This window comes from Talpa europaea (genome assembly GCF_964194135.1).
Source record: "Talpa europaea genome assembly, chromosome: 7".
Lineage (NCBI taxonomy): Eukaryota > Metazoa > Chordata > Mammalia > Eulipotyphla > Talpidae > Talpa > Talpa europaea.
The window spans coordinates 116,623,279-116,695,155 of record NC_140074.1 but is presented as its reverse complement, the minus strand read 5'-3'; the positions used below and the strand labels follow the sequence as shown (position 1 = coordinate 116,695,155).

General features: G+C 44.5%; 2 protein-coding genes across 3 annotated transcripts; one reads left to right on the top strand and one right to left on the bottom strand.

Annotated features, from left to right (window-relative positions):
* Positions 1–9,543: 9,543 nt before the first annotated feature.
* TTLL6 (tubulin tyrosine ligase like 6) lies at positions 9,544–28,135 on the bottom strand (the record flags this gene model as incomplete). Its single annotated transcript, XM_084237973.1, is given in 14 exon segments — positions 9,544–9,603; positions 9,690–9,818; positions 10,763–10,937; positions 11,792–11,980; positions 13,543–13,718; positions 15,433–15,658; positions 20,194–20,279; positions 20,854–20,997; positions 21,884–22,040; positions 23,809–23,939; positions 24,070–24,188; positions 26,076–26,313; positions 26,315–26,345; positions 28,131–28,135. Coding segments are annotated over 14 exon segments (1,866 nt in total).
* A 24,425-nt stretch (positions 28,136–52,560) lies between these two features.
* Positions 52,561–70,822, top strand: CALCOCO2 (calcium binding and coiled-coil domain 2; the record flags this gene model as incomplete). 2 transcript variants are annotated; one of them, XM_084239415.1, is made up of 12 exons in its annotated part: positions 52,561–52,740; positions 57,589–57,691; positions 57,840–57,973; positions 58,814–58,939; positions 61,597–61,685; positions 62,053–62,122; positions 62,731–62,853; positions 63,564–63,650; positions 66,387–66,482; positions 68,547–68,682; positions 69,712–69,740; positions 70,570–70,822. In XM_084239415.1, 12 exons carry the CDS (start codon positions 52,561–52,563, stop codon positions 70,750–70,752), a joined length of 1,356 nt encoding a protein of 451 aa, XP_084095541.1. In that variant the 3' UTR covers positions 70,753–70,822. The 2 variants fall into 2 exon arrangements, with proteins under 2 accessions (XP_084095541.1, XP_084095542.1); XM_084239416.1 differs by lacking the exon at positions 58,814–58,939.
* Positions 70,823–71,877: the final 1,055 nt, after the last annotated feature.

The window sequence follows — 71,877 nt, the reverse complement described above, 5'->3', positions numbered from 1 at the left end:
CCTTGAAGCATTGAACTGAGCATTATATGAGATAGATATGGCACATAAACTTGATGTGTGTAAGGTGTTAGTATTATATTTTTCAAGCAAATGATCCGTCATTTGTACCTCTACTCCACTCTTTCTTTCTCTCATTCAACCATTATTTATTATACAGATGCCCCATTATCACACCCTACCCTGCTCCATTTATAAATCAGTGTGTTGATAGAGGGACATTCTGCTATATATAATTAGACTTTTGCAAGTTTGCCGTCTATGTGTCAGTCCTTTGTGGTCTGATTAGTTTGGAGAGACATTTTTATTTATTTTTTATTTTTTTTAAATGATACTTCTTCCAACTTCTATTTTTTTTATTTCTTTTAAATAAATTTTTAAAAAAGATTTATTTATTTATTTACACAAGCACTGGGTACAGTCAGAAGTGCAGGAGGGTGAGAGAATTCACTAGAGCCAGAGCAGGGAACAGAACAGGCAGAAGGACTGAAGTACACTGCTGAGGGGAGCAGTGGGCACGGCAGGAGAGGTCTGCGTGCCATGTGGGACCCTTGCCGGTGGCCGGGGATTGAACCTGTGCTGCAAAGGCTGCAGGCAGCTTCGCAGCCCAGTGCTCAACCGTTGTGCCACCAGGGGAGGCCCTGGAGAGACATTTTTAGAAGCCGTTATATGACTTAAAAGCAGAGGGCAACTCTGAGGTCTGATGATACCACACGGTATCTAGGAGGCTGCTTGGTCTTGGCCGTCTCTGCTCCATGCAGAAATGCCTTACTGAAGAACCATTTTTTAAAAAGATTTATTTATTTATACATACCAGAGCTGGGGTACAGGCCAGAGGTGCAGGGGGTGAGAGGATTCACCAGAGACAGAGTGGGGAACGGAACAGGCAGACTGACCAAAGAACACTGCTGAGGGGAGCAGCAGGCGAGTCAGGAGAGGTCTGCTGCGCCATGTGGTAGCTCCCTAGCTGGCTGGAATCAAACTCCTACTGCAGTCGCTGTGGATAGCTTCATAGGTTGCATCTTAACCCCTTGCTCCACCAGGGAGGCCCCCACTGAAGAACCATTAATTACGCCCTTGGTTCTAACTTGCGGCTTTAGGCGGGCTTAGGAATCAGAAGCATTTGACTCATATCTTTGCTGTGTCACTTAAAAGCTGTGGGATCTTCTGCATGTTTTGCATTAAGTTCTTTGAGTGTTAGGGTTTTTTTTTTTATTATCCAAAGTGCACAGTTATGATTAGAATTAAATTAGATAAAGATTAAATAATAAGTAATATTAAAATTCATATTAAATAATATTAAAAGTATTACATTGAAACATCTGCAAGATATAGTAAGCTACCACAAAAGGTTAACTATTACCATCATTAATATTCATAAACAATGTATCAGTGCCTGTAGCCATCACCCACTAGGGTACTACATGTCTATAGAAGAAGATTCCACAAGCAAACTGTGCTTAGGAATTACAGGCAAGGAAATTAGTCTCTCCTAAAGAATTATCTAACTTGATGAGTAACTTATCTTTCTCATCTTGGAGGAAGTATTGAAAATTTCTCTGCCTACAATCCCAGCGCTTCTCAGGGAGTCTGAACCCAAGCTGGACTTTACTAAAAAATAACCCCTGGTGGCGCAGGGGTTAAAGACAGCATTATCAAGCTATCACCTGCCACTGCAGCATGGGTTTGATCCCCAGCCAGGGAGCAACCTACATGGCGCAGAGACCTCTCCTGTTTCGCAGGCTGCTCCCCCTCAGCAGTGTATTTCAGTCAGTCTGCCTGTTCTGTTCCCTACTCTGTCTGTGGGGAATCCTCTCACCTCCAGCCCCCCCCCACACACACACCTCTGGCCTGTACCCCAATTCTTATATGCATAACTAAATAAATCTTTTTAAAAAATCACCTAGAGGAGATTCTGAGCATACCAATTCCCAGCCCACCCACAAGGACCTACTAAATTGAAGCTTCTGGAAGCAGACCCTGGAATGTGCATTTTTACAAGCACCCAAAATGATGCCCCTGGGTTGATGCCCTCCTGCAGTGTGCGAGCTTCTGGTCATGAGCAGTCAGGGCAGATTGATGTAGGTGGCAGGTAAGGGAGACTGACGAGTTCTCCTTCTTCTCTAGGCAAACAGTGCACATCCAAATACTACATGCAAGACCAGGTCTGCCAGGCCTCCTGAGTTTCTTCATACCACCTTCCCTCACAAGCTCTACGCTTCCGACAGTTTTGCCATTGGCCTGGTCCTTCCACACCAGGGAATCGAGGCTTCTCAAAGGTCTTTGTACCCAGACCTTCCCAGGTCTCTCCCATATTCTGTCCCCTCAGTAACGTGCCATCACAGGGCCAGCTTTGGGTGCCAGGGACCTGGACCTAGGCCATGCTAGCGCAGCATGAAAACACAAAGTGTGGAAATCAATCCCTCGTGACTGATCTTGCTTCTAGGACTGGCATCTATGACTGTGTCAGTTCTAGAAATAAGCAGAAGACGAGGTCAAGTGCACTTGACAGTGGGAACAGAGCCGTCACAGCAGAAACATACACTGTCAGGGGGCTGCATTTTGACTGAATTTAGTCTGAATTGTCTACTTACTGTATATTTTTATCAATCCATTTATCCACCTACCTAACCAAATATCTCTATCTATATCTAGCGTCTGCCAGTGTGCCAGGCTCATTTCGGGAATACAGGCGGACCTACCTAGTTCCTATCACATCTCTTTTGGTCAGAGAACAGGCAGTGACCGTATACTTTGTGATCCTGTGTGCACGGGTCCCTCACAGAACCTGGATGGCTTCTTCCAGGCCTTGGACCCAGTCGAGCTGGAGTGGCCACCACCAGCAGGTCCCGCAGGGAAACATCCTGGCTCCGAGAACTCTGCAAGAGGAGGAGAGAGGACACAGGCGGCCGCCTCTTCTTGCCAGAGATTTGATTTCGGAAGTAGCTCTCATGAGGCAGGGAGGGGTTATCTGGAAAGGCAGAGTCAGTAGCATTAACAATCTGTGGTGCTAGGTTCACCACAAATCCCCACTGCAGGCCACTTCCAATAGGGCCCTTGGCCTGAAACTGACTGAAGCATCGGAATCAGAATCAGCCATTGCCCTTCCCGCCAAATAGTTCCCCCTTCTTGTTCTTTCATATTTTACCCTCCAACTGGTATAGACACAGATAACTGGGATTCATCTGAACATACAGGAAATTGCTCAAGAAAGTACTTTTGAGGTAACATTCTATTTTTATCTTCCTTGTCTTTCCACTAAGACTAGAGGCTGCCTAAGAACAAGGACTATATGTCACCATTAGACCAGAGTGTCCCTGAGAGCAGGGGCTTCATTTCCTCCCCCACAGGCTGGACAGTCCCCAAAGACTAGCACTGCTTGTGCTGGCTCCTCCATCCCCTGAGCTCTTGGCACTCACGTGGCTGGTTACACAGCATCTGCTTGGGGTTGCAGTGAACTGGGAACAAGGACAGCTTCTCCCTCATTTGAATCTTGGTGAAAAACTCTGACATCAAATGATGCTGCTTCCTGTCATTCTTTAGCAAAGTCCAGTTTGGGTTCAGGCTTCCTGAGAAGCGCTGAAATTTTATAGGTGAAGAAAGTCTTGGTATTTTGCCCTGGATGTGGTGCTGGGAGATCTGCTTCTGCCTGTCCCTGAGGGAGACCGTCCTGTACATCTGTGGGCTGCTGCATTCAGAGCTGGTGGTTGTGGTCAGGCTCCGCAGAGACTCAGGGGAATCTGGGACATGGGTGGTGGATTCTGGGAAGGTTTCTACTGAGGTTAAGGGCTGGAAGAGAAAAGTGAGAAGAGTGAAAGTGAGATGTGGAAAGCAATACCTTCGTTTCTGTGACATTCTTAATTAAAACAAACAGGTTAAGAGCTGAGTTTATCAGCAACAAGAAAGATTTAGGTGAAAATGGTTTGCCAATCATAAATTGGTTAAGTATTCATGCAGGAGGTGGTAAGGAGTGTCCATAGAGCTTTCTCTAGAGGTCTTTAAACATGAGATTTTTAAACACTAGAGATTAGAAATCGGAGAAATAGGAATTATTTTATAACTATTAGACTGGCAAAAATTAGAAAACTGGGTGTGAGTGCTGGTGGGATGCAGGGCATAGGGACCCCCATGCACTGTTGATGATGAGAATATAGGTTGGTATTGTCATTCTGGTGAACCATCTAGAAATACTTGAGATTTCTGCTCTTGGGTATACATACTAAATAAGTGATTAGATAGCTCCTTTGTTCAAAAACATCAGTATTCCCAGCAATATTATTCACTAAAAGGTGGATACAACCTAAATGTATATCAACAGATGAATGGATAGAAAAAAACTGTGACATACACATGCAAAAGAATATTAGTCACCCTTAAAAAAGGAAATTCCAATACATGCTACAACATGAATGAACTTTGAAAACATTGTGTTAAGTGAAGTAAGCCAGATACAAATATTGCATAAGTCTACTTATATGAGGTACCTGGAATAGTCATAGGGGCAGAAAGAAAAACAGAGAGGAATGAAATAAGGCAGAAAAAATATTTGAAGAAACAATGGCCATAAATGTCTCAAATTTGGTGACAGATATCAATTTAGAAAACCAGTAAGCTCAAGAATCCTAAATAGGATAAATACAAATAAAACTATACTCAAAATCTTGGGCCTCCCCGGTGGCGCAGCGGTTGAGTGCTGGGTTATGAAGCTGCCCGCAGCCTCCCCAGCGCCAGTTCGATCCCCGGCTGCTCCCCGGCCACCAGAGGAGGGTCCCGCATGGCGCGCAGACCTCTCCTGCCGCCCGCTGCTCCCCTCAGCAGTGTACTTCGGTCCTTCTGCCTGCTCTGCTCCCCGCTCTGGCTCTGGTGAATTCTCTCACCCTCCCGCGCTTCTGACTGTACCCAGTGCTTGTATAAATAAGTAAATAAATCTTTAAAAAAAAAAAAAAACTATACTCAGACACATTATAGCCAAAATGTGTCTACAGGGACAAAAGGGGGACAAACTTATAAACACAGTTGACTTTTCCTTAAAAAAGAAAATGAAGAACAGAACACAATGGGACAATATTTTTTTTTAAATAAAAATCTGAAAGAAAAAAATCAATGCAGAATTCTAGTTTCAACAAAAATACTTTTCAAAATGAAAGCTAAATAAAAACATTTTCATACAAACAAAACCAGAAAATTCATCACCAGCAGAAAGATGCACACTTTAATAAATACTAAGAAAATTTTACAGGCTAAAGGGAAATAACATCAGAAGGTAATTATATGTGTGTGTATAAACACACGTTAAAAACATTCTTCCCAATTATTTTAAGTACTATAACTTTTAAAGTGAAATTTATAACATTATATTGTGGGACTTACAGTGTTCATTAGTACAATAAAGGAAATCAATTTCCCATATTAAAATTAAGTCTGCATTACCTCTAAGATTCTGACAGACTGAACACACCTATTGCAACCCCCAGAAAAACTACTACTTTTACAAAAATTTACAACTAAAAAGTTAGAGAGGAATTAAAATTAATATTCAATTTTTCAATTAACCCAAAAAAAAGAGAGAAAGTGAAGAACACAAGGGGAAAAAACACAGAAAAAGTAAATAGAAAATGACAAAATGTCAGCCCCAAATTCAAGCATGCTAATAATAAGTGAAAATGGAATAAACATTCACATTAAAAGTCAGAGAAAGGGGGACTCCCTAGTGGCTAGGGGGTTAAAGTCTCAGAGCTGCCAGGCAATTTGGCAGCCACTGTAGCCTGAGTTCGATCCCCCATAGCACAGCAGACCTCTCCTGTCTGGCCCGCTGCTCCCCTCAGCAGTGCATTTCAGTAGATCCACCTGCTCTGCTCCCCACTCTGTCCCTGGTGAACCCTCTTTCACACACACACACACACACACGCGCGCACGCGTGCGCACACACACACACAGCACCTCTGACCTGTATCCCAGTTCTTGTATGAATAAATAAATAAAAATAAATCTTTAAATATATATATATATAATATGCTTGAGAAATATATATATAAAAGGTCAAAGAAAGGACAAGAGACACTGCAAGAAAGCAAGGACACTAAACAAAAAAGATCTACTGATGTCTGCCAATAAGAGAGGTCTTTAAGTGTAATGGGAAAATGTCTTTATTTGAAGAGGGCATAATTGTTTATGATGAAAATTTTTAAAAAAACAAAAATCTCACTAGAATTCATGAGAAATTTAAGTGTCAGCACTCAATATAATATACAAAGAAACTACTATTTCTAAATATAACATCAAACAACTGTAAACTGAAATTTAAATAAATAATACTATTTGCAATATTGTCAAAGAAAAAATACTCAGGAATAAATTTAACAAAAGATGTGCAAAATCTCTACATTGAAAATTACAAAACTTAATTGAGAGAAATTAAAGACCTAAATTAATGGACATACAAACCATGTTCATGGATTGGAAGTTTCATTATTATTAAACCCATTCATTCACCTCAAAATTTGCCACAGATTCACTGCAATAACTATCATAATCCCACTATGCCTTTTTTGTAAGTTGAAAATTAGTTCTAAAATTCATATGGAAATTTGAAGAACCTAGAAAAGACAAAATAGTCTTGAAAAAGAAGAACAAAACTGGAGGGCTTATACTATCTGATTTCAGAACTTTCTACGTTAACTACAGTAATCAAGACAGTGTGGTACTGGCGTTAAGGATAGGCAAAAAAAAAAAAAATCACAGGAAAAGAATAAAATGCAGAAAAGATCCGCTTTTGTATGGTGAATCAATTTTCAACCAATGCACCAAAGCAATCTAATGAGAAAGGAAAGTGTTTTCAATAAACAGTGTTGGAATTAGATATGAGAAAAACAAACATCACCTAGCATTCTCAAAAATTAATTTGAAATGAATCATGAACCTATAATTAAACTTTTTAGGGAAAAAAAACCCTGGGGAAGATCTTTGTGACCTGGGTGTACATGAAAATTTACTAGTTAGGACACAGGAAAATTTACTAGTTAGGATAAGCATGAAAAAATATGTATAAACTTCATCAAAATTAAAAATTTTCACCAAAGACACAATTAATAAAAAGAATAGGCAAGTTTCTAGAATATTTAGAACTCTTGTAACTCAATAGTATAAAGACAATCCTAGTTAAAAAAAGGAGAGAGGTAAAAACTTGCATAGACTCTCCACAGACAAAGATATATGAGAAACCAATAAGCACTTTACAAAATTCTAAACATTATTAACCATTAGGGAATTAAATGTAAATTAAAAGTACAATGTGATATCACAAAATATCCATTAGAGTGACTAAAATTTAAAAGACAGATAATACCAAATGTTGACAAAAATGAAGCACCTGGAACTCTTATACATTGTTGGCTGAAATGTACAGAGATATTTTCATTTTGAATATAGATTCTGGAGTTTCTTATAAAGTTATATGTAGACCAACCCTTTGACATAGTAATCCTTCCCTCAGATAGTTATCCAAGAGAAATGAAAACAGATGTCCACAAAAAGACTTGTACAAGAATATTCATAGCAGCTTTCATGACAACAGCAAAAATAAAAAACTGGGAACAACCCAAACAACCAGGAGGATGGTAAAATGTAGTATATTTATATGATGGGATACAATTCAGCAATAAGGAAGAACAAACTGTGGACATATACAACAACATGGATGAATCTCACAGATACAATACAGAGCTAAAGAAGCCAGACACAAAAGGATACTACCACATTATTCCACTTATTTTTAAATTCTAGAATAAACAAAGCTAATCTAAGATAAAAAGGTCAAGAGTCTGCATAGTGGATGCCTCAAGGAGGGATGAGGTAAGCAACTGGAGAGAACTCTGTGGAAGTAACAGAAAGTTCTATATTCTGATAGGTATATGGTCACAGGTATGTATTTATTTCTCAGAAGTGCACAGTTAAGATTTGAGCATTTTGAAGCATGTAAATTTATTTTTTAAAAAGATTTATTTATTTATTTATACAAGCACTGGGTACAGTCAGAAGCGCAGGAAGGTGAGAGAATTCACCAGAGTCAGAGTGGAGAGCAGAGCAGGCAGACTGATGATGTACACTGCTGAGGGGAGCAGTGGGGCAGCAGGAGAGGTCTGCACGCCACATGGGACCCTCACCCGGCAGCCGGGGATGGAACCAGCGCTGCAGAGGCTGCAGGCAGCTTTGCAACCAAGTGCCCAACCACAAAGCATGTAAATTTAGTCTCAAAAAGGGCAAAGAAAGGAAAAATAGGGTTCAAGAGGAAAACAAGCAGGACGTAGAATGCGATATATAAACCAATCACACTTACTTAAATTTTACTTACATTTAAATGTATGCTTTTTTTTTTAAATCCCTGCTTTGCAAGGCAACATGATCTCAAATGATGGATAGGAGAAAGGGAGGAAAGTACAGAGAAAAAAGGGAAAAGTAAATAAATAAAATAAGCAAAGGTCTTGAATGAACCAAGTATTTTTGGTTAACTCAACCCTCTGCAGTGGAAATCCAAAAAAAGAGAAATAATAATAAAATGTCACTGCCTTATTTTGTAGCCTCTTTATTTTGTTTTTAAAAGATTTTATTTTTATTTATTTGTGCATACGAGAGCTGGGGTGTAGGCCAGAGGGGCAGGGTGGTGAGAAGATTCACCAGAGACATAATGGGGAGAACAGGTGGATTGACTGAAATACACTGCTGAGGGGAGCAGCGGGTGAGACAGGAGAGGTCTGCTGTACCATGTGGGTCAGCTCCCTGGGGGTGGGGGGATCTAAGTAGTGCTGAAGTGGCTGTGGATAGCTTCATAATGCTGAGACTTAACCCCTTGTGCCACCAGGGAGGCCCCCTTTGTGACCTCTTTAAAGGACCAGCATCGTTTTAATTATCTTAGATTAATGAGAAACAAAGACAATCTTGCAAACTGGTGGTAATATTAAAATACTAGCTAATGCTTCCCGAGTCCTGTGTGCCATGTACCTCCTAGATACCAGACCCCACACATTTTGGGATATCCTTTCATTTAATCCTCACAGTAACCCACTGGAAGGGACTACTATTAAAACTCCATTTTATAAGATGGGGAAACTCAAGGAGACTAGAAGGACTAAATGGAAGCCTGTATATAATAAAAGGAGACTCCAGAATCCCAACAGAGGTAGCCAGATCCCTAAAGGATACTCCTCTCTCTTTTTAAAATTGTGATAACACCCAACATAAAATTTACCATCTTAACCATTTTGAAGTGTACAGTCCTAACACCTTAACTACATGCATGTGTTGTGAAACATATCTGAAACGTTTTCATCTTGCAAGACAAAGTTCTGCACCATTCAACAATCCCCCTTTGCTACCTGCCTAGCAAGTGTGTGTGCCATTCCACAACGTGGGCTTCACAGATGAGGAAGAGGAGGCCCAGGGAGGTTAAGTGGCTTCCTCAAAGGGCAGTGGTACATCAGGCGTGGAGAAGGGACCAGAAACAAGAAACCCACCATTCCCTCCCATTTCCGCCCTCTCGGGAGGTGGAGCTCACTCACCATAGTGCGGGTGAAGAGGTTCACTGCAGAAGTAGAACTGGCCCCCCTGATTCTGGAGTTGGGATTACTGGGCTCCAGCTCAGAGCCACTGAGAAGGCTTGAGTTCCTCAGGTCAGGTACAGATTTGTACTGCCTCACGGATGAGAGTTTGTGGGGATCAGAGGCAGTCTTCCTCCTCAGGGCCTCCTGGTTGAAGCTGCTGTCGTCTTTCTTTATGTCTTTGACTTTCAAGCACAATTCAGGTGTGTAGGTCACTAATGTCATTGGCTGGAGAAAACCAAACACACATTCTGTGGGAACCCAGCTCTGTCCACTTCCAGATTCATCTGCACCCAAAGATAGGTGCAAAGGAGAAGAGAAGGAAAGTGATAGGTATCAGTCTCTAACTTGGGGTCTTAACCTGGGATTCAGTACTCCTAGAAGGCTTGTGGATGGCTTCATGGGGTCTTTGAGTCACTTTAAATTGCAGTTTTACAATTGTATCTTTATGTACTTTATGGCAAGAGATTCCATAGCTTTTTCAGATTCTCAAGGGGTCTAATGCCCTACACACACATATATATAAACAATTTGCTCTAAATACTGTCCTTTTAGGTGAGTTTTTGAGAATAAAGAGATGATCTGAGAAGTCAACTGAATCTTTCCACTGAGCTGGAAGACAGAGGTAGGCAGAGAAGAGGGACTCCAAAGATTCAGATGAGAGGCCTCTGGGCAGCCGGCCCACAGCCAGAGCAGGCCCACGCTGTGAGCAGAGAGCGGTATGGAAGGACCCACTGCGATCAGACTTCCCACGTAATGTCTGTCTCCCCTGCCCCCACCCCCAGCTCTTCCCTGTACCTCCTGTGTTAGCTGTGCCCCTGGCCTCTGAGGGGTCATGGTCCAACCCGAGCTGGAGTTGGGGACCATGAGTACATGTGCTGAAGCCTGCTCCCTAAATGGGGATTCTGCTCAGCCTCCCAGCTGCTTCTGCTCCTACTGCAGGTGGCAAGGCCAGACCAGAGAGTCTTCTCTGCCTGGATGGGGGGATCCTCAGAAGGACGCAGGGCTTCTCATGACTTCCGGGCTCCCCTCCTGTGGCCAGCCCTCCATGCAGCCCCATTCCTTCAGTGTGTCTGGGCTCTGAGTAGTGGTCTCCTCAGCACCCCCCCACGGATTGGCCCCAGCCGGGGAAGGGTGCCGGGCATGCGAGCTCCCCTCCCATCCGAGTTTACTTGTTTGGAGCTGTGGGTGATGGTCTTGTATTTCTGCCGTTGCTTCTGTCTCCAGCTCCTCGTGCTCTTCCCTCTCGACTGTTCGCCCACCGACTCCCCCTGCATCTCTACCTTCTTCTCTTTCATTTGGAAGGATTTTTTCTCCTGTTTGAGTCTCAGCTCCTGGATCAGTTGCCTGCCCAGTGAAGAACAGTAAGTGTCACACAGGGATGGGCTGTGTGTGTGGACATTCTCCTAAAGGGGTGCACAGGACTGGGCAGAGGACCAGTGCTCCAATTCCCCCCAAAAGAGCGGTCTGCACAGATGATTGCGCGTCACAGAACAGGATGTGGAAGAGAGGGTGGTCCCCCCACTCCTATCATTCCCAATCTTGGGACCAGCATCCAAGGAGAGACATGCAGTAAAGGGGCAACACCCTAGTCCACATCCCCTCACTCACCCCCCACTTCCCAGTGGGCCAGATTCCTTGTATGCCCATACAAGGCAGGTCTGGGTAGGAGGGGAAACTTAGCAGCTCCCATCTCAGAGCACTTCATATGCTGGGCCTCTCTAGTTGACGATATAATGGAAATAATATAGCCCCAGGTGTCAGGAGATAGGGGTTCTAGTCCCTCTTCCGTCATCATCATCTGTAGAAGCCTTTCTCTCTCTGACCACCCCTTCCTTAAAATGAGGTGGTGGGTGGGGACTGGACTCGATGGAATGAGTCTCTTCCAGCTCTCAGATTTTATACCTGCTTGAAGCCACAAGGCAGCTCGGAGGGGCTGGGCATTCTACAGTGGGGGTGGCTGTCTCAAGGTGAGCATCTAGAAACAGCCACTCAGCTACCCAACAACACCTCACCCGGGGGAATTTATGATTTCAGGTCCTTGGGAGGCCCTGGCAACTTCAAGTTTGGGGCCTGAAGCTCATAGCCCTCCCTGCCACCCCAGGCCTGCTGCCCATCAAGTTACGCTTAATCCCCTCAACACCAGCCCACCTTGCCCCTTCCACCCCCGAGGTGCTCCCCCACCCCCGGAGCCTTCCTACCTGGCATACAGTTCCCGAGCCCTGGAAGCAACAGTATTCTGGAAAAGGGAGTTGTTGTCTTGGAAGAACTTCTGATACTTGTCAGAGATCAGACTGGGATAAATCAGGCGGAACCCCCCACAGTGTTCCTTCTCATACTTCTCTGTCTTCTCTACCCGCACGGCCTGGAAGCCCTTGACTTCCTCAATCCTGTGGAACAGAACACAGGGCTGCTGCTGGGCTTTCTTGGGACAAGCTTGGAGGGGCTGTGGACAAGCCCAATGTCATCTGGGGCTAGACAGAGGCCTGACACACCAGGGTGGCCCGCCAGCATTGACTAAATAAACGTGTGAACATTTTCTTGAAAGGAGAGTCTGGACCTCCGGGGAAGGCCAGTGTCAAGCTGCACTAAGAGCTGCTTAGAACAGTCTTCTGACGGCTCACCAAATTCTCCCCTGACACAAGTAAAACCCCTCAGCTCAGTTCTGAGAAGGCACACTGTCGCCACTTTCCCATTCACAGCCATTATTACCCTTCTCTGGAGAACCGGCAAGCCTGTGTTTTGCTAAACTTGAGAGTTTCTAGGCTGAGCTTGATGAGCTTTTATGAGCTGTGATGATCTCATTCTTCCTCACAGCCCCCTGGGGAGGTGGAGGTCAGGGAGGAAGGAATGGAAAGCCCCCTTACAGCAGGGAAACCAGGAGCTGCTGAGATACCCCAGGCCAAGTCAAGACAGGAGGCCCGGTCAGAGGAAGCCCCTGCTGCCCCTGGGCTGCACAGAGCAGCGGCAGGCCCCGGGCTCCCCAACACGCACCAACTGGGCTCTGGGGCCAGACATGCCACCTAATAGCAGGGTGACCTGGGGCAAGTCAGTTCCCTTTGCAGTGTCTTGCTCAGGCTTGGCTCTAACAATAGGGTCCTATAACCCTCATGCTTCCTGTCTATTGTCCTCCTCACAGGGAGAACAGTGCGCATCCCAACATGGATGCCATCACCCCAGTTCTAGAAGCTCGTTCCCAAAGGATCAGGCTGGCTCAGCCCATGGTGGAGAGCTGGGGCAGGGTGGGGGGACCTAGTGGGTTCGAAAGACAACAAAGGCTTCTCTGTGACCATCCTCAGGCTTCAGACAGCAGAATACCCAGCAGAACAAGCCCTGTTGAAGGGTAAATGCCGCCCCTCCGGGAAGCAGTCTCTCCTGCCAGCACACTGACCTGACGGGGTAGGACAGACAAATCTTTGGTTTCTTGTAAAAATAAAGTGATGGTTTTACTTTTTATATTGGCAACTCCTTAATCTCCATGTGATATTTAAAAACTCATATCCATTATACACAGTTGCCTATAACAATCTCCTATTTGGGGGAAAATAGGAATATTCACAGTCAAACTGTCTCAAACTGTCACAATGTACAAAAATAAATGAATTTTCCACATAGGATTATCATTCATTAGAACTAACTCCCCCTTCCCCACCAACTCCATGCAAGATATTTAAATAGCCATGAACACAAATTATGGCATCAGGTACAATGATAAGCCTTCTAAATGCATGATCTCACTTGATTCCCCCAATACCCTGATAAAGCATTACCTCCATTCCATGGGCAGAACACTGAGGCTTAGAGATTTGACATAAAAGTCATATACCTGATGGATGGTGGAGTCCTAATTTGGATCCAGACAAGTCAGTCTTATTGGGAGCAGGGCAGTCATAGAGAAGAGGCTTCCAGGAATGGGTAAGGTGCTTGGGGGCAGGGGGCAGCACCCCTGTACCTGTTCTCTCGAGAACGACATTGCTGCAGACACCGTCCCCGTTGTCTCTCCTCCTCTAGGACTTTCTTTTTGTCACAGCTTCCCAGGTTGATCAGGACCAAGGTGTCGTACAGCAGACTGTCCTTCACCTCTTTATCCAGCCATGTGTCGGTGGAAAAGCTAGGAGAGTGGTTGACCTGTGAGGACAGGACAGGAGCTGGAGGCTGGAAGATGCCAGGGAGGTGCCAAAGCCCACCCTGGGGCCCTGGTTTCCAAAATGAGCTGATGGGAAACAGGGGAATGTGTAAACGGGATACACAATGAGAAACAGAGGAAATGGACCCTCCAGTTCAGCTTAACTAGCTTTTATTTCAGGCCTTTTTTCTTAAGGAGCATGGGAGTGGAGGTGGGGGCCTAGGGGCCTTATTTAGTTCCCCTCTACCTGATGTGTGAGTTCTCTCTTGTGCACTAGCATCTCATAGAGCCAGTGCCGGGGAGGGGGTGTGGGGTGTGGGGTGTGGGGTGGGGAGGGCCAGAGGGCCAGGAGGTAAGGATCAGAAAGGAGGGGTACATTTAGGATCCTGACTTGGGTTGGGGGGAGGAGGAAATAGAGGACTCATTTCTGCTCACAGAAAAGTCCATACTGTTCAGAGGTACTATGGTGACATTAGAGGATTTCTAGCAATTTCTGAAGGCTTGCTGTAGGTGGCTTATTCTGATCTTTGGGTAAGAACTCTAAACAGGGGCTTCCCTGGTGATGCAAGGGGTTAACCCACTGCAGCACAAGTTCGACTCCCAGCCAGGGAGGTGACCCATATGGGCAGCAGATCTATCCAGTCTCGCCCGCTGCTCCCCTCAGCAGTATATTTCAGTAGATCCACCTGTTTTATTTCCCACTCTGTCTCTGGTGAATCCTCTCACCCCACACACCTCTGGCTTACACCCCCAGCTCTTGTATGCATAAATAAATAAAATAAATCTTTTTTTTTTCAAAAGAACTCTAAATAGCCATATTCTTTTTTTAAAAAAAGATTATTTATGCATATAAGAACTAGGGTACAGGCCTCCCTGGCCTGCGGGGATTGAATTCATACTGCAGTGGCTGCGGATATAGCTCCATAGCCCCTTGCTCCACCAGGGAGGCCCTAAACAGCCATATTCTTCCGATCACCACCCCCACCACACACACACAAATACACACATACACACACACACACACGGAAATAGAGGAAACCATAGAAATTTAATGTGTAATTCTGGGTTCTCTGCTGAACGCTGACTGTCCTTGGCAGCTGGCACTAGCACCTCTGACTTGCATGTCCCTTCTCAGCCCCATTGCCTGTGATGAATGGTCACTTGAGAGTGCTGCCCAGCACAAATCCAGTCAGGATGAGAAGCAGTCTCAGAAAAATTCCACTTCCTCCTCACCCACATCCCTCATGTCTGGGGCAGGCAGGAAATTCACTGGGTGAATTTCCCCAGAGCCATGGATCCCAGGCCTCTCTCCTGGCGCATGGAACTGAACCATCAGGTCAGACAGTTTCCTTCTGATACTGAACATCGTCAACTCACCTTTGACAAAGAACACACCCTTTGGGGGGGGGGGCTACTCTTACAAAAGGTAGAGTAGTCTTTAGAATCGCTCTGTACTTGTGATCAATCAGCATTTCCAAGCCTGGATGGGCCTCCAGAAGGCACAGGGATCTCTCTAATTCCCGGCCGTCTACCCCCCTCTGGTGGCCATTTCTCAGCTAAGGGAGAGGCCCCGGGCAGTGAGCAACGAGGGCGGGACTGGCCTGGCAAAGGTAATTGAAACCATCTTAAGTGAGCCAGGAGGGCAGAGGGATGAGCCTAAAGCTGACAGGCCCCAATAACAGGGGCAGCCTTCACCCCTTGCCGGGACAGCCCTACCTCCAGCAGCCACGGCTTGAGTTTGTGGTCCAGTAAAATGTCAAAGCCCAGGATTTCAAAGCAGGCACTGTTGAGCGTGTGGTTGGGGAAGCAGGTGTGGTAGTTGTGCTTGATGATGGGGTGGGCCGAGATGATAGTCTTGATGATCACGTCCTCAATGTCTCTCCATATCTGCTCGACGTTGTAACCATGGTTCTGCATGAACATGTTAAATGTGGAGAGCTTCCTGGAAGAGATATAGGCTGTGAGACAGGGTGGTTCCTCAGGTCATCTAAGATGGTGGGGCTTGGAAGCAGAAACTTCCAGAGAAGATAGGCTCCAGAGCCAATGAGATGGACACCCAGGAGGCAGGGGACATTCAGGCTGTATGAACACAGGAGGGGCCTGCAGGAACCACAAGGCCACATTCATCAAGCTTTCACAGCCTTGGAGAGGATGAAGATATAACAACCTGGCTTGCCTGGAAAACTTAATGAACAAATAAAAACCCAACACCCTACGTCATGGTTTTGCTTTGGTGCCCATGGTTTTCCAGCCACCTGGTGTTCATTAGAAGGTTGTGGGGAGCCTTTAGGAACACTGATATCAGGGTACCGTCTAAGCCATCTGAGGGGATTCTGGGAACAATAAAGACACAGAAACAAGTTCTAGGGCTGTCCTTGGGGAAAAGGCAGCCCTAGGACATTTGCACAAATAAGGTAATCAACCATCAGGCTAGCTGGTGCAGCCCTGATTTTAGAACTGAAAGTTCCCACATCCCAGGAAATCCCTCATTTGCAGACAAACCAAGATGGCTGGCCACCCTATCACAGAAGAGAGGTCTGTGAGGAAATATGTGAGGTCAGCTCGTAGCTGGGCAGTGATGGGAAAGGGCAAGTCTGATAGGTCCAAGAGGCAATGGCGAGGCCAGTTACCCGTCCTCCAACACCCTCCACCCCCACCACACACACACACACACACACACACACACACGCATGTGCAGAGTCAAAGTGGAAAGTGGAAATATGGGTGGAGGAAATGAGGGGAATGAAGAGAAAGAGGAGAATGAGAAGACAAGCGACTCACCCACGCAGTTCAAAGAGCGCACAGGGCCCCAGTAAATAGAGTCAAAGGAGGAAGGGGTCGGTGAGCACATGGCACAAGGCATACTTGCTAAGGATCTGCTGTGTGTGCAAAGTCGGAGCAACGAGGGGATCTCAAGAAATCGCCACGTCTGTCTGGGAAGCCCGAAGGCCATTTGGGAAGTCAACACACATGAATAGCCAAGACTGCGTTTATACAAGATGGACACACAAAAGCCACCCCACACAGAGACCCACCTCATCGTCATGAAATGGAGTGTTGCACATGAATGAATTTTCCAGATCGCTTGAAGCCAACCTTTTCAAGTGCAAAGGAATGTATTTAATTTGCCTAATTGGAAAATAAATTTTCCCCAAATAGATTATACATATCCCAGGATTCACAACAGACATTATGTAACAATGTAACCTTTTCTTGAGGACTCAGGCACATCACAATGTAATTTCATAAGCCCAGTGATTAGTCAGATCCATTTAGCACGCCAGCCATGTGCCAGCACCCTGAAAGACTGAGCTGCCTGCCCTCTGCCCCAGAGGCCTGACAGGCCTCCAGCTTTCTGTCTTCTCCTTCACCGCTCTTACCAGGCCTGCAGCCCCATCTGTCAGGGTGGGATCTTACTGAGGGTGCTGATAGGCACAAACTGAGGAGAGCAAAGTGGGGGCCAGGCGGGGCAGTCAGTATGCAAAGCAGATTGTCTCAAAAGAGGAAGAAGAAATGGAAAACAGAAACAAAAAAGGAAGGAGAGCAGGAAAGAAGGACTCTGCCCAGCAACACGGGAAGCATCAGAGGGCCAGGGCACCATCTGACCCTCGAGGAGGGGAAGTACAATCGGGGACACGCAACAAACAGGCGCCCAGAGCAAAGAGCGTGTATGGACCACAGTTGACATTGACCATGGGGCCGGTGGAGTGCAGCGGTGGACAAGTTACTGTGGGGGGTTAGACTCAGCTGCCACAGGCTTGTCCTTAGAGATGGAACCCGATCCCCTTGTCTGTTAGGTGAGGCCCACCGAGAAGACAGTCATGTGGTCCCTCAGTGTCACGAGGCTGGACCACAGCCAGGCACCTGATCAGAAAGGACAACATGGGAGCTTCGTGAGACAGAAGGGCCTTAAGGATGCTCTTCCAGGCTCAGGTGGAATTGAGCAAAGGTGAAGGTGGGAATGAGCAAGGCCTGGACACCAGATGAGCGCAAGGGCACCCTGGAGGGAACAGCACAGGCAGTATCACCAAATGGTCAGGGTGCGGACTTGGGAATTAAATGGCCCGAGTTTGAATTCCAGCAGTTCTGCCACTTCCCAGCTGTGTGACCTTGGTTACTTCACCTCTTCACACCTCAGTTTTCTGATTGGCAAAACAGGGATGATGGTAGTAACGCTTACTTGGTGGTGCTGATGGTTGTGTGAGGATTAAATGGCTTGAGGAACATAAGTTACTAAGATCAGTGTCTGGCATAGAGCGAGCCCTCAACAAGCAAAATGTTGACTATAAGGTAGCAGTAATAACTGGGAAATTGGGCCAGGTCAAGTAGAAGGTTTTGAATTTGACACTCTGGGCAGCTGAGAGTCACACTGGCCACTCAAAAGTGGAAGGAACAAAGGCGTGGAGTGTCAGAGTGACAGCAGTCTCTGCTTACATGAGGGTGATTGCTTTTGAAGCCCAGTCATACACATCTCAACAGAGTCTCACGGCACGCATGTGCGGAGGCCCGCCAGTGTTCATACTTTGCATGTCATTTGAAAGATGTGAAAATGGAGGTGCAGAAGGTTAAGTAGTGAGAGGAGCAGGGAGCAGAGCAAGGAGGCCAGTGCAGCCATCTGGGTCTGAGGCTGGAGAAAGGCCTAGTGGGAAGGAAGGAGGAGCCAGGGGAATCCAATGACTCACTGGAAAAGGAAACATGCGAGATGACCAGAGACTCCAATCCTGCAGAGTGGAAGGGAGCGGTGGGGAGCTATGCAGAGATGCCAGTTTGGAATGCTGGGGTGGTGCCAGGAGAGAGAACACGTTCATGTTGGGAAATGCTAAGTTGGTGCAACAGGGAGACGTCCAGGTGGAGCTGAGGAGAGATGGGCCTGGAGCTGAGGGGAGAAAGGCTGAGCCAAGTTTTGGGGTGGGGGGGGAACGCAGACAGCTGCTCCAGCAGAGGTGGGTGGAGGACAGCAGAGGGTGAGGCCAGGCCTGGGGTGAGAGAGAGAGGGGTAAGAAAGAAGAGGAAGGAGCGAGGGAAGAAGGAAGACAGCAGAATACTGCATAGCCTCATTTTAGTCCTGGCACCCCACAACACACCCCCATCATGGCCTGGGCTGTTAGTTCTTACAGGAGGAGGGGAGTGAGGGCCCCGTGACTGCATTCCCTTACTCAGAAAAATCAGTGTGACTATGAACACCACGCCGTTCACACAGTGGTCAGGACGCCCTCGTGCCGCAGCCCAGGAAAGGGAGGCCCAGAGCAAAGAAGTGACTTGTCCAAGCTCACTCAGCCAGCAGGAGTCACAGTCAGGACTGGAAGGCGGGTCTCACTGAGCACCTCCACTCCACATGCCACAGGCAGCAGTTCAGGTAGGGAAGGGGGTGGGACGGGTGAGCTTCAGGCAGAACAGGTGATTTCTCCTCCAGGCCCCACACATCCCCTCAGCCAGGCTTAGCCGGGGGATCATCCACTTGTGTTTTGGAGCTCTAGCCCCAAGGAGGAAGGAGGGAGTCGTGAAACTCGGCGTGCCTCTCCGAGGCTCTGCAGTCAGACAGTCGACCGTGTCTCAGTCCCTGGAAGCCTGGCGCAGCTGCAAGAGTGTGATCCTCGCAGTCTGAAAGGCCACCTTGGCCTCCTGCGCTGGCACTTACAGCTGTGGGCAACTCACTCAACCTCTCAGAGCGGGTTCTCTCATCTGTCCAGTGGAGACAGCACCTAACTCACAGCTCTCCCCCTGCAGGGGAGATGACAAAGCCTCTGCCATATGAGCAGTCCACGGGGAAACGCACACAAAGCCCTGGCACAGGCCCAACACACAGGGGCCTCTGTACACACCTCCTCTCCCCCTTCACTGGGCATGTTCACATTCTTTTTCTTAAAACACAGATGAGACAGGATTAGACAATAACATGAATGAGCCACTTGGGAAGCTACTCTCACGCCTTCGTCTCATTTCCCCCACTTCTTCTGGGGAAACTTAAAGCCAGCTAGCCACATGTCATGTCACACCAGGGCCTGGTGTCACATTGTCAGAAAGTCTATGGGAGCACACCCCACCTGCCCCGGGGAACCACGGGCCAAGGAGCAACTGCCGGCACCTCCGCGCCCCATGGCAGACTCACCATCAGTATCTCTTGGTTTCAAAACATCAGAAGGTGCTAAACTCTAGCCAGGTGGGAAAAAAAATCAGAAGGGCCAAGTGTACTAGGTGGGTAGGCAGGTGTGTGTGTGTGTGTGTGTGTGTGTGTGTATACCCTGCTGGGGAAACAGTCCCTGTTTATCTCTCCTCTTCCCCAGCTCCCGGGGTTTACGATGTGGCCTTCTTTTAATGATTAACAGAGGGCAGAGACTAAGGAGTCGGTTCTGGGTTTAGAGGAAAAAAATTGTTTCTGAGACCACATGACCCAAGATGGCAACACTGACGGGCAAGGTCCCAGAGGGCAGTTGAGACTGGAAGGGAAAGGAAGGGGAGGGGAAGCCGCTTCCTCACCTCTTGCTGCCAGTGTGAGCGTCTTGAATGAAATTAGAACTGTGCTTATTAATGGAATAATTGGTCAGGTGCATGCAGATATCGTCCTGGGGAGAGAACATAAGTATGTGGGGTCAGGAAGAAGGGCAGGCCTTCAGAGCCTCTCTGCCCCTCCCATGTCTCCCCCCAGCCCCCCAGGGCTTAAAGAGATGGAAGAGAAAGGGGATGGCTGAAGGCTCACGCAAACTGGCAAAAGAGAGGAAGTAAGCAGGTTTAACACTGCCCAGAGTAGAAGAAACTCCAGTTCCTAGCAAGATTGAGTGGTGCCTGCAGAGAGCGGGGGCCGCAGGGGTAGGAATGGGTTCTCCCAGGCTCTTTTTCCCTCTGCACCTTGGGCCTGAGACACTGGCTTTGCCTACAGGCCATGCATCCCAGCCTCACCTCCTTCTGGCTCTGGGACTTTGCACAGGTCCCTTACACTCTGGTTTTCATTTCCTCATCTGTCACCTGGAAACAACAATCCCTATTTCTGAGGGCCCCTGGGAGGGTTAAATGAAAGAACAGATGCAAACTGGCACACAGTAAGTGCTCAGCAAATGACAGTCGTGCCCATGCTGTCTCAAAAGGAAGGTTTTAAACACACTAAGGGAGGGGGGGCGCTGGCGTGTCCCCTGAGCTCACCAGGTTGTCTGTGCAGGGATGGGAGTAAGAGGTTGTCGCAAAGCGGGCGAGTCCTTCGTTGTACACAAAAATCCTGAGAGGGTCACAGGATGTCATCAGCACATAAATTCGGAGGTCAAACTTGAACCCGTCAATGATAAAGGGCTGGCAGGAGAGACACAAACATTTGAGGTGAAATTCAACTTGTAGATCAGAATGCAAGTATGGCCAGGGTTGGGGAGGGACACAAGGGACCTGGGCTCTATAGCCCACCATGTGACCATGTCACTAAACCCCATGTCCCTCGATTTTCTGATCTGTCAAATGGCACTAAGTACCACCTCCAAGAGATCTCCTGGCAACTAAAGAAGGTGACATTAAAAAGTTCTGCCATGTAGGACATGCTGTCAACATCCAGGGCTGTGCTTTTGTTTCATTCCTGCAAGAATTCTCCCTACCCGACCTCTCCTGACTCGCCCGCTGCTCCCCTCAGCAGTGTATTCCAGTCAACCTGCCTGTTCTGTTTCCCACTCTGTCTCTGGTGAATCCTCTCACACCCCCATACGTCTGGCCTGTACCCCAGTTCTTGTATGCATAAATAAATAAATCTTTAAAAAAAAAAAAAGAATTCTCCCTGCCCTGCTGACCTGTGTTGCCAGCCAGCCCCCCTTCCTCCAAGAACCCTCCCTTCAGTGGGCTTTACCCTGTAGCTTCTGACCTCCAGTCACAGAGTAAAGCTGGTTGCCATTATCTCTCCTGGAATATTCCCCTCACCCAAATGAGGTGAAACTTCCCACAGGACAAAGGTGCTCTCCCAACTAATGTCTGTTAGAGGCAAGAGGCCAGCCTGGCGGAGCCAGACTGACTGACGAGGGTGCAAGGGTAAGTGACATCCTGGCCCAGGTACATGTCACGTCTCTGATCAGAGGGCTCTGTGTGACAAAAATCACTCACACCCACACCCTCTGATCCCTTAGCTCACATTCCATCCAGTGGGGCTCGAGCCTGAGGTTGTGTGGGTGACAGATAAATAACCACAATGAGGAAGTACCTTTGAAATATAGAGCTGACAGATCATATCCTCCCCTGGTTTGATTTCTTTCACCGTCCGGGTGATAAATATACCTCTTCCTTGGCAGCCTGAATCCGGCTTACAAATGTATGTCTTATTTTTTCTTGACCTGCTGTAATTCTGCAAATCTCCCCAGCTATGAGAGCAGGGAGGGAATGAGAAAGAGATGCACCTTTAGCTGGGGAGCAGTGAAAAGGAAGTCTAGCTCTTTATTTAAAAAAAAAAACAAACTATTCAATATGACAAAAACCCTGGAATTGACAGATGCTGAGCCGTCCAGCCACAGGAGACACGGGCGCACACAGTAGAGACGCAGGCTTTGAAGGGATTCAGGCCTGGAATTAAGCCCAGGCAACACCATTGCCAGCTGAGTAGTCCTTTGCAAGGACTTGACTATCTAAGCCTCAATTCCATCATCTACACAATGAGGTTAATGCCACCTATCTCTCATGGCGATGGGCGACATGACCCTGTGCAGGCTGCTACATGCTGTGTACCCTGAAAGGGAGCTCTAATCCAGGTCACTGGGTTCTCTGAGGTTGCAGATGGATTTGGAGTTCCAGATCTGACACAAGCCCTGACAAGTGACAAGCCTTGAATGGATCAATTTCTCCCCTCCACTCTGGATTCTCCATTTATAACTCCCACTCCATCCAGAATATGAGGGGGCAAAAGCTATCTTGAATATACATGGAAAAAAGTATCTTCCGAAGGAAGAAATAAACCAACTTAATGGATTATAAATCTCAGCCTCGCTCTACTTCTTGGTTTGCATTTTTACCCCAAGGAGCCTTGTGGGGGTGGGGAGGAAGTCATTTAACAGCAAGGCTCCTCAGTGGCCATGAAATTGGGAGGCACCTGTTGACGTGATGGCAAACACATTTCCTTCTAAGTTGATGTTAAAGCTCAAAGTTGTGGGCCTCCCCGGTGGCGCAGCGGTTGAGCGCTGGGTTGCGTAGCTGCCCGCAGCCTCTGCAGCGCTGGTTCGATTCCCGGCTGTCCCACATGGCGCACAGACCTCTCCTGCCGCCCGCTGCTCCCCTCAGCAGTGTACTTCAGTCCTTCTGCCTGCTCTGCTCCCTGCTCTGGCTCTGGTGAATTCTCTCACCCTCCCGCGCTTCTAACTGTACCCAGTGCTTGTATAAACAAATAAATAAACGAACAAATAAATTAAAAAAAAAAAAAAAAAAAAAAAAAAGCTCAAAGTTGTTCCAGACAAGCCAGGAAAGGCTGGAACCCTGCAGCTCCTGGCTGGAGGAAGCCCTGGATGGAGAGGGGAGAGTAGGATTCCTCTGGGTTTGGCATATGACTATAATTCTGACGGGGACACCTCTCTGCCCTCCTTCACCTCATCTCAAACACCACATCGTGTCCAGATCATCTCACATTTCTCCTGTTTCTCTGTGGTGTAGTCCAGACTATTTTAGGTACCAGAAATGGATGTCCAGTCTCACGAATGGTAACATGGGACCAGAGGTGGGGAAGGGCTGACTATCTCGAGACGCTGCCGGGGAGACAGCCCAGGCGTGCCCTCCCTGCTCCTCACCTGGGTGCTAACCTTTACCTCACTCCCTTCAGAAGTGCTCCCCATCCTTAAAAATTCAGACACTGTAGAGTTAAAAGGTTGGAACAAGTTCAAAATCAACAGTATCAGAACAAATTCTCTTCCCAGCTTCTGGCACAGGCTCTCAAGCACCCAGCCCCTCAATGGCATCTATTGTAGAGGCAGAACCTTGTGTTTTCTAAACCTTGGACACATACGGTCTTTATCTTTTTCTTCCTGAAGAGGAGAGAGAGATGGGACCTCAGCTGGGAAGGCAAAGTAGCAACCAGGCAAGTGGGGGCAAGAGGGAGGAGTAAGCTGGCAGTGCCACGTGGGGGAGGGAGCATAGGCAGCCACTCACTCGGCCGGGAGACACCAGGTCTTAGGGAAGAAGTGGAAATCTTTAGGGAACATCTTTAACATGCGGCTCATATTCCTGGCCAGCAAGTCCTTTCGGCAGATCTCATTCATCCCAGGGAAGTGATTAATTTTCTGCAAAGGAAGTCAGAATTCATGAACGATGGGAATACCCATGAGTCCCTCTCAGGGACTAGTCAAAGAAGAAGGGGTCCCACTGAGTGGATGCCACACTTATATGAAGAACCAGTTCTGACCCAGATACCTGGTAGCTTTTCATTTCCATCACCCGCTCCAGTGACACCGAGTAGTCAGTCCAGTAGAGAGTCCAGTCATCGTTTTCCCCACCCTCTCGAAGGCCATACTGCTGGGCGGCCCTCCGCACTGCCATGGAGTTGGAGCAAGAAAGGCCTGTTAGCCTGGAAAGCGGGGGAGGAGCATGGGGTGGGAAGGTTATGTTTCTTGGGGCTCCCAGACCAAGCACTGCTGGGAGACACCTCGACTCCTTGGGGCGAGAAGCCATCTTCCCCACTGGACACACCATTGCCAAGAAAGGAAGGTGGAGAGTTGCAAGCTGTGGAAGAATACAGCTTATGTCCCACTGTCCCCACCGAAGGTGATCTGGGATGAAGGTTTCACCGGCACTGCTTCCCCTTGCCAGGAAGTAGGCCTCTGGCTTTCCTCCAAACACTAAGCCTTGACTGTTCAGGGAATAGAAACTAATCCTTAACATCATCAAAGTCAAGCTTAATTAGTAAGGTAAATGGACAGGAAAAAAAATTAAACAATGTATTTCCAAACCACATATATGCTGTCACATCCTTCTTCCCTTGTCTCTGTTTGCATTAGTAACTGGCAACTGATTCCAATACAAACTCAAAATGCCTTCAAGGCCTGGAAAGGAACATGTGCTTGCAGTGATCGGGAGACACGGGGCCAGCTTACGGCGTTCTGATTCAAAACGAAAATGATGACCACACTGTGCTTTACTGCGCAGAGTAGGTCTGTAGGTTATCTTTAGGCATGACTCCAGCCTGCGACTTGTGCTCAAAGGAGTCACTGACCGTAGCAACAGCTGCTTCTGGACAACCAGACCCCCAGATCACCACAGATAAGCACCAGTGAGAGTCGAGGTCCTCACCATTGTGTCAAAGCCCCTATTTTCTTGGAATGAGATTCCCAACCTCCTCAAACAGTTCACTGAGCTGGAAGAAGCAAATATTTGGAGACAACTCTTTTTTATTCTCAAAAATATATGAGTGCACTCTCCTGCCTGCCTGAGACCATGCACGAGCTCTCTTTTTCTTTCTCCTTTTCCTAATAAACCTGTCCTTTTAAAATGTGAAAAAAAAAAGAAGGGAAAAAAAGAATATGCAAGAGTGACCCTTTCCAGGCCTTTGGGGGAATCCAGTGGGTCCCCATCATAGATCCCTTAAACAGATACTCACCACTGTCGTATCGGCAGCTGGATAGATTGATCACCAATCATCTGGAAAAGAGAAAACGGAAAGCAGCAAGACAGAGACAGACACGCCTGCCGGAACAAGTGACTGTACCCCAAGACACGCCATCCCAGCTGGAGCTGCGTGCAGCCCAACCTGCCACCTAAGGCCTGGATTGACCGTCCCCTTCCCGATGACACCACTCAAAAGGGCGGGTGCCGGTACTCTCACTCTGACACTAGGTAGAAACTCTGGATTGCAGATGCAGCTCAGTATGCTTCAGCTTCCTATCAGCATCATCACCTCCTCCATCCTTTCACTCCGGTGACATATCAGGGACAGAAGCTGAAAATCTTTTTGGCCAAAATACTCATTGGTCTTCCCTCTCCTCCCTCCATTAAGAGACACTGTGAGTTAGACAGAAGACAAGCTCTCAGGCCTCAGAGAGTCTGAGCAGTGATTCATTTCCCCCCAGAATGGAGCAAGATGTGGCAAAATCCGAAACAAGAACTGAAGTACAGAAGCTTCAGGTGAGAGCCTGTGAAGCCAGGGCAGTCCTGTCAGATTTAAAGCGCCCTCCATCACCAGGGTGATAAGAACTTTCTTAAAAGAAGGAGATAATCTCTTCCCCCACACAATTTTGTTTTTTAATTAAAAACATACAGAATGAAGATTAGGACAAAGTGTGGCTTTAGCATATACACACCATTATTTGATTCTATAAAAAAATCATTACAAGTGCATTCTTTTTAAATGAGTCAAAAGAGGTTTCCAGTTGCAGCACACGATCAGTCTCAGCCCATGGTTTCTCTGTCACAATCCTATCCACAGCTAAGGCCTCCTTCCCCGCCCCATGTCCCATCTTTCAATCCTAACCTCTTTTTCTTCCTCTTCTTCTTGCCTTGCTGTTGGGCATTCTGAAGGCCCTTTTGGGCCCCTGTGTTCTCTCTCACAAAAGCCAGGGTGCTGATTTCTTTTAGATCTTCTATGGAACTGTCCTCCCTCTCCTCCGAGTCTGTCTCTTCCTCGCCTTCCAAAGGCAGGCCCTGGGGCATCTCCTGGGCCCCCCGCAGAGGCTCTGGGGAAATACACCTGCCCCCTGGAGAGGGCAGAAGGAGCAGCAGTTACTTGGATCCACCTGCAGGGGGACCCCCTACCTTACTCATGTGAGTGGTGGACCAGGGCTTGGCCACCAGGCAACAGGTTTCTGGTTATAAAATGCCACCCACCTGCAGGGTTAGTGCCAGCTCCAGGAGGGAGCTGATCCCACCTTTTGCCACTGACTATGACCTTGGGGACTCACTCAACCAACGGTGGCCCTGCTTTTTCCCACCTGGGGTTCTCAGGAGCAGGCTGAGATGCTATGCATGGCACCACCTGGTAAACAATCTTATTATTAAAGTGAGTGAGTGTCTAGAGACAGCCTCAGAAACAAGTCCAAAGCCTCCCTAGCTGAGGGAATTAGTCCCAGAGGGTGCAGATGAGGTGCTTGGAGGAGGTCCCTTAACTGTTTGGGCCCTGCACTGAACCTCCCGCACCAATCTGAGAGTGAAAGCAACGGTTGCCGGTGTGGTCCAGAGATGACTGAACAAAACGGAAATCCAGGGCCAAATGTAGACCTTCACAGAGCCCAGCCGCAGAAAAGGTTGCCGCATCTCCCCTAAGACCCAATTAAAAACAAGATCAAACTGTACAACACCTATAAAGAAGTTCCGCAAAGTTCTCACCCCCCACCCCCATAATGACTTCTTTGATGGTTGCTTGAAATTTCAAATGTTTTAGTGGTTTTTAAGGCTCCTGGCTTCCTACCCCTTAGGAATGTGCTCCGTTTGCTCCTGGGTAACCCAGGCTGCCCAGGCCCAGTTAGCTGATTCATACCCCTTCCCATCCAAGACCTCTCTGACAGTAAGGCCAAATTCTGGTGTTCTCACTTCCTCTCCTCGCCTCCCCAAACCCTGCCAACTCCTCACCATTTCAGCCCCTCTGCTTTGATGCCTGCACTCCTCTTGCCACTTACTACCCATCGTTCCCTCACAAACTCATGGGTATTTTTTTCCCAAAGATATTAATAATATCTTCATTCGAATTTATTACTGTTGTTGCTATAGATAACATTAAAGGAGGTTTAGAAAAGGGTAGGGCGGGAAATCACCTGTAGTTTTTCTACCCCAACATAACAACCTTGACCCTTTGTGTATCTTCTTTCATTCTTAATTTTCAACCTCACTATTCTCATCATTCTAATCAAAACAAACAATTTTGTATCTGTTTTTTGCCCATTTAGTATCATATCATAAACTCCCTTTGGGATGTGGCAACTTCCACATGCTTCTAGTCTTTTAAACAACATCCCATTGAAGGGATGTGTTACTAAATTTAACCAACCATTGCCCTATTGCTGGCAACACAAATTGCTTTTGGCTTTTCCATGGTATAAATAGCTCTAAAATGCACCCTTTCAATTTATTGCTTTAGGATTATTTTCTTAAGCTTCTATCTAGAACCACGATCATCAGTTTAATGAATATGAAAATTATGTAGTTTCTGATATTTATGTATGTGTTTATTTATTTATATCACCATGTTGTTTCCCAGAGGGGTTCCAACAATTGGGACTACTACCAGCGACATGCAATTATAACACGCTCACCACAGTCATGAGATCTCTTGGGAATCGCCCCCTCCGAACTCAAACTTGCTAATTCTAGACAAGCTTTATACCCCACGGCCATGTTTTTAATGTTACTACACCCTAGCACCTCTCTGTCCCTATCCCAAGCCTAAATTGGTGGAGGGGCGGCACCTCTAACTCAGAGGCTACCTACAAATAACAAGCCCTTATGTGGGTATAGTTCTTGAGGCATTTCAGAGAATCGTCACATACACCATCTCGTAGAATGCTCACAACACCCCCGAGAAGAAAGGCAGAATTATTAAGTCCACCAAGGATTGTGGCTTATTTCTCTCTTGCTGAGGAAGCTGCCACTTACATTCAAGTCCTTTCATGGGGACACCTGAGCAAGGGACAGCAAGAATTGTGCTCAGTACAGCTAACCAGTGAAACATGGGCTCTGGTGAACGGGCACATTCTTTCAAAGTTCAAGAGGATTAAGGTACAGGAAATCTTGACCTTGGGCTTCTTCTTTCTTCCAAGTAAACCATAGTCAGCTCTACTCCCCTATCCCTCCACGAGGGCGCCTATTTACCAAGCCCTGGAGGAGTGTCTCCGTTTACCTAAAGGTTAATGCTAACTTGAGGAGAGAAAACTGACCCCGAATTGGATCTCTGAGTTGCCATTGTTTTGCCCTTTTTCAAGTCCTTGCCCAAGTGGTAAGAACAACTCATGTCTGCTTTTATTTATCTGCCTCAAAGACAAGAACCCCCATAATGGTCAAATTCTGCTTACTCTTGTGTGGAAAGGCACCAGGCACAGAGTCAGGAGCTGGGCCCATATAATTAAAAAAAAAAAAAAAAAAAAAAAAAAACCTGTTCACTGCAGCATTCTTGCCTGTGTGCCCCTGTATTCTAAGTTACCTGTGAAACGAGAGGTCACCTGGTTGGCACCTGAGACAGATGGAAGATATCAAACAATAGTCATTGGCATATGTCATTATTTTTTGATTTTTTTAGTCTTTTTCTCCAGGGCACCCCCACCCTCACCCCAACCCTCTATTTCCTTTTTAATGCAAAGCTAAATCCTGCTGGCCTCTCTCCAAAGCCTCCTGACAGAGACTACCTCCCTAAAAGGTTGTCTATGGGGCTTGCACCCTAAATGTAGCTCGTAGAAACAGGCTACAGTTGTGTGTTGCTGTTACAGTTGTTAAATAGAAGTACCTGATGATACATATTTCTATTTCTTTTGGAAAAGTTGGTTCTCATTGCGTCACTCCAGCAGTCAACCAGAACCAAGTAATGGTTACCTCTTTAGACATTTTCCGGTCTGCCTCAGTCCGTAACATTCCCTATTGTCTCCCAGATGCAGGAGCTAAGCGGCAGTTATGCTCCTCCTGCTATTTTCCTTATAACATTAAATCAGAGGGACCAGGGCCTCCCTGGTGGCGCAGCGGTTGAGTGCTGGGTTGCGAAGCTGCCTGCAGCCTCTGCAGCTGGTTCGATCCCTGGCTGCTCCCCGGCCACCGGAGGAGGGTCCCACATGGCGAGCAGACCTCTCCTGCCGCCTGCTGCTCCCCTCAGCAGTGTACTTCGGTCCTTCTGCCTGCTCTGCTCCCTGCTCTGGCTCTGGTGAATTCTCTCACCCTCCCGCGCTTCTGACTGTACCCAGTGCATGTATAAACCAAACAAACAAATAATAAATAAATAAATAAATAAGACATGCCTCTAGAAAATTAAAAAAAAAAAAAATCAGAGGGACCATTTCCTCATACCCACAACACCACTCTTGTTTAGGCTACACATCTGGCTCCATAAACCAAATTTTCCAGTCCTCCTCTGGAAAATATTTCTGGCCTCCAAGCAGTAACAAGTTAGAACAAAAACTGCTTTCCCCAGGGCTGTACCAGAAAAAAAGTTAACGCCCCCATTTTCAGAAGAAGAATAAGATTTGATCTAGCTGAAACCAAAACCTCTGAGACTTTTCAGATGTGGGCCTTATGTTGTTCTACTAGACTTCTCTTATTTAATCTCAGCAACTACTCCCTGCTAACCCAGGGACTCCCCCCTACTCTGCTGCCTAACAATTTGGCTGTCCAGAGCAGTATTGTAGCTCTGAGGAATCAAAGGAGGAGAGGCAAGAGACCTGAAGGACAAGGCCTAAAGAGAACACACACGAGTAAAATATATCCACACACCGCAGTTAGGGACTTCTGCGCTCAGAGGTGTGGCTTTAAACCCTTAACAAACAGCTGCAGTGTGATGGCTGAGAATGCAGAATCTGGAGTCCTTGTGCCTGGATTTAAAGCCTTGATCTGCTAGTTACAGGACCTCAGGCAAGTTACTCAGCCTCCCTCTGCCTTACTTTCCTCACCTGTAAAACAGTTTGCCCCAGCTATGGGACTTAGGTCACAATTCATTTTAGTTAAAACAATACAAAGTGTTTAAAACAGTGTTTGGCACTTAGTATAGTGAATGCTGTCTATTCTTATCAGCTGTGTGGCCCTGGACTGTGAACACCCTGATGGAAGAGGCTGTGTCTGAATTCCCAGCTGCTACCACAATATCTGGCACTTAGCAGAGGGCTGTGTGCTTTCTGAGTGGATTAGAAGAGTGAAGAAATGTATGAACTAATTTTGCCTTTTTAAGGTTCATTTTCATCTGTATAACAAAAGGGTTGCTGTGTGGATTAAGTAAATAACATTTTTTTAAAAAACATTGGCCTTGGGTCCTTTCCTATAGCAAACAAATACTTAAAAACCTTAAGTTTCATTTACTTGTACACAGTAGCTACTCACTGAGTAACAGGCATTATACTAAAGCACTTCATATACATAATGCCTCATCCTAGCACAGATTATAGCACATAGTATCTTCCTCCCATTACAGATGACAAGTCCAAGGCAGGGAGAGGTTAGAAGCCATGTCTGTCTGACACACAGCCTGACTCTTTCACACTCCACCTTTTTCTCTCTGCTTATCACCCATAAACGGTGTGACAGTAACATGAAGCAACTGATCTTTTAGTTCCCAGGAGTCTGGGTGATTTTAGTCCCTTAAGAATCAGTTGGTCTCATATTCCCCCAACTGCCTCTAAATTCCCACCTCTAGCAAGAGGACGGAATCTCCCTAGATTCATCCATAACCTGGGATTTCTATTATTTCTACTTTGTTCTTATTTTCACTCTTTCCTTTCTTTTCAACCAATGTCCACACGGCACAAGGGCTCTTATTTTGGGGTGTAATTAGAACATTTTCTAAGCTCTTATGGAGCATATTATAGTTGGAAGGGACTTATGAGTGTGTCGAGTCCAACCTGTTTGCTTTTCTTAGAGACAGTTTTGAAATTTCCCCCTCCCAGCTAGGGAAGAGGATTTGCATATGACCAGTGCACAATTCAACAGAGCCAGGACTGATGCCCCAGCCTCCGGCCCCCTCTGCTTATCTTTCTATTATGTCAGGTTAGTGGGTAGGTAATGTGAACTAAGTGCTCTGAGGAGTTTAAAATAGTAGACTAAGTTGTGCTACCAATGTAGCAAGTGTAGTAAATATCTTTGTTTTTTCTTAGTGACATAAGACACATTCAGTTGACCTTTCCAAAGAGGATAGTTAAAACAGTGGGGGGTGGAGCAATTGTATGGGGAATATAAAAATAAAATTTATAATAAAAAAAACAGTGGGGGTGGGGGTGGGGGACAGATGTTTCCTTCTATTTTAGAATGGGATTTGATCTTGAGATGGTTGAGAGGCTCCCAACCAAATCCTGACAATGTCTTTTCCTGGCCACCAGGGGGAGAGAGTGAGCACTGGGATGGTTCCCTGCAAACACTTTGCAGGCTGTTTGGAAAATCTCAAAGGAGGAACCAGGTCTCATTTCAACTTCTGAAGGACTATACGTGTTAACTACATTTCTTTCCCCTAAAAGTGTCACAGAATGGTGGGAAGCATTCACTGGTTTGTGTGTTTTTTGTGCAAGGTTGAATTAACATGGATATCCTGCAAATGGGAGGAAAGAATTTGATGATTGATTAAGTGATAAAAGCCTTAAAAGTGCATGTTTCAAGTTTTAGCCAAGCTTTTTCATCCTGAACATCACAGCCCAGACTTTTCTTCCAGTCTATAGCAATAAACATGGCACTGAAGAGCTTTCCTACTTTGTCTGCCTTGGCCTTCCCTCTCTCCCTACCAGTAATAGGTTTTCCTGTACCTCCACCTTCCCTTTTCATCCATGAGTCCTCATTCCCCTACTAGCAGCATCCCTCTGAAAATCTCCAGTGGCTAGCTCTTGGAAAAGCCAAAATGGATGGAGGGGGAAGGAGATGTGGAGGTAAGACCTCTAAATATTGCTTTCAGCTTTGTCTCTTTGACTTGGTATGTCTCCTCTCTCATTCCCTCTCTTCCCTGTGATTACAAGGCCACAAGGAACATAAAAGCTTCATATGGAGAAGTTTCTTATATTTTGAGTTTTCATTCACAGAATGAAATGCCTACTATGGCCTTTTGGCTTTTCATTCTAGCCACCCCTTGAATCTCAACACAGCTTAAAGGGGTCTTTGGCAAAATGCAAACTAATTAGGGAGGAGGGAGCACTCAACTGTTCAAGGGCTCTGCCAGTAAGAAGTGCTGCCAATGACCTGCCACATTCACTGAGAACAATAAGAATCTTGCTGACTTAAATGTCATCTTTTATTCTGCTGGTAATTGAGGAATTCTACAAGATTGGAAGATGCAATTTTCAGGTCAGGCTCTGAACAGCCATTTTCTCCATAATAATACTCACTGCATTATTAGCAAACACAGGTGGATCCCAGTCCAAATGCCAACCCTAACACTAAAAGTGTGACTTGGGTGAGTTTCACTGAGTCTCTCTGTACCTCATAATACATAATACAATAAAAGATGACATTCAAGTCGGCATAATATAAGATTCCCTTTTTTTTTTTTTTTTGTGGGACCCTCGCCGTGGCCAGGGATTGAACTGGCGCTGCAGAGGCAGCCTCGCAACCCAGCGCTCAACCACTGCGTCACCAAGGGAGACCCAATATGAGATTCCTTATAAGTAAAATGAGGGTAATAAAAACAATTCATTTTATGGGGTTGTTACGGTTTCTAAAGATGCAGTTAAGGTTTCTAATGCTCTTACAGGAGTGTTTGGTTCAATATAAGGGCTATAGTATAAGATGAAAACACACGCTAGGATGAGGTGCATATTAAGTAACTTATTGAAGGGCCTGGAACATACCTGTGCTAAAAGACGTTAGCTCCTTCCCACGTCACCCCCAAAGGTAAGTTACATTTTTCTTAGGGTTCGAATCCTACAGAAGAACTTTCCTCAAGCCTAAGAGAGTTTTCCCTCAGGTAGGTGAGAAATAACACAGAAAGAAAAATGATCCAGAGAAGGACCCAGTGGCGGGGAAGGAGGAGGCAGAGCAAGCTCAGCGATACCCAGAGATCTCTGGTATCCAAGGAACAGTTTCCTGAGGACACCGGTTTGGGAGGTCGAGGGAGGGCAGGAGCTGCAGGGTGCACTGGGAGGGAGACCCGGGTGTGGGAGAAAGGTGGGGACAGGTGGGGGTATGGAGCTGGGAAAAGAAGGGTCAGTGTGGGAACCAGGTCCTGGCTTCGGGGTACGGAGGGTTCGGAAGGGGGTGAGGTATTTCAGCGGCCACCGCGAGTGCGGGCGGGGAAGCGGGCGAGCGGTTAGCTGGAGACGCGGGGAGACCCGGGCCGCGGAGCCAGGGGCGCAGGGCCGTGTGCTGGGCGTAGAACGCCGCCAGGGCGGGCAGAGCGAACAGCTCTGAGGTACCGGGCACCGTGGGGGGACGCGGGCGGGGGTGCAGAACCAGACTTTCAGTGGGGAGCCTCTAGGACACCGCAGTCCGGGGCCCGCACAGCCTCCGGGGCGCTCTTACCGCGATCCCTCTCCCCCGTGTCGCCCCTGCTCCGCAGCCCGTGTCGCTCTCACACTTTCGGGCGCCCTCTTGGAAGGGTTAAGCAGACACGCTTGCACGGGCTGCCCGACCACCCCAAACCCCAAACTACGCTCCTCCCAATTTGGTCCGTCCGGCCCGCGGATTTGCATATAGGGCTTTCTAGGCCTGCGATTGGTCCTCGAGGTGAGATGCCACGCCCCCTGCTCCCGAATCAAAATAACCGCCCCCGCGCTCCTGGAGGGCGGCGCCCGAGGTTGTCCCGGGAGACGCGGAGGACGCCGGGTCCTGCTCTGGGCGCGCGGGGCCCGGCTACCGCTAGTCCTCCGCGCGTCCCCGCCCAGCCGCGCCGCGTGCCCGCCTCCGCCGCCCACCCCGCGCCGGGGCCCGCGCCCCCTTCCTGCCCTCGGGCCCGCGCCCCCTGCGTGCAGCGCGCGGGTGCGGCCAACGGCTGGGCCCGCGTAGGTCTGAAACGTCTGGATTGCCTGCAGCTCTCCAGCGGCGCTGGCTGCTCTGGGAGGGGGGCACTTGGGTCTGCTTGGAAGGTAAATATCCAAACCAGGAAGAAGAGGCGCCTTGCAGAGTGCTCGACATTGAGACCCAAGTCTGCCCGTCTGAGGTTTTTAGCTTCTTTACAGGAAAAGGGGTATCGCAAACCTATAATGAATCGCCCAGCCTTACTGAATTATGACATCTCCTCCAGACTGTGGGGGTCATCGCCCCTCCCCTGAACTGGCTGATAGAGGGCCACCCAGGGGGCAGGGGTCTTGGCTGTCTTCAGAAAGGTGGGGCATTGGAATTAATGATAGGATTCAAATAGTTCGTTCATTCCACGAGCCCAGACCCAAACTCCTGCCAGCAGGACTCCTGGCAGGCTGTAGAACTGTTAACGTCTGGATTAATTGAAGGTGGACTTTAAAGTCCTGTACAATCATGTTTTTAGGAAACTCCTTTATGGATAAAGCCAAGGATTCTTGTTGCCTATGTTCTTCTTCCTCGTTCTTGAGCAATTTCCAGATGCTTGACTTGATGTTACTGAAATGCAGCTGTTCCTGTTAGAAAAGGATGGTACAGTCCCAAGGAGTGAGACTTAGATTACTGGCTGAAGGATACAAAAACACTAATTCAAAGGGAAATATGCATTCCCATGTTTATTGCAGCACTATTTACAAAAGTCAAACTGTGGAAACTATCTACTTGTCCAAAAGCAGATGAGTGGATCAGGAAGATGAGGTATAGATAAACAATGGAATACTACTCAGCTCTTAAAAAGACAATCTCTTGGGCCTCCCCGGTGGCGCAGCGGTTGAGCGCTGGGTTGCGAAGCTGCCCGCGGCCTCTGCGGCGCCGGTTCGATCCCCGGCTGCTCCCCGGCCACCAGAGGAGGGTCCCACATGGCGCGCAGACCTCTCCTGCCGCCCGCTGCTCCCCTCAGCAGTGTACTTCGGTCCTTCTGCCTGCTCTGCTCCTCGCTCTGGCTCTGGTGAATTCTCTCACCCTCCCGCGCTTCTGACTGTACCCAGTGCATGTATAAAAAAAAAAAACAAAAAAAAAAAAAACAAATAAATAAATAAAACATGTCTCTATATAAAAAAAAAAAAAAAAGACAATCTCTTGCCATTTGTGACAAATGGATGGAACTGGAGGGGATTATGCTAAGTGAAATAAATCAGAAGGGGAAAAATAAATACTGGATGGTATCATGTATATATGGAATAAAGAGAAACAAAACAAAAGGTCAGATAAAACTAATAACAAACCTTAGAAACCGGATGGTAGAACTGTGGTTACCAGAGGTGGAGGAGGGTTGAGAAAAGTGGCAAGTGAACACAATGGACTGTGGTGGTGGACTATGGGTGCGTGGGTGGTGGGTAGTAACAACACCTGAAGGGGGAGATCCTAAACCCCCAAAACAATAACAGTTGTAATCCACTGTTACCAGAATAATTATTATTTTTTCATTAGAAAATCCCACAAAGAGACATTCAATAGCTTTACCTTTCATCTGAATCCCTACCCCAGTAGCAGCTTCTGATCTCAGGATATTTCAGCCAATAATAAAGCATATCCCTTTACCTTAAAAAAAAAAAAAAAAGCGTCCTGGAACTGAGGGCTTTGGAACTGAGACCTGGGCGGAGGCCCTCCCTGAGTGAGCAGGAACAAGGCGCCCAGGCAGGGGAGCAGGACTCAAAAGGCGCCATTCCCGCGCCACTGATCTGGGCTACAGCCCGCGTCCTGGTACTGAGGGCTTTGGAACTGAGACCCGGGCGGAGGCCCTCCCTGAGTGAGCAGGAACAAGGCGCCCAGGCAGGGGAGCTGGATTCAAAAGGCGCCATTCCCGCGCCACTGATCTGGGCTACAGCCTGCGTCCTGGAACTGAGGGCTTTGGAACTGAGACCCGGGGCACGAAATTAGGGGCGTGGGTTCCCCACGACGGTGGGGCACAAGGCAGACACAGCACCCCAAAGCCGTTGAGGTGTACCCTACCATCCCCGCTCTGCTCCCTGTCCCACGGGGTGGAAAATCAGCTCCCCAAGGGCTCTAGGAGAGATCTCTGGTGCCACCTAGCGACTTGACCCCAGCACAGGCTACTGAAGGAGCTAGTGGCCAGCTGGGGAGTTAGCCCACACCGGGCCCCTTCTGAACAAGTAGTCTGAGCCCACAGGGAGAGCGAGCACCCACAGCCGGGGCAGACCAGGCGCGCAGAAGAGTGTGCCTGAGACCAGAAGCGCAGGGAGTGTGTCCCACATCACCATTTTAGAACAGGGACATTTCTTCAGTAAAAACTACCTGCAGAAGGCTTCCTCAGGAGCCAGAGGTGAGCGGGGGAAGTTCGCCCACGCCAGACACCCTCTGGCCTGCAGTCCAAGCCCAGAGGGGAGCAGGAACCCACCGCCGGGGCAGACCAGGCGCACAGGGGAGTGTGTCCCCACATCGGCATTTTAGAACAGGGACCTTTCTCCAGTAAAGGCTGCTTGAAACTGACAGATGACTCCTGGAAGAACCAGAGGGGAACAGAGAAGCCCACCCAAGATGCCGGCAAGTCCCAACAACACAGTGTCCCAACGCATACGGCAAATTAGAAAACAGACAGTAGGGAGGAGAAGAACCACACGCAACCTAGCAACTCTCCAGAGAAAAAGCACACCACAAAAAGAAAGCCAGCCCCCAGATTGCAACGACAATAACTTGGAAGAATTTCTGAGCCTTCCAGAAAGAGAATTTAAAATTGCCGTGATTAAAAAACTGACAGAAGTCATAAAGGAAAACAATGATAAGGGAAAAATAATCAACGATCAGAAGAATGCAATTGAGTCCCTAGAGAGGGAAAACAATGGTCAGAAGAAAGAAATTGAGTCCCTAAAGAGGGAAGTAAAAGAAATGCAGGAGATCAAAGAATTAATGGAAGAACTAAAGAATTCTGGGAAAAGCAATGAAAGCAGAATAGATGAAATGGAAGAACGAATAAGTAATCTTGAAGACACAGAAATAAAAAGAACCAAAACAGAAAAGGAAAGAGAAGTACGAAGGAAAAAGAACGAAGAAAGACTTCGGGAACTATCTGACTCCATGAGGAAAGGAAATATAAGAGTTATAGGAATACCAGAAGGAGAGGAGAGAGATGTAGGAACAGAGAAAATATTCAAAGAGATAATTGAAGAGAACTTCCCAAATGTGAAGAAGGAGCTGAAAATTGATATACAAGAAGCAAGAAGAACACCAAACTTCCACGACGAAAGGAAAAATACAGCAAGACACATAATAGTAAAGCTCCCAAGAATCCAGGACAAGGAAAAAATAATGAAGCTGGCAAGAGGGAAGAAACAGATAACATTCAAAGGAAAACCAATCAGGCTGACATCAGACTTCTCCGAAGAAACACTACGGGCAAGGAGAGAGTGGAGGGACATAGTCAACAGACTCCAAGAAAACAGATGCCAACCAAGAATACTCTATCCCGCAAAGCTCTCCTTCCTCTTTGAAGAAAGAATATGGACCTTCCCAGACAAACAGAAACTCCGGAATTTCATTGCAACTAAACCCCTACTCCAAAAAATACTACAAGGAGTCCTAAAGCCAGAACCTCAGAGCGACGAATAACAATGAAAGAAGGCCAAAAAAAAAAAAAGTTATTAAAAGAATAAATAAATAAAATCAAAGGAAAGACAAACACAATGGCAAATACAGATGTTAACATATCAATATTAACTCTAAATGTAAATGGACTAAACTCTTCAATAAAAAGACACAGAGTTGCAGCCTGGATTAAGAAACAAAACCCAACCTTTTGCTGTCTCCAGGAAACACATTTAGCTACAAAAGATAAAAATAGGCTCAAAGTTAAAGGATGGAAAACAATCCTACAAGCAAATGGACCAAAAAAGAAAGCAGGAACAGCTATACTTATATCAGATAAAACAGATTTCAAACTCAAAAAGATAAAAAGAGACCCCAATGGTCACTACATTATGATCAAGGGGACAATACTTCAAGAAGAAATAACACTCATTAACATATACTCACCAAACGAAGGAGCACCAAAATATATCAGACAACTGTTGTCCTCTCTGAAAACAGACATCAGAGAAAACACATACGTAGTGGGAGACTTCAACACACCACTATCAACAATGGATAGATCAACAAGACAAAAAATAAGTAAAGAAACCAAAGCTCTAAATAAAGACCTAGAGCAATTGGGCTTAACAGACATCTATAGAACACTAAACCCCAAAAAAATGGAGTACACATTTTTCTCAAGCGCACACGGATCATTCTCCAGGATCGATCACATACTGGGGCACAAGACAAACATCAACAGATACACCAAGATTGAAATCATATCAACCATCTTTTCTGACCATGAAGGCATCAAACTAGAAATAAACCATAAAAAGAAGGCAAGGAACTTTCCTACCTCATGGAGATTAAAAACCACACTACTGGAAGACCATTGGACTAAGGAGGAGATCAAAGAAGAAATTAAAAAATTTTTTGAATTGAACGACAAGGAGGACACCAATATCCTAAATGTATGGGATGCAGCAAAAGCAGTAATAAGAGGAAAATATATAGCAATAGAAGCTCACATCAAGAAACAAGAAAGAACGCAAAGAAACAACCTAATCTCGAAGCTCAAAGATCTAGAAAAAGAACAACAAAAAAACCCCAAAACCAGTAGAAGAAAAGAAATAATAAAAACCAAAGCAGAAATAAATGAAATTGAAACTAAAAAAACAATCCAAAAGATCAATGAAACCAAGAGCTGGTTCTTTGAAAAAATCAATAAAATAGACAAACCCCTAGCCAGGCTCACAAAGGAAAAAAGGGAGAAAGCACAAATAAACAGGATCATCAATGAAAGAGGAGAAAGCACAACGGACACAGCAGAAATCAAAAGAATAATCAGTAACTACTATGAACAGTTATATGGAAACAAGTTTAACAATCTAGAGGAGATGGACAAATTCCTACAACTCTACAATCACCCAAAGCTAGATAAAGAAGAAATAGAACACCTAAACAGACCAATTACAATTAGCGAAATTGAAATGGTAATCAAAAACCTCCCCAAAAACAAAAGCCCAGGACCTGATGGATTTACAAATGAATTCTACCAAACATTCAGAGACGAATTAGTGCCTATCCTTCACAAACTCTTCCAAAAAATTGAGAAGGAAGGGACAATACCAAACACGTTCTATGAAGCCAACATTACACTAATACCAAAACCGAACAAGGACAACACAAAAAAGGAAAACTACAGGCCAATCTCCCTAATGAACACTGATGCAAAAATCCTGAATAAAATTTTAGCTATCAGAATCCAACAATGTATCCATAAGATAATTCACCACGACCAAGTTGGATTCATTCCAGGGGCACAAGGATGGTTTAACATCCGAAAATCAATCAACGTTATCCAACACATCAACAAAAAGAAATATAAAAACCATATGATAATATCAATAGATGCTGAGAAAGCTTTCGACAAAGTGCAACACCCATTCATGATAAAAGCCCTTGAAATTCTTGGGATACAAGGAACATACCTCAACATCATAAAGGCCATCTATGACAAGCCAACAGCCAGTATCATTCTCAATGGTGAAAAGCTGAAAGCAATTCCATTAAGATCTGGAACAAGACAAGGATGTCCACTCTCACCATTGCTTTTCAATATAATACTGGAAGTCCTAGCCAGGGCAATAAGACAAGAGAAAGACATCCAAGGAATCCAAATAGGAAAAGAAGAAGTCAAACTATCACTATTTGCAGACGATATGATATTATACATAGAGAACCCCAAAAACTCCACAGAAAAGCTAATTCAACTCATCAATCAGTTCAGTAAAGTGGCAGGATACAAAATCAACACGCAAAAGTCAGTAGCCTTCCTATACACAAACAATAAATCTGAAGAAGAAGAAATCAAAAAGACCATCCCTTTTGTTATTGAAACAAAAAAAATCAAATATTTGGGAATAAATCTAACAAAAGAGGTAAAGGACCTATACAAAGAAAACTATAAAACACTGTTAAAAGAAATAGAAGAAGACACAAAGAAATGGAGAGACATCCCCTGCTCATGGATTGGAAGAATAAACATTATTAAAATGGCCATCCTTCCAAAAGCAATATACAGATTCAATGCTATTCCAATCAAAATTTCAATGTCATTCTTCAAAGAAATAGAACAATTATTGATGAAATTCATATGGAATCACAAAAAACCCCGAATAGCCAAAGCTCTCCTGAAAAAAAAAGAAGGGAATGGAGGCATCAGACTCCCAGACTTCAAACTATACTACAAAGCCATAATCATCAAAACCGCATGGTATTGGAACAAGAACAGACATACAGACCAATGGAATCGAATAGAAAATCCAGAAATAAACCCACAGGTTTATGGTCAACTAATCTTTGACAAAGGAGCAAAGACTATGCATTGGAGCAAAGAAAGTTTGTTCAATAAATGGTGCTGGGAAAACTGGGTCGCTACATGCAAAAGAATGAAGCTTGACCACCACCTCACACCATACACAAAAATCAACTCAAAATGGATTAAAGAACTAGACATAAGACCTGAAACCATAAAATATATAGAAGGAAATATAGGCGAAACACTACGTGATTTGCACATCAAAGACATCTTTACAGACACATCACCCAAAGCAGTGATAGTGAAGGCAAAGATAAACAGCTGGGACTATATCAAATTAAAGAGCTTTTGCACAGCAAAAGAGACAATAACAAAAACAAAGAGAAACCCCACCAACTGGGAGAACATTTTTGCACCCAACACTAATGATAAAGGACTGATCACAAAAATCTGCAAAGAGCTGATGAGTCTCAACAACAACAAAGAAAATAATCCAGTCAAAAAATGGGCAGAAGAGCTTAAAAGAAACTTCTCTGAAGAGGAAATGCAAATGGCCAACAGGCATATGAAAAAATGTTCAACATCACTTGTCATCAGGGAAATGCAAATCAAAACTACCATGAGATACCATCTTACACCAGTGAGAATGGCACATATTAAAAAAACTAGCAACAACAAATGTTGGCGAGGGTGTGGAGAAAAAGGAACTCTTCTGCACTGTTGGTGGGAGTGCAAACTGGTCCAACCACTGTGGAAAGCTGTGTGGAGATTTCTGGACCTACTAAACATAGAGCTTCCATATGACCCAGCAATTCCACTCCTAGGTATTTACCCAAAGGACACAGAAACATCAATTCCAAAGAACACCTGCACCCCTATGTTTATAGCAGCACTGTTTACAATAGCTAAGCTTTGGAAACAACCCAAATGCCCAAAAATAGATGACTGGATCAAGAAGATGTGGTACATATATACCATGGAATATTACTCAGCATTCAAAAAAGATAAACACATGCAATTTGCAGCAACATGGATGGCGCTGGAAGGGATCATGCTCAGCGAAATAAGCCAAAAAGAAAAAGAAAAATACCGGATGGTCTCACTCATAGCAGGAATCTAGAAAACTTAAATAAGGGACCAGGAAAATGAATAACTATAAGAAAGTGAAAATCAAAATCAACAAAAAACTATGAACCAGAGACACTTTTAGGGGGGCGGGGGCGGGAGGGGAGGGATTGGGGTCAGAATGGGGGGCTGCAATTGTATGGGGAATATAACAATAAAATTTTATAAAAAAAAAAAAAAAGAAAAAAAAAAAAAAAAAAAAAAAACTTCACTGGATCTTCAGTCTCCACTGAGGATAGAACTCTTTGGACAGTTGAAGCAAGACACAAAAAGGGGAGAGAAAGAAGACCTTCTCAGAAAACCTATAGGCAAAGAAATAATGGCAAACGGAGGCTCTGCAGCTGCACGGTGGAGCATGTTGGATTATCCAGGAAAGTTCCCTGCAGGACAGAGGCTTTTAGCAGATTCTCTGGAAATATTGTGTCTCAGGAGTGAGCCCAGGACCTCATACTGTGCTAAGATATTGGGGAAATGGTTGGGAAGGGACTTTAAAGTCCTCTAGCAGATGCAGAACGAAATCTCCCTGAACTTCCCTTATCTGAATAAAACAGAGCTTTAAACAGTCAGCTCCACAGCACCCTGCCCCTCATCTCCAGGCAGGGAGGTTCTATCCGTGGACAGATGGACACTCCACCAAAATTGTGTAAACAAGTCTCATCAGAACTTGCTGTCCTTTGAAACCCTAAATGCTTACCTCTCCCTTAGTAAGCTAAGGTATAAATCTTTATCCCCAGCTAATCGGAGAGTACTCACTACAGAGTGTTCTCATATGCTTATGAATAAACTTGGTTACCTTTCAGAACTAAAACGGTAGATGGAAAGATTTCTCCTAACTGGGCCTCTCCGGTGGCGCAGCGGTTGAGCACTGGGTTGCGAAGCTGCCCGCGGCCTCTGCAGCATCGGTTCGATCCCCGGCTGCTCCCCGGCCACCTGAGGAGGGTCCCACATGGCGCACAGACCTCTCCTGCCGCCCGCTGCTCCCCTCAGCAGTGTACTTCGGTCCTTCTGCCTGCTCTGCTCCCTGCTCTGGCTCTGGTGGGTTCTCTCACCCTGCCGCGCTTCTGACTGTACCCAGTGCTTGTATAAATAAATAAATAAATAAAAATAAAATAAATCTTTAAAAAAAGAAAAGATTTCTCCTAACAGGAAGCAGTCACTTCACATGCTGATTGGCCCAGACAGGAGGTTCAAAGCAAAGGCGTGGTTTAAACCCAAGCAAACACTGACATTCAGCCATGCTGCAGGGCCCAAAGTGGAACCAGCAGCTGTCTGCAGCTCGTCCAGAAACCTCTCCGTCATTCCTGTCTCTGCTCTTTTCCCTTCAGGTGGCCTTGGGCTATCCTGTTCCTTCTCCTTCCAAGGCCCGGGGTAGGAGGAGAGGGGTGAGGAGAGGGGCAGGGGACCACCATCAACTGGCCACCCAGCAGATGCTTCCCTCAGACCAACTGTCCCTGCTCTATTCCCCTCCCCCATCCTGGCTCTTTCTTTCCCCAGTGTCCTACCAATCTGCTCTGCCAAGCTCACGCTTTGGTCTCAGGTCCCTCTGGAGTGATATTGTGATGGAAATGAGGGAGAGGATGCAGGAGGGAGCAGCAAAGATTTATGGCTTCCAGAGGGTTTCCATTAAAATCCCTGACAACTGCTTATTTATGAGAGGGTTCACTGCAACGGGAGCTAATAGGCCAGAGTCTGGCACCACTGTCCTTTCAGGAGTGTTGACAGGAACAAACACAGGGTGAACAGTAGGGCTGCCCCCACTGTAGAGCAAAATGGGCTTTGACCCTGTCAGGCATCCCCTCTAGGCCTGGAGAGTGACAGCCAGGAAATCAGAGCTCTTGGTGATTTGTGCCAGGCAAACCAGAAACAGAAAAATCCACATGGCAAACACTAAGGGACCTTCTTAGCCTGGGTGTGAACGGTATGAAGTGTGTTGGAGGGTCTCTCCAGTCATGGAAAAATTTAGATTATATTCATTCTCTGAGCTCCAGCACAGAGGCAAGAGTGTGTGAAAAAATAAATAAATAGGCCAGTCCTTGACTGTTGTTTTCACTGTCCTTTTGTTTCTAAGGCAGCCACCTGACTAAATAAGACATAACAAAACTCTCAGAAGGTTGTTTGCTCTATAGTTAACGTACAAACTCTGTTCCCCAGTTTAGGATTCTTTCTTTAAGTAGCTAATGAAAAAAAGAGAGAATCCTGCTTCTGTTCCTCCGAACCAAAGTCCCTTCTGAAAACCCTGTCTTCCTGTGTCAGTCAAAAGAGAGTCTTAGTCTATGTATCAGGAATGGGGTAGGAAGTGGCAAGGGGCACAGGTGCTTAGATGGGGAAATCTTGCATACCCAGGATTTGCTTATCTGCATCCTGTGAAAGAATGCTGTAGAAATGTGCACAATCACAGAATCAAGGTTCTTAACAAGTCAAAAGAGCTCTTAGATACCCCCTTGTTTTCAGAGGAGGACACTGAGGCCCAGAGAAGTGAGATCACTTGGTCAAACACCTGTCGTGGGTTCATGGAACCCACCACTCCTTGCTCCACACTTTCTTACTACTATAATTGGCCAGATGGCAATCCACATTGCTGCCCAGCACCTCTTTTAAGTTTTCCCACTCTGCCATGTATCTGATGGGTTAGAGGTAGAGGCCCTGTGAAAACAAGGGCGAAGCAAGGTTCCTCTGAGCTTGTTCAAAAGCAGTGAAGTTTCCAGACTTCTTCCTCTTCCCTCTACCTTCTGGGGAAAACAGCTTTCCCTGAAAAGGGCAGTTCATGGTGGTTGTTAGGGCATCCTTTTCTTGGTGTGGGTGACTCTTAGAAACAAGGTCCATAGGAAAGTGCCTGTCTGCAGGTGAAATAGCAGGTGTATTTCTCAAGCACTTCCCATGTGTAAAGCAGTTTGCTGGGACCCAAACGAGACACAGAGAAAGACTGATACAAGCATTACACGCACCAAAAGGAATTTCTGCAGTTTACGTTGCCATTTTATTCTTCTTCAGCGTGCTTGGAACATACACTTCCCACTAACACTTATTCTTTGGTGAGTCAAACAATATGTATGTGTGTGAAATGAGCATATGTTATGGAGTCCTCTTACAAATTGGTAATACTTTGTGTGGTAAAAATAATAATATGTAGTCAGATCTAGTCTTCCAAAACTGTTAAATACATCCAGAATCTCTTTTTTAATTGCTTTATGAATAACTTACTCAATGGTTAGAGAATGAATATGGTAGAATCACTTACTGAAAAGTAAGTAGAAGTTTTATAGTAATGTAGAAAGTTTTTTTAATCTAATAGTAGCAAGTGAAAACAGTTTTTTTGTAAAAGCTATAATTATGTGAAACATGTATTTGTATACATAAAAAATGTAAACAAAATGTAAAGAAATTTTTCCCAAAAAAGGTAAAGGCATAACAGATATACAAATGCATGTTAAAGATTTTATTTAACTTGCTCAGTGAGGGAATCTATCATATACTCAGGTGACTCAATTGGTTCAAAAAAGCAACAGCGTGATTTGTCTGAGAAAAAGATTGTTAAAAAGAATTTTTATTTTTTTTGTACAATATTTTTTATAATAAATTTTATTTTTATATTCCCCATACAATTGCAACCCCCCCATTCTGACCCCAATCCCTCCCCTCCCGCCCCCCAAAAAGTGTCTCTGGTTCATAGTTTTTTGTTGATTTTGATTTTCACTTTCTTATAGTCATTCATTTTCCTGGTCCCTTATTTAAGTTTTCTAGATTCCTGCTATGAGTGAGACCATCCAGTATTTTTCTTTTTCTTTTTGGCTTATTTCACTGAGCATGATCCCTTCCAGTGCCATCCATGTTGCTGCAAATTGCATGTGTTTATCTTAAAAAGAATTTTTAAATGGAGGCAAAATTCCACCAGGAAGAGGGAAAACCGTAAACCTCTATCAGACCAAATAGAAATTGCCTGTCTTATCAATTAACTACAATTCAGAGTTGTAAAATAACCGGTTTCCCATGAATCAATTCAAATAAGAAAACAGGATTCTTGCTGAAAGTAGATTAGGGACTGATCAGATATCAAAGATGGAGAGTTCTCTCTAAACTGACTTAGCTGAGTTTATTTTTACTCAGGAAGAGCACTCCCTTTACAGAGTTAAGTGATTTCTTTATAGCTGGGAATGATGACAGGCAGAAACTGGGATGGCTGCACCCGTCGGGGAAAGCCATAAAGGATAGTGGGCGGCCCTGGGCCCATTCACTTGAACACTACAAGTCCCAGCCTGCCCCGCGGTGGGGGTGGGCTTTGCTGGCCGTTATGACGTTTGGGCGGGGCCAGTGGGATCAGCGCTCCCAGGGGTTTTTAGCCCCGCCCCTGATCCCTTCCCTGCCCTGTTGCTGCTGCGTTGCCGCTGGCTGCTTCCCCTGGTGAGTCCCTGAAGAGAACGAGGGCAGTTAGGGGCAGCTGGGCGCCCAGGTTCCTCAAATTCAGGCTTCCAGCCCCGAGAAAAGGCGGAGGGAATACAACCGGTTTCGGTTTTCACCTCCTTCCACCTTCCTAGGCTGTCAGTAAATGGGAGTGGCGTCATGGAGCCCCTGGAAAGGCCTCGGAACGCCGGGGGGTGGGGCAGTTTTCTCCCGGGGAGGGCCGGGCTTGGGGCCGGATGGGAGGCTTCTGGGGCCGAAACGACCCCTCTGACTGAGCGAGGATCTTGACGTCATGGCAATTCCCGCGACGCGTCACGATATCAAGTCCGCTCCCGCGCGCCCGAGTTCCGGGTGCTTCCCTAATCCCTGTCTCTGACGTCATGGCGTGTGCTTGGCGCCCGGCCCTGCCCACTCACCCCGGCAAGTTTCGTTCTCTTTGGTCCTCAGGTGCCCCGTGTGCGAGTCGGGAGGCCCCTTTCCTTAGCTCGAAGCTGGGCTAGGCCCCAGAGGAGAAAGCCGCTGGAGCGTCGTGACCTGCCTCCTAAGTGGACCTCCCGTGGCCGCTCCTCAGCGCCGCGCTCAGCCCAGTTTAGTCTGGGGACTCGTGTTCCTACTCACATTAGGATTTCAGCCCTTCCGGGGCTTTTTATTTTTCTGTTTCTTGGATTCTTAGCTCCTGACACAGAGCCAGCAAATGGCGGCAGTTGGAGCTGAGGAGGATAATAGAGATGACATATTAAATGTATCTCCATTTTCACAAAAATCATTCCAAGTGAAGGACTTTTTAATGCAGTAGGTCTTTGTAGGTTATGTAGGGCACATGATTAAGGAATAACCAGGTAGCTCACTTTCACAGGTGTTTTCACAGGGCCTCTACCTGAAACCCTACCCTTTAGCAAACAAGACAGCTGCAGAGTGGAAAGGACCCTGAGAAAGGTAGTAAGCGTTAAGTGACACTAACAACTCACATTGTTTTGGGGGTTTTTTGAGTCAGATTGTACATCTAAGGCTCTTGAAAATTTTGACTGTATGTTGATACAATATCATGCATCCTTGTTTTCTTAGATAAAAAAGGCAGGAAAGGGCCTCCCCGGTGGCGCAGCGGTTGAGCACTGGGCTGCCCGCAGCCTCTGCAGCGCTGGTTCGATCCCCAGCTGCTCCCCGGCCACCGGAGGAGGGTCTCCCATGGTGCGCAGACCTCTCCTGCCGCCCACTGCTCCCCTCAGCAGTGTACTTCGGTCCTTCTGCCTGCTCTGCTTCCCGCCCTGGCTCTGGTGAATTCTCTCACCCTCCCGCACTTCTGACTGTACCCAGTACTTGTATACATAAATAAATCTTTAAAAAAAAAAAAAGGCAGGAAAAAATGAATACTTTCACTTTCTTTTCTTTCACTTAGGATCATCATGACAGCTGGAAAGTTTCTTAGAGGTTTTTCTAACCTGATCCACGCATTTTACTGATGAAGAAACTGAGGCTCAAAAAGGAATTAGTGTAGCTTGGCCACACTAGTTAGTGGCAGAACTAAGACGACCCCAGTTCCCTTGGCTCCATTTCCACTAGACTTCATACAGTGTTGCTGCCCATCTCACTTCAGGGATTAGCATACTAACCCCTTTCATGGAAAAAGTGGATAATCTTCAGTAAAATAGAGATGTGGTGCACAACTTTGGGATTTTCACACAGTTGGCAGTCTCTGGTTGCATCTCAAGTCTCAGAACTGTTTATCTATTTTCCCCTAGTACTGCTTGCTAGTTGGTGATATGGGATGAGTAATGAGTGCTGGATTAAAACAAAAGGAGCAGCCAATCCAAACAGTTGTTAATGAGTAGTATTAAAAGCCTCCTGGGGGTATAAAATTTTTTAATCATTCTGAAAGATTATAGTACAAAACTAGAATGAACAAGGAAAGTTTGGATTAGGGCAAGTAGTTCAATGATTTGATGACAGGTCATTGTGTGTCTTTGCTTTAGCCCCTGTCTTGGAACCATGTACACACCCATGGTGCACATTGCCAGTGTTCTGAGGACGGTTTGCTTAATCACCTCTTTGAGGACCAGGAAGCAGTGGGACAACAAACCATTTTTGCTAATGACTAATGGTGTGAAAAAGTTAAGAAAGCAAAGGATGAAGGAATTAGATTAAATGTAGGTTTGATTTTTACTTATCTTTACTTTCACTGTGCCCAAGTAAAGAATTGATTAGTATTTCTCTCTTAGCTGATGAAGGATTTGGTTTCCTTCTGTGAACTAATCCAGAGAAACTACTTTGAGTCTTCTTTTCTCTTGAAACATGTGCTCACTGGTAGAAAAAGGCCAATGTGAAAATAATGGGCATTCTCTACAGTAGAATTTCAGTTCTTTTTAATACAGTTATTTCTTCTTCATGGTTCAGCATACATGAGGAAAAGTCCTTAGGAAAATTGGTAAGCTGACTTGGTTGAAATTTGCATTGTTAGAATCTGAGCAAGAGAGGTTACAGCATTAAATTTGTTTCTGCTAAACGCGTATCTATGTAGTTTACGGGCTCACACAAAAAGCAGAAGTAGGCTGACTATTTGTTTCCTGTTCCTTTTCTTCATGAGAATCTATGCCCTCACACAACAGCCCTGGGAGTAGTATATTAGCCTTGAAAAGCTCATTAGGTGAAAATGTGTCAGATTTTTTAGAAGCCAAGAGCCAGTTCAGGGGACTCATTTTAAAATACATTGCCTATTATCGCCTACCTCCTCTGAGGACTTTAATCCTTTTAGAAACTGAGCTGGGGGAAAAAAAGTAACAACTATATCAGAATCCAAGTAAAATACCACTGACAGTTTATGGAATCTCTGCATTATTCTTGCTTGATAATTTGTTTTTTAAAAAAAATCCTTATTTGTTTTTTCCAGTCATGCCTTATATGTCCAGTCTTTGATTTGAGGGTAAGGTAAGGAATTAGGTAGAATACCATTCCATGATTCCTCATTCTCATTCCACTGCGTTTTTATGACTCAGTAGCTTGCTGGGCTTCTAAATTTAACTTTTGTTCTTTCTTTATTTTCTCGTCCTTTCCTCTGTGGATATTGCTAGAATTAGAAGTGGATAGTGGATGGGCTCTATAGTGGGAAGAGTAGGTAAAGGAAGGAGAAGTTGATACTAAAACATTACAGTTTTGCTTCCTCATCCTTCTTGCCCCCTCCACCATCAGTCATTATAGGCTGCTTGGTCAGAAAGGTAATTTCTTAGTCATTGTTTGGACCCGTTTCTCCCAGGAAGTTTTATCCTTGGGAGAGAAGAAAGGCTTCAAGGCTCACTGACCTTAAAAATCACTAGATACCTTCCTCCAGGAAAAGCTGATTGAGCTACCTCCTCACTGGCCCAGTTTAGATTGACGTGATTATGCTCTAGGTTTGCCCGTGGCCTTTCTGTCCTCAGCTTTGATAAAAAGCAGAAAAGCTACTGCTATTGTCCAGAAAAGCTACTGCTGTTGTCCAGTCTACCTGCCTCTTCAACCCCTTTCCTACTCTGAGTAGAGAATTTTTTATTTTAAGAATGGATGAGTTTTTATGGCACAAAGTGTCAGTGCCTGCCTTCTGAGTCCTTCTGGGAAGGTATGGAGATCTCTGAAATGGGAAACTTCATAGAGTCTCTTGCATTTTTGATAAGCAAAGAATCAAGACTGTTGACTTTTCCAGACAATTGATTAGGAGATAGAGTTTCCACTGGAATCTGTATACCCAAGCCTCAGAACATGAGTTCTTTCATGTCATTTTGAATATATAAGCAGTCCTTTCTTCAGCCTTCTGCTCAGAAGCTAACTTACAGACTCACTGTTCTAGTAAGGAAATGGAGGAAGTACCAAGCCCCTATAACCTTTGGCTAGTCAGAGCAGAATACATTTGCAAAACAGCTTGTCAGAGTTTGAGTGTGTGGAAGGTGAGTAATGGAGTGTGAATTTTATGGGTCCTGGAGGAAATCAAATCTGTGCCTTTTTTTTTTTTTGGCATTGTGCCACTTGAACCAGCTATGCCAGCTGAACCAGCCTTACCAAGAACTGACACAGTATTTGGAGATGATCATCTCCTCATTCTATTTTAGAAAAGGGAAACCTGAGAAGCAGCAACTTCTCCAAGGGTATCCAACAAATTAAGAGCAGATCTAAAAAAAGAATTTGCCCCACCATCATTCACACCACTGTTTACTTATAAAATTCCTTCCTTTTGCTTTTTGATGAATTGCATGCCTATATTCATTTATTTATTCAATGAATACTTAATCAGGAGTTACTATGGGTTAAGCAATTTGTTGTATATACAGTGGTGACTGTATTCTGAAGGAAAAGAACAGGGAGTGTGGTACTTTGGTTTATTGAAATATAGGCACTGAAGTCACTCTTACCTGAGTCACTCTTACATGACCCATTTCAAAGAACAGATTAAGTCATATTCAGACAAATGGTGCTCCAGGCTCAAAACAAAGCATATGCTGGCCTCAGTATGACTGGAGACCGCTAGGAAAAATAGGGTTCCAAAAGCTGAGAAACTTCCATGCTCCTGTACCACCCAAGAGATCACACAGGCAACAAGTTTTCCTGGGGAACAAGTCCTGACCTAGACTGAAAGGAGAGTGCCTTCCTTCCTTAGGAAAACTGACCTAGGTTTGAGATTGAGGATGTGGTTAAACTATCTCACGAACCAGAAAGCCAATACATTTCTCAGTTCCTTAGCTCAATCCCAAGAATAGACGGTATAGTACCCCAAAGTCCTCTTCTCAGTGAAAAAATTGACTTCTGGGAGACATGGGAGTCAGGCCTGCTTGTTTGGCGTTCAGAATGAAACCAGGAAATCAGTAGGGTGGGGCAGGAATGGCAGAGTCACTGTGTTGTTTGGTTATTATACTTTTTTTTTTTTTGCACATGTATATTTACAATTATTCAACATGTCCCAACAACTGAATTTGTAAAGTATCGTGTAGTGTTTGCATACATAGCTCCTTTTTCATCTGCTGTATAGAGCTACAATATTTTCATTTCCCAATAAAACCCTGATTTCAGAGTCATGGAGTCTCTCAATGATGGAGTAGGGAGGCACTTAGAAGACAAGGTATGTGACTTCAAATGGCAGGAAGTATCAACAATTATTCAAGAGACTTTGTTGTTATTGTTTTTTATTGCTTTTACCACCGTAATAATTTCCCGCTTTACTGTGACTTGGAAAGGAGAAACACAGGCTGCGATCCCCACCTTATAGATAAAGATCCAGACTTGCTTGCTTTCCTCCAAACATAAACTGCATTTTTCTTTTTTTGCTTTTATGCATGCTGTTTCCATTCACCTGCAGTTTCCTCACCCCCAAACCTATTTGTCAAAATCCTAGTATTTCTTTCAGTCTTAGCTAGAATTCTGCTTGCTCCCTGGAGCTTCATTTGCTGCCTAATCAGTCTCCCTCTTTCGACCCAATAATATTTTGAACTCTTATGCCAGCGATCCCAGTCACTTGTATACTTATTTAACTCCATTTTTGATTGGGACCCTTTTGAGGGAAAAAACTGTGCCAGAAAAAAAAAAAAAAAAAGAACAGTAGTGAGTTAAACCCTTTCTTTGAACAGACTGTGTGTTAAGTACTTTATTCTGTCTTCAATTGTCTGCTTTGTGTGAACTGCCTACTCCATGGCAAGCACTGATGTAAGGACAGAACACTTCACGTTATTGCAATTAATGCTCACAAAAAAATAAATGAAGTAGATGTTATGAGCCCCATTTCACAGATGAGGAAACAGGCACAGAGCCCAGCTGATTAAGTAAATTGCCCAGGGTTATGCATTTAATCGTTGATGAAGCTGGAATTTAACTCTATTTTCTGATTTCAGAATCCATGCTTGTCCCCATAGCATGTCAAATAATCTCGCATCCTTTTCTTCTCTCCTCATCCCCATCTCCTAGCAGAGAACCTAATTATAGGATTAATGGAATTGAATGGAGACGCTAAAATCTAGAGAATTTAACATTCTGAAAGTCACAGGGCTTATGAAAATGAAAAATCTAGACTTTAGGACTTACAGTTCCCAGCTCAAGTCATTCCCCTCTTGGCATTATGCCTTATTTAAGGCATATAGAAGAAGGAAACAAACTAGCTAGGAGGAGAGAATAAGGGTACAGAGAGATGTAGTGACTCTAGTGAAGAATCTGTCAAAGATTTGACTCTTGGAAAGTTCTTATAGCAGAGGAGTTATGAATGCAAAATGACTCAAAGTGAAACAGAAAGCAAGTTGTGTAACTTTTGCTTTTCCTGACTTGCCTCAAACAATGTTCTGTGGGAAAGAGCCCAGAAATCTCCAGCATTTCAGTCTTTTCTGATCCTTATTCTATCCCCTATCTCTTAACAGAACCCTGCCATGGAAGATACATTAGAAGATCCTCCCACATCAGCTGTCATGTTGGATCATTGTAATTTCTCCCAGGTCGCCTTTAACAGTGTGGAGAAGTTCTATGTCCCGGGAGGGGACATCACATGCTATTACACCCTCACCCAGAATTTCATTCCCCGACAAAAGGACTGGATTGGCATCTTTAGAGTAAGTAGTTAATTTAGTACGAAGTGACTGGGAACTAGAAGTAAATCTTAGTTATATGAGTGCATGACAGTCTGTGTATTATAAGCATTTTGCTTGTTATGTTCAGCCAATTTTAAAATCCTAGACTGAGTTCCCTAGAACTTTTCCCTTCTCATTACCAGCATATGCTGTGGGACTCAAATTTTAATTTCAATCTCAAGCTAAAGAAGGATGATAAATCATACAATCCCCAAATTTGATTATATTTTCAAAGACCAAAGGTAAATTTTTTAATGACCTATTTTGAAATATTCATCTATGACGTAATTGAGAAGGGTGACTTTAACATAGTATCTGTGTCTTTAAATATTTCTTTTTTACTTAATACAGTGTTAATTTGTTTTATGAGTAGTAGAAACTTGAAAAGACTATTGAGAAGTTAACCTGGTTTAACATACTACATCCAAAAAATTCTGTAGTAAGTGTGCTTCATTTCTTTGTGAAGATTTCCAAGGACAGAAAGTTTATGAGCCCCCTCAGTGACTTCAGCCAGTATTCACTCAAGTCAGTTCAAGTGCAGAACTCGTGCTTTTTTTCCTTATAGTTAATTTACTGTCTACCTCTTTCCCCCCCAATCTGTGTCTCTGTCTCTCACATCTCTCTCTCTCTCACATACACACACACACACACACACACGCACACACACACATCTTCCCATTTCCAGAGACAGATGATAAAGGTCATATTTAAATAATTTACACTGCTGAGTCCCAACGTCAGTGACCTTTGTTTTGACACTTCATTATGTGCTTGTTTGCCAGTGCTGTTCACTATGAAATCAGACATCATTCTTGACTATACTGTGAAGGAGCAGGCTTTTTCACATCCCTCATTGAATTACTTTTCCTTAATTGTTTGGAATACCAAACTAATTGATGGAGCATGGAAGATGAGGTAACAAAGCTGGTATTTAGAGGTAGGGAGAGCAGACAACCTAAGGGCCACTGACAGGTGTCATGACAGCTCCTGAGACTGCAGGATATTGAACCTTTAGACTGAAAGATGTTCTGATATAGAAAGCTACACACCAGTTTTCTATTTCAGAAAGAAGATGGTAGTTGGGCCTCCCCGGTGGCGCAGCAGTTGAGCGCTGGGTTGCGAAGCTGCCTGCAGCCTCTGCTGCGCTGGTTCGATCCCCGGCTGCTCCCCAGCCACCGGAGGAGGGTCCCACATGGCGCGCAGACCTCTCCTGCCGCCCACTGCTCCCCTCAGCAGTGTACTTCGGTCCTTCTGCCTGTTCTGCTCCCGGCTCTGGCTCTGGTGAATTCTCTCACCCTCCCGCGCTTCTGACTGTACCCAGTGCATGTATAAACAAAACAAACAAAATTAAAAAAAAAAATGCCTCTATTAAAAAAAAATTAAAAAAAAAAAAAGAAAGAAAGAAGATGGTAGTTGGTTTTATCTTTCCCATATGTAGCAAAGCATACCGATCAAAATTGTACAGTAGAACTTTCTATGGTGGAGCCAGCCCTTCACTGTCTAGTACTGTAACCTCTAGCCACATGTAGCTGTCAAGCGTTTAAAGTGTGGCCGGTGTGACTAACTGAATTTTAGCTTTTATTTAGACTTAGTTCTTTAGTGGCATGTGGCTAGTAGCTATAATATTGGGCCTCAGGTATAGATAATAAAAAAAAGTGATTCAAAATTTAGATTTTAAATGTAATCTATAGGGGCGTCCCCGGTGGCGCAGCGGTTGAGCGCTGGGTTGCGAAGCTGCCCGCGGCCTCTGCGGCGCCGGTTCGATCCCCGGCTGCTCCCCGGCCACCGGAGGAGGGTCCCACATGGCGCGCAGACCTCTCCTGCCGCCCGCTGCTCCCCTCAGCAGTGTGCTTCGGTCCTTCTGCCTGCTCTGCTCCCCGCTCTGGCTCTGGTGAATTCTCTCACCCTCCCGCGCTTCTGACTGTACCCAGTGCATGTATAAACAAAACAAACAAACAAACCAGCAAACAAATAAATAAAGCATGCCTCTATAAAAAAAATAAATAAATAAATGTAATCTATAACTTTTCACTTTTTTAGTAACATATATAACTTATACTTCTGTTGTACTTAGACTGATTATATTTCCCAAGCATTTAGCAACTTCCAATGAGGACTTCACCATAAACCAAAAGAAAACATTATGCTTTCTACAAACCACTGTTTAAAAACACTTTTTAAAAAGATGCGTCTTGGGGCCTCCCTGGTGGCACAAGGGGTTAAGCACCACACTATGAAGCAATCTGCAGCCTCTACAGCATGAATTCAATCCCTGGCTGGCCAGAGAGAAACCCACATGATGAAGTAGACCTCTCCTGTCTCGTCCGCTGCTCCCCTCAGCAGTGTATTTCAGTCAGTCTACCTGTTCTGTTCCCTACTCTGTCTCTGGTGGATCCTCTTACCCCCCGCATCTCTGGCCTCTATCCCAGCTCTTGTATGCATAAATAAATAAATCTTTAAAAAAAGAAAGTAAAAAGATGCATCTATACTTGGAGTGTTTCAGGCATTTCAGAGGTATTGCCACACCTCAGTAAAGAAACCTGGTTGATAGAGAATGGCCTGCCTCTGTGTTTATTGTCCATCAGCTATTGATTTGGAAGACATGTCGAAGCCTAAACATTTCAAGGCTGCTAAAGAACAGACTTTTTTTTCAAAGATTTATTTTTATTTATTTATGCACACAAGAACAGGGATGTAGGCCAGAGGTGCCAGGAGTCGGGGGTGTGAGCGGATTCACCAGAGACAGAGTGGGGGGCAGAACAGGTGGATCTTTTGAAATACACTGCTGAGGGGAGCAGCAGGCGAGACGGGAGGGGTCTGCTGCACCATGTGGGTCAACTCACTGGCCAGGGATCGAACTCATACTGCAGTGGCTGGCGATAGTTTGATAGCGCTGTGACTTTAACCCCTGCATCACCAGGGAGGCCCCATAAAGAACAGACTTTTTGAGAACATACGATGTGTTAGGTGTTTGGTGAGGTTTTGTATTTCATTTTCTGATTTAATTCTCACAGCATAGAAGCCTCCTAAGGTAAGTAGTAGTTTCGCTTGTGAACAGATGAATAAAGTGACTATACTCAAGATGATGACTTTCCCAAGATCTCTCAGTAAATAAATGGTGAAGCAAGTTTGTTTGACTCACAAACGTGCTTTCCCCCCTCTATTGTGGTACATTCCCTTGAACAGCAGATGCTAAATTGGAAAATTAAGGGCTCACTGTAAAGGTTTGTCCTTTATATCCCACTTCTAAAGTCCTCCCAGTGTTCTTTCAGTGTATCCTTAACATATTTTTCAACTCCTTATCGACCCCAACACCAGTAGTTCCCGAAACCAAGTAGGCACTCCTGAAATGTTTTTGATGTGCAATATGCTACATCTCTATATGGCAAAAGCTACCACCAATGATAAAGCCTATAGTGGGTAGGAGTCAGCTTTCCTTTCTTTAGTGTATAGTATCCTATTCCTTTACCTGGGTGTTTAAGTGTCCCAAGGTTTTAAAGAGGGGAAATAATGCCACAAGAGGCATGAGATTAGAGGATCTGAGTACTAAAATTGCAGGTGGTGAGAGGTTCTTTCCTTGTTCCAAGGCAGCAGTAATTTTAGGCCTTCCCAGATGATATTTTGGTCACAATACATTAAGAAACTCCGGGATGTGAATGAAAACTCCATAAAATTCCTGCTTCCTGTACCACCGCAGGCTGCACCGGCTCTGAGATGCTTACAGCAATGGGGTGTGTATTAATGAGACACTAAAACATGCCCTAGTAGGTTCTGATGAGCTTTCAGCATAGCCTTTTCAACCCTGCTTCTGATTCCTTAATATATAAAAATGGAATTTATTTTTAGTCCTTCCTCTTCCCACTGGGCTCAGGCAGGGTCAGAATATGGCAATAAACGTAATTTTGCTTCTCATTTGCTGAGTGTTCTCTCCTTGAAGACACAATGGTTTCCTTCCTATTCTCTGGTGTGCTCTTATCTTCCAGACACAATTTGAGCCATCTTTTACCCTGTTCACATTAAATAAGAATGTTTTCCACTTAGCCAGCTTTCTGTGCAAGGCATATTTTATAGTGTCCTTATACCTTATGACTTACTGCATTCAATACCTAGAAGAGGCCTTTATGACTACCAGATTGTTGTTATTATCTTTATCACCCAAAAGCCTTCATTAAGCATACATTGAGGAAAACACTGAAGAAAGAAAACTATATAGGCTTGGATTCAATTATCTGGTGCCTCATAATCTAAGACCCCTCTGACCTCTCCGCCCCAACACACACATCCTCAAAAAGTGTGTTTTTCAAAATGCAATAGTATAACTTGTACAGGCAACAAGACTGAATTGGACACTGAGGAGGATAAACTAATGGATGTAGATAGAAGTGCTTTCTGATTAAGAAGTTCCAAAAACATCATTAAAGAAGAAAGTAGGAATGAGATTAACAATCCCAGAACTTTTGTCCCCAGTTGTTCTCAATTCTATGACTGACTTGATATAATTTTAGGAGCTCTTGTCCTGGGTGTTGGTGGCCTATTTTCATTTCCTTTTAAGACAGGTGTTTAAGACTCTGTGTGTATATGTGTGCACACATGCACATTCCAGTTTTTAGTTGTATCAGACATTTTACCATATATAGTTGTCTTAAGTCAAAAAAACAAGAATCCATGGTGAGCAAAACTTACCATAATTAGCTCACTTAATTGTATTTTCACCTTAATTGTAATTCAACTGTATTTCAAGTAAGTGCATTATAAGAAGAAATCTCTCAAATAAGAATTTTTCCCTGAATGCTTTTAGATGCTGAATGAGAACTTCTCTTGTCATTGTAGGTGGGATGGAAGACAACCCGGGAGTACTACACCTTCATGTGGGTTACTGTGCCCACTGACCTAAACAGTGAATCAGTCAAACAGCAGGAAGTCCAATTCAAAGGTGAGAAAAATTCTGGGTCAAGGATGTTGAAGACAGCAACCAAACTAATTCCCTTGAACTTAAACTTTCTATGGCAGGTAAAAGAGTTAGATTTTTTATTTTCGTAATAGACCTTATTTTTTATTAAAAATTGTGATTGTGTTTTTAGCTTATTACCTGCCAAAGGATGATGAGTATTACCAGTTCTGTTATGTGGATCAGGATGGTGTGGTCTGGGGAGCAAGTATCCCTTTCCAGTTCCGTCCAGAAAATGAGGAGGACATCCTGGTTGTTACCACCCAGGTCTGTAAACATCTCACCTCAATCACTTTTGACCATTCAGAGTAGCAATTCCAAGATAGATGGAATTTGAGTCAGTAGCATTTATTGAATGCCTGATTTATGCAGTACCCACCAGACCCATCCATAAATGACAGAGTAATGTTAACAGAATCATAACAATAAGTGATTTCGCCCTCTTCTAAAACTTTTGTAACTCAGTTAGCATTTGGTTATTCCCTTAGTTTTTCCAGTTATTTAATTTTTGTCATCTGCACATCTCACCGCCACAGTAAGCTTGTAAGCCAAAAGCTTACAAAGGACAGTTTGTAAGCTCTCCTTTGAGAAGAAAAGTACCAAATATTTTTCTTTGTATCTCTCACTTCTGACCCGGAGCCTGACATACATGAGTATTAGCTTCATTTACTTACTCTGTCATTTTAACAGGACACCTGCTTTCCACTGAGCACTGTTGTAGGCACTAAGGCTGCAGTGAAGAATCAATCCAAGTGCTGTCCCTGTCCTCAAGGAACTAAGCCCAGTGAGAGACAAACATTCTAAGTGTTTGTGAGAACAATCTATGTTCTTTGGTCATTCCACCTTTTAACTTTTTATGAACTTAATTTTCTTCATCTTTCTTGGTAATGGCAGGCTCTATGCTACAATTTTACATACTTCTATTACCCCCTTGTCTACATACTGAGGAATTGTTCCCAATTGAGGTATACAGATGTCACTATAATGAGTGTGAATCAGCCAGGCCCTCACCATCCCAGCCCATGAGAATTTTCTGCTAGAGGGATTTTTGAACAGCCATTGAGATATAAAGAGTCCAATAAGAGTTTATGGAATACTCTTTTATAGGGAGAGGTAGAAGAGATTGAACAACACAACAAGGACCTTTGCAAAGAAAACCAGGAGCTGAAGGACAACTGTGTCAGCCTCCAGAAGCAGAACGCAGACATGCAGGCTGAGCTCCAAAAGAAGCAGGTATGGCTGCTGGTTAAAGGTGAGCTTGGGGTATGAAGATAAAGCTGTAGTGCCCTCAGTGCGGCACCATTTTCTGTTTTGCTTATGATCTCCACTCCCTTATACTAATATCTTTGATAGTTTCATATGGATTATTTACAAATTTTATGGCAAACCTTTGCAATGGGTACTTCTATTATCTCAATTTGATATGAGTAACCTGAGACTTGGTGGAGTTAAATAAGCTTATATCAACCACCTTGTTCTAAAGGTGAAAAAAGGAGAAAACAGGTACAGAGGAAAAGGGAAGGGTTTTACATAGTGACCACACTGAGTGAACACCCACTTCTTTTCACTCTCAAACAGTATTCAGTTCTTCACACATTACTGTCACATAAGTGTCTGTGATAGCTTCAGTGCTGGGCTGGTACTGTGTGGATGACATTCCAGACAGCAGACCTGGCCCATCCCAGGCAGGGAGATAACAAATGAAGGTGGTGGCATAGGTGTAACTCACAATCTGGCTGTCAAGAACCAACTTCAGACCAGGAGCTCCACATCCCACCTAATCAGTTCTGACCAAGTCTGGGTTTTGGATTAATTCTTCTACTTACTGCCAATTAATATAATGATTACAAAAATTAAATTCTTTCAGCATCTACTGTGCCAGGCAATGTAATTGAACATATCACTTGATTCCTGCAGCTGCTCCACAGTTCAGAGAGCTTGTGACTGCTCAACATCACAGTTCTTGACTTTGGAGTGAGCTGAGATTTGAACTCAGCTCATTTTTTTTTATGTTAAAACCCATGATTTTTAGAGGCAGGATCACACAGTGGCTAGACACCTTATCTTTGAAATCACACAGACTAGTTCTCCTTATTTGATGAACCAGGAAAAACTTATTAGCATCTCTGTGAAAGAAGGATTGACGATACCTGTTTTCTCAGAGAGATATTTGTACATCCATGTGCAGAATAATGGTTTTCACATTGGCCAAAGTGAGAGGCAACCCAGGTATCTAGTGACGGATGGGTGGATAGACACGATGTGGTGCGTACATGCTGTGGAGGATTGCCCAGCTTGAAAGGGGAAGTTGACACATGCTGTGACATAGAGGAACCTGGAGGATGAAATGGGTCAGACAGAGACACAAATGCTGTATGATTATCCTTTGATGAGGAACCTAAAGTAGTTAATTTCACAGAGACAAAAAGTAGAATGGCAGTTGCCAGGACTGAGGAGAAGGGAGAATAGTGAGTTCATGTTTAATAGGTATCAGCTTCAGTTTTGCAAGATGAAGAGAGTTCTGTGGGCAGATGTCATTTTGGTTATAGACCATGTAAATGTACTTGATGCCTCTAAGGTGCACTAAAAATGGTAAATTTTATGCTACATATATAATTTTTTAAAAAGATTTATTTATTTATATAAGAACTGGGGTACAGGCCAGAGGTGCGGGGGGGTGAGAGGATTCACCAGAGACAGTGGGGAACAGAACAGGCAGATTGACTGAAATATACTGCTGAGGGGAGCAGTGGGCGAGACAGGAGAGGTTTGCTGTGCCATGTGGGTAGCAACCTGGCTGGGGATTGAACTCATGCTGCAGTGACTGCAGACAGCTTCATAGGTTGTGTCTTAACCCCTGCACCACCAGGGAGGCCCCATATCTAAATTTTAAAAAAAAATGATTTAAAAAATTTTAATAAACTAAAAATTGGAAAATCTTGGCGTTAAAAGCAGGGAGTTGTTATTGACACATAAGGTTGACTTCTCCATAGAATGAAATTAGGAAAGGAAAAAAAATTGTCTTGAGCCAGTATGATGGCCAGTAGCCACATCTGGATACTAAGCACTTAAAATGTGGAGTATTGAGATATGCTATAAGCATAAAATATATACCAGATTTCGAAGAGTTAGTATGAAAAAAATGTAAAATATTTTCTGTTTATTTACATGTCAAAATGATATATTAGAACAAATATACTATTAATTGCACTTCTTTTTACTTCTTCTAATGTGGCTATTAAAATATTTTAATTAAGTGACTTTTGGTAATTTATTAGATAGCACTTTTCTAGGAGAAAAACAACTTTGTCTACTGCTGTGTTTCTAGGACTAGAATAGTGTCTGGTATGTAACAAACACTCACTAATTATTTGATTAATAAATTGAAGGACAAGGGCCTCCCCGGTGGCGCAGCGGTTGAGCGCTGGGTTGCGAAGCTGCCAGCAGCTTATGTGGCGCTGGTTCGATCCCCGGCTGCTCTCCAGCCACCAGAGGAGGATCCCACATGGTGCGCAGACCTCTCCTGCCGCCCGCTGCTCCCCTCAGCAGTGTACTTCGGTCCTTCTGCCTGCTCTGCTCCCCACTCTGGCTCTGGTGAATTCTCTCACCCTCCCACGCTTCTGACTGTACCCAGTGCTTGTGTAAATAAATAAATAAATCTTTAAAAAAAAAAATTGAAGGACAAATATAAGTACCAATGGAAAATAAATTAAGATACATATATTTTTAATATGGAAAGAACATTTTAATATGAAAATCTCTTTACTCAGGAGTTTCATTCACTGTCTGTCTTGTTATGCCTGACAGTGCTCAATAAATATTTGTAGGCCGTCTTAGATATTAAAAACTGTTTTAGCTATAGTCTGTTCCTTTAACCTTTCAATCTACAGGAGGAGCTAGAAACCTTAAAGGGCATCAATAAGAAGTTGGAAGAGAAAGTTAAAGAGCAGAAGGACTCTTGGGAGACAGAGCTGCTTCAGTAAGTGTGATTCCTGGACGGGAGCAATCACTGGGTTATAGACATCCTTATGTAGGTTCACATTAAACTTCTGGAATTAGTTAGAAAACATTCTTCCTGCTATGGCAGTGATAGGTGGGATTATCCCATTTTGACTCATAAACACTTTGATTCTAGATTAGAATATTTGTGTCAGAATGGTAAGAAGAAATTACCTGAATTTATATTATTAACTATTGAATATTTTCAGCTTGAGATCAGTAAGCCAAATGAGGAATAAAGGCTAGTAGATTTTAAAATAGTTCTGCAGATATAGGACAAAACTAGTCTTAAGTCATTTAAGGCTTAGGGGAGGTGATCTGGATCAGCCTTTGTTTCGCCTCCATAGACTGAAAGAACAAAACCAGAAGATGTCCTCCGAAAATGAGAAGATGGGAGTCAGAGTGGATCAGCTTCAGGTAGGTAATGCCAAACCTCTGCAAAGTTTTCTTTCTCAGCCTGGCCCAGAAAGATGCACTTCATTAGAGTGAGTGCCTCATGGTGTACATTTCAAAGCATCAGGCAAAATTTCAGGCTGTGTTTTCCATTCTTGACCCTCCACAATACACCCCCCTTTTTTTTTAATAGTCATGGTCTACTTGGAATTGATTAATTTGTTTATATTTGTCAATTTATATTTGCCATGAGCTCTTAAAATAGATTACTGTCATCTACATCAGTGGTTTTCAGACTTTTTTCTTTCAGCTACGACAGATTATCAGGCAAAATCTTACTGGAATGTAAAGCAGATAGTAGCAGAACTGCTCTCTTTTTCGGAAGCTATGCTTTAAAGAGATGCTTTAAAGAATGGTTGTCAAATTTTACTCACTTGACTCCTGGATGACTGAGGTATAAAGTAGAACTGGAAGGTGAAGACATTCTAAGGGATATTTAGCAATTGGAAGCACACTTTTTTTAGGTGCTAGGAAACACATCTCTTTTAGGTGCTAGGAAACACTTTGAAAAAGTGTTCTTGTTTAGTTTTCCTTCCTTTATGTCTTGGTAATATTCATTCATTTTGTATTAGGTCAAGCTGTCAACGCAAGAGAAAGAAATGGAGAAGCTTCTTCAGGGAGATCAAGATAGGACAGAGCAGTTGAAGCAGCTGAAAAAGGAAAATGACCGGCTCTTTCTCAGTTTAGCTGAACAGGTTAGGGTCGTGGATGAAAATGACATGTTGAGGCATTTGTGGGAAAATATATACATCATTCTTTTTTTCTCTATCACATATGGAAATCAACTGAAATGAGGTATCTCATGATTTTTATCAGAAACTGAGAAGACTTGCTTCTCTTTCCACCTCCACCTTGCTCATTAGTTCAGCAGGCCCTTGTGTGTGTGTTTGTGTGTTTTCCTATTGTTACAGAGCAGCCCCGATATAAAACGGGTTGCCTGGCTGTGGGTCCTCACCCACACGCTTAAAAGGGAGTTATTAATACTCCACTGCATGCACACACAAAAGGTTAATAAAAGGTTTATTTACAAGGGAAGGGGAAATGAGGAAATGTACAACTCAGGGAGAAAATAGGGAAATAAAATCTTAAATGCGTCCTACCCGATCCGCTGACCTGGAAACCCAGTGGCACTCTGAGAGCTGGCCGAGAGCCGCTAGCTGGCAGAGAGCCAAAAGGGCGCCCCTCCAAGACCCACGTGTCTGGTTTTTATACCAAACCTGGCTACTTAACTCCACCCTCAGGTTCCAGCAACCTTCCCTTTGGTGGTGGTGGGATTTGTCTTTCCCAGTGTCCTGATGGCTTTGGTCTGGAATGGGGGTGGAGTGCACAAAGCCTGTATGGAGTTTGCTCAGGACATCCTTTCCCTCTAACACTATCACTGGTATTGAAATCTGTTTTTGTGCAGAAAGAGCACCAGAAGAAGCTGGAGCAGACGGTGGAGGAGATGAATCTGAAAGAAACTACAGCAATGAAGAAGCATCAGGAGTTAACGGCATGTCTGTCTTTAGATGGCTATGTGGGAGGAAGCCTAAAGAAAGAAGGGATAGGTCTATTTTCAGATTATGGAAAAGATAAATAAGACAGGTTAGAATAGCATTTTCCCCTAGATGTTTTGCTCTCTACCCAAAAGGACAGAGATTCTGCCATTTATAAAGTGTTTAAGAGAAAGGTGTACGGGCCTCCCCTGGTGGCGCAGTGGTTGAGCACTGAGCTGCAAAGCTGCCCGTAGCCTCTGCAGCGCCAGTTCCATCCCTGGCCACTGGCGAGGGTCCCACATGGCGTGCAGACCTCTCTTGCTGCACCCACTGCTCCCCTCAGCAGTGTGTTTCATCAGTCTGCCTCTTCTGTTCCCTGCTCTGGCTCTGGTGAATTCTCTCACCCTCCCACACTTCTCACTGTACCCAGTGCTTGTATAAATAAATAAATAAATCTTTGAAAGAGAGAGAGAAAGAGAGAGAAAGGCGTACATTTCTAATGTGTGATAAGTGGTAAGGGAATAGCAAAGGTTAAACTTCATGATAGGTTGTAGTAAATAGTCTGTGCTAGGACTCACAGTATAATGCCTATTCCCTTTTCACAGAGTGGGGCCAAATTAATAGTTATTAAGTTGAGATCTACAATAGGAAGATATTCCAGAAGTCAAAACAAATTTTGTTATAATGTAATGGTAGCAATTTTACCATTCTAAATTATTCTGAATTAGAATAATACAGAAATGGAAGCCTGATTGACTGAGAATTTTCTGTAATATATTGGAAAAGAGCCCTTAGGGTGATCAGGTGCCAAGAAGTCCCATTTTCTGAATTGATGTAAGGACATGAGAAATCTGAATGTCTGGAAGATATCCAGCAAATAAGGTGGTAATGCATATAAACATCCATTCATTCATTCAATTATTGAGTACCTACCACATATAATATATTGTATATTTCAGTATGGACAATAATGAATAGAACAAAGTAAAAATCAGTAGCGCATGGGTTAAGTTTAGCCCACAAAAAAAGTTTTATTTGGCCTAATGTGTTTTTAAAATAATTGAGTTAGTTACCAACACTTAATAATGGAACTATTTACCATAAAAATGATTGTATTTCTAACTTTTCTTGAAAAATCAGAGGCACTGGCAACTTGGAGCCCACATGACCACACAGCAGCAACGCCTGGAGCTGGGCGGCTGCTGCACCCCTCAGCTGGGATGCGTGAGCTCCATTTGACTGTAGTCTTCACTTTTTGTTGCTTTTAGCTTCTTCACTCAGTTACATTACTTGCTTGGCCACTAGCGACACATTTAAGTTTGTGACCTCTGATGTAGCAAAGAAACTACTGTTTTAAATAACGTACGGCCATTCAAAGGTTTGAGCTTCTGGTGGCAGGTACAGGATTCTTTGGTTTTCGTGGAATGTTTTTCAACACCCAGTGCCCCCCAACTGTCTGATAGCAATTCTTCCTCATGCATCCAAAGAATCCTAACTATGAGGACTATGTATCTTATACTTCAGGGGCCTAAGAACAAGAAAACAGCAGTGGAGGCGCAGTTAGTACAAGAGGTGGAACGCCTAAAGGCAAAAGTAGAGGCCGGGAAAGCATGTTTCTTAGAGAAGTACAAAGAGTGTCAACGACTCCACAAACAGATCAGGCAACTCAGGGCCGCTGCACTGGTAGGTGACAGAGATCAGGGGCCCAGGAAGCAAGGGGTGTGAAGTATATATACCCTTGTTAAGGAGAAAAAATTATCTTACTGCTAAAAAAGAGGAAGGGTGGAGTTTGAGGCCAGAAACCATCCTGGGAATCTCTGGAAAAACAGGCCCCACTTCATCCACGGGTTTCAGGGAAGGTTTTTGTAACCATCGAGCAGGTCTCTGTGCAGACTCAGTCCTTTCTTATTTCTGCCTTTTGAGGAAGTGAAACAGGACCAGAGGAGCCAGCAGGAACCAATGGGGATGGGGAGCCAAGAGCCTGCAGTCAGCACTGTCATCGGGTAGCCCCCCTCGCATTACTACCTCAGGGTCGGCTAGAAGCACACAGCAGCTTGGGGACCAGCATTCAAATAAAAAATCTTGTAAAAAAAAAAATACAACTAGTAGGATTAGCTTCAGTGTCTTTGTGAGGTTTGCGCATATCTACATATGTAGGTAGGAGATGGGAAGCACTGAAGCATGCCTAGGAGTTCTGGGTCATGAAACTACTGAGGTCAACCCGCCATCCTGGGAATCCCCATGCCCCAGTCTGGATTCCTTGTAACCTTGGGTAAATGCTTCCCAGGGTTCTTTCTTTCTCCAGATGCCTGTCCTTAAACTGTGAGGGAGTCAGATCATCCTAACCCTAAGCACTTCAGGCTGCATTGAGTGAAATGTTTGTTCTTGACAAGATTATTTTCATGGTTGGGTGGGATTAAACAAGGCTCTGTTTATCCCTAACTCTGATAAATCAGTCTTGATGTTTTCTATAAGCTTATTTCCTCTTCCTTTGTCATGTATACTCTCAGCTAAAGCAAAAGAAACTGGCATCTCATGCCAGCTCAGGCCTTCTGGCATTTTGTTAAGTCATTCTTCTATAAACCGGCATCCCCTCTGTAGACCACTCCTCCTAACCCCAGTTCCCTCCTCCCTCACCTCAGTCCCATTTCTTTGAAAAGCCAGGTCCTCTATAGGCTCCTTGTTTTACCCCATCTGGATCCAGTTACAATATGTGATCCCCTCCTAATTTTCTTTTATTTTACTATTGACAGGACCAGAACTTTGACCTGTCAAAAAGACTGAGTGAGAACAAGATTATATGTAATGTTCTACAGAGTGAGAAAGAGAGGCTGGAAAGAGAAAATGATGTAAGTATATAAAAGAGAGTATAAAAACCCACCATTTTAAAGGAATACAGCCGGGTGACCCAGAAGTATAGTGATAAATTAAAAAGTTAAAAAAAGGGCCCTTTCAGGACAGTTGGTAGGACCGTTACTCCCAAAATAAAGAATAACCTTTATCTGGTTTCCTCATCTGCCACAAAATGCTTTCTGTGTTCTTTAACTGAAACTTGTTTGGCATGGTAGTAGTCAGCTTGAACAGAACAGCCTTGATGAAGATTAACTAATTGTTTTTGCTTTTAACTTCACAGCTATTGTAAGTATTGTCATGGGGAGTAAGATTCTACGTCACTTTTATGCTGAGGGGCACCCCTTTCCTTCAGCACAACTTTTCCCTTTTTCTCTGCTGCCAAACCAGGAACAGAAGTGGTGGTCAGTACCATGGTAGGCCCCTAACAAATGCTGTGTGTCCATTCATTCATCAGTTCATTCTCATCCAACCAGTATTTTTCTGCTGTGTGTTAAGCACAAGTTATTGATTAGTTGATTGATTGAGGATGATAGCGGCAAATAAAGTGATTGTACTTGAAATCACTCTCATGCTCTTATCTAGCATCAAAGAGTGATATCTATGCATTCCGCTATTCCTTCAGGCCTACTCCAGCAGTTTTCCATCTCTTCCCTCTCTGTAACCCTCTGGACTATGCCTCCAGGTGGTCATTTCTACTTTTGATTATATTGCTTATGCCAGTGTGTTCCACTATTTCTGGCTCTGTCACTCTCATCCTCTGGCTTTAGATAAGTATACCTTGACTCTGAAATCCCTGTTTTCTTGATTTAGTCTGAGAGGGCAGGGAGAGGGGGAATGGACACAATCTTCAGTAAGAGGTAAAAGATCTGATATTTGGAAACTATCTTACAACTATAATAGAGCACTCTATTATAACACCAGGCCTCCCCTGGTGGTGCAGGCGGTTGAGCGCTGCGCTGTGAAGCTGTCCACAGCCTCTGCAGTGCCGGTTCAATCGCATAGCAAACCTCTCCTGTCGTGCCCACTGCTCCCCTCAGCAGTGTATTTCATCAGTCTGCCTGTTCTGTTTCCCACTCTGGCTCTGGTGAATCCTCTCACCTTCCCAGCATCTGGCCTGTACCCTGGTTCTTGTATGCATAAATAAATAAACCTTTAAAAAAAAAGATTGTTTTAATCTTTTTTAAAGATTTATTTATTTATGCATACAAGAACTGGGGTACAGGCCAGAGGTGTGGGGGAGGTGAGAGGATTCACAAGAGAGAGTGGGTTGCAGAACAGGCAGATTGACTGAAATACACTGCTGAGGGGAGCAGCAGGTAAGGCAGGAGAGGTCTGCTGCACCATGTGCGTCACCTCCCTGGCCAGGGATGGAACTCATGCTGCAGTAGCTGTGTATTGCTTCATAGTGCTGCACCACCAGGGAGGCCCCCTCTTAAGATGTTTAGGAGAATTTACTTTCTTTTTTCTATGAACTTTAAATGCTGTCTGTCCCCTTGCAGCTTGTTCTCTCATTCTTTATTTTCTCCTTCTCTGTCTTCCTTACTCCCTCTCACTCTCTGTGTTGGCATATGTATTTGATGATATTTTGGAGAAAGGAAAATTATATCAGAGGTATAGTCTCATTGTGTAAGAATAGTTCCAGGAAGGAGACTGAAAGAAGTAGTCTGCTCTCAACAATGGACATCAGTTTTGATCTTACTGTGGCTCTGCCACAGTGGTGGCAATACTGCCTGTTCTGCTCCCACATGGTCTCTGGTGAATCATCTCATGTCCTCCTCCCCCCACACACACACACCTCTGGCCTATATCCCAGCTCTTGCATGTGTAAATAAATAAATCTTTTTAAAAATTCAGTGTATCTTTAAATTCAGATGTAAAAAAATCACGTCTTCAGAATATTAAGGCTGCTGTTTCCCCTTGTTTAGAAGTACAGTTTATTGTTTTTTGGGGTTTCTTCAGTTCTTAATTGAGAACTATCTGTAATGATCATCCCCTCACCAGTTCCTGTGGCCACTCTTTGTTGTTTTTTAAGCATGTCTCTGTAAATACTCTCTCCTTAGTTTTTGAAGAGGGAGAACACCAGGTTGCTGAGTTACATGGGTCTGGATGTTGACTCTTTACCATATCAAGTGCCTACTTCAGGTGAAGGCGGTGCAGGACAGGACCCAGGACTTGTCTATGAAAACCCATATTCTGGTAAGACCATGTTGTCATTCGAGCTAAAAGGCCCCTGCTGTATCCCTTTCTTTACCCCACTAAATTTTTTTTTGTCTGAGATGCTAATTAAGACCAGTCTCATTGTTAAGACTTGCTGGGCAGAAGCTGAGTACCTAATAGAAAGATTGCCAGGCGAGTAGTGTTAATTGAGAAATAAATCTGAATCTAGAAGACGCAAATCAGATCATTCGCCTAGAGGCAGCAGACACAAATTGAGTCCCGTGGCTATATTCCAAATATATAAATCAGAGAAATGTCTCTACATAGAAGATATACACATACAAAGCTGAGGAAACTAATTAAGGTTTAGAAATGGAAGCACAAGAGGCAGGTTATGCTGCCCAGGCATGGACACTTGCAGCAGCCCCCTGACGGCCTGCCCAAGGAAGCAGGACTGTAGGCCACAGAGAAACTGGGTGGTTTGAAGGACAGGACATAGGGGTGAAAACCAGCCTTGTCATGCAAGGATTTGGGGTCAGCTGTCTTTGCCAAACAGGGAACTCTCCTCTCCTCTTTTGTCTCCAAAAGCAGTATGACAGCTCACTTGCTTTTTTGGACAAATTAAAGCAACCGTATCCTCTCAGGAGTCACAGATCTTTGTAACAGGCAGGGGTACATGTTTGTCATTTCTTTAAAAATCTTTTTAAGCATTTCCTTTGAAAAATAGCTGCACCAGTTCAGACTGTTTTCTTGTTAAATTGTTCCTATTTTTATTAAAATCTCATTTCCCCCACACTGAAAATAGGTCTGTTGTTTTTTTTTCTGGTTATGTAAAATCCATGGCCATTGAAAATGCCATTTCATTTTCTTTATTTTTTTGTCTTTTCCCTTTATCATTGACCTAGATCTCCTCTGTAAGAAGTAAGTGGTGCATATGAGAAATAAAGAATCAGTGGCAGTAGGAGGATGGGAATAATGAGGACTATAGAAAACACCTGCTAAAACATTGTCAGAGAATCTAGAAATGGTATTTTTTTCATTGACTGATATCTTTTTTATTGACCTCAGGTATCCAAGAAAGTTCTGCCCCCAGCCTGGTAAGTATTTGGTTCATAAGATTACCCAGTGAGAGCCTTGAAAAATTTCCCTTCCTGCTCCATTTCATGGGATGGTTCATTTTGATAACTCCATAAATCAAGGGGTCAGTTTGTTCAGTGCCCAATGCAGAGTGAGCTGATTGAGTTGGGGAGAAGAAAGCACGGTTCACCTCTCAGCATTTCACCCAAGATCTTCACCTGTGAGTTGAATTTGGTAATAGGGTTAGGGAGGAGATATGACCTAGGTAGCTAGCAGAGCAAGGTATGTGCAGTGCCTTCCAGGCTGGAAGCTCTTTGAAAGTGTCAGCAGTTTTGGACCCTTTCATTCATGGGGTTCGAAAAAGCCCTGGTGAGCATCTCTCTCTTTTTTTTTTTTTAAAGATTTATTTATTTATACATACATACATACATACATACATACATACATACATACATACATACATACAAGCAAGCACTGGGTACAGTCAGAAGCGCGAGAGGGTGAGAGAATTCACCAGAGCCAGAGCGGGGAGCAGAGCAGGCAGAAGGACCTAAGTACACTGCTGAGGGGAGCAGCGGGCGGCAGGAGAGGTCTGCGCGCCATGTGGGACCCTCCTCCAGTGGCCGGGGAGCAGCCGGGGAACGAACCGGCGCTGCAGAGGCTGCGGGCAGTTTCGCAACCCAGCGCTCAACCGCTGCGCCACCGGGGAGGCCCTCATCCTCTTTCTTAAGCACCAGCATGTGCCAAGCATTTATGCTAGATGCTGGGGTTATAACGGAAAATAAGACATAGATATGATCTCTACCACATACCTTTCATTTGCACTGACTTCTTTGCTCTTTCTCCCAGCTCTCCAAGAAATGCCCCACCTGCAGATCAGATTCTGCTGATATTTTTGATCACGCCTTTGATCATACTTTGGAGCAGCAGCACATGCAGACCCACTGTCTGGCTTGTCCAATTTGTGACCAGATCTTCCCAGCAAAAGAGAAGCAAATCTTTGACGATCATGTGTTCTGCCACTCTGTATAAGCGCCCCAATCTCTTGGATATATACTGTGCACAGATTTTATAGAGTTGAGCCTTATAGCTTCTACTCTGAGTTATGACCTGAGATCTTGTGTATTCTCAGATTAATAGGGATATACTCAGTCTTGCTGTCCTAAAGGTGGAGTCATGTTGATTATCTAAAGGATAGTGTTATGGGCCGTTGCTTTCATTCTTATGGGTTACTGCCTTTTAAATCCCATAACTCGGTGTCAGCCTCTCACCTATGGTGTCCATTCTGCCAAGGGTCTTCAGTACAAGAGGGCCTTGGGATGGAAGTGATCTGGCTGTTCACAATAGGTCTGACTCAAGTATTAAGTGATTAGTTGTCCAAGTTGTCCCCATCACTCATGGTCAGGCCTCCAATGTGTTGTACTTAGTCCTCAGTCCTAACCCTGGGGCTAGAAATGCACCAGAGATTGAGAAGTTCTTCCTCTTTCTCCAACTGAGTGCATTAGACTAGCAAAAAGTGACACAGCAGAGAATGCAGGCATCCAGTTTGGATCTTACAGGGTTCTTGATTTCTCAACTCCCAGCAGAAACATCTTATTTCTGAACTATGGACAGGAAATATTATTTAAATCACAGAAAACCTTTCTCTCTGGATACCCCTGATTGGCATTTTCAACCGTTCGATAGTTTCTATGCACATAATTCTATTGTCCTTTCTTAATGGTTAGTAGGAGTTGTTAGAAACTGTGGGTTTACAACTTTCTAAGCAGGTGAGTTTGAAGACGAATAAGTCAGAATAATAAGTACTACTGTTAATCTCTCTACTACTAAAAAATAAACTAGTCCTCATTTCAGGGACTTTGGTAATTTAAAATAAACCTTGTGCTTCTGGTCTTTTATTTTGAAGCTGATGGGGAAAGTGCAATCAAAAGGATTGTGGGAATTATAGAACCTACCAATGGTTTCTCTTTACCTGTCTTAACTAGTCAAAAAGAATGTCCTGGCAGTTGTCTTGAGGTAGGGAAAGAGGTGACAAAGCTTTAGTTTGAGAACTCTAGAGCCCTGACTTCTTGCTCTTAACATCCATTTTTTGAAAGGGGACAGTGTAGATTTTGGCATCCTTTGTGAACTCGGTTCGATTCCCTCCATCCAGATTTG